Here is a 72,089-nt window from a genome sequence, read left to right on the forward strand (position 1 = left end):
TCGTGGTTAAGCGAGAGATCCTGCAGAGTGACCTTCGAGGTATGTCAGCCTTACCACCACTTAATCATGTGTAGTCCTAAGCCAGCCAAGTGAGGCTCTACCAGCTGACCCCTGTGAGGTTCGTGACCTATTTTCTTGGTTAGCTTGTCAGGAGGAGCTGCTCGCGGCATAAGAGAACTGGAATGAATGACCAGAGAGAGCGACCAGTGACTAGAATACTTCTACGACCCCCTCAACCAAGATTTTACACCCTTCGACTCGCTACTATGGTCCACCGGCATTTAGGTTTGCCTTACTCCTGGAGACACTATGACTGGTCACATCGACTGGTTTTTAGTAGCCTCCAAGGAGGCCGACGATCTTGAGCGGAGGCTTCGTGAAACTATCGGCAATCGCCTTTTCATGGTTGGAGTCACCAACACCTGTCTTTCCGTTGTCTCCATCCATGATCGTATCCCTGACCTAGACCTTACTTCGGTAGTTGCAGGCAGCTTTGGCAGTTTTCAAAGGACCACTGAAGACCTCGATGCTCTCGCAGACTCATTTCTGTACGTAGCTCGCTCCCTCCTTTGGACTGTTCGGTTTGACCCGCTAAGGGGCATCTTCGGATCCTAGGGATACTAAATGAAAATGTTAGAAATAGCCCCCAGGCAATATTTGAACGGTTATTTTGTAACGTAAGCACCTGTTTTTTTGTAAATTTTCCATTTATTCAAATGGCGAGTAGGTTTTGAGTGCCCGTTACAATCAGGGGGGACCAAAGCTTCTGTACCGCTTGCTAGTTAGGTTCGCGGTGCCTAGGACAACCATTGGCACAACAAGTCCATAAGTGGCGACCAGCGCTCGACCGGAGTTTGGACTTGTAGCTTTGAGGTTGTTATCCCAGATCGCCCATATCCTAGAAACTGTGTGAGTGGCAACTTGAATCCCCTCTCAATGGTTTGGTACCATAAAAATGAATAGGCAAAGTAACTAGCAGAACTAGAAAGCAGGGAAAATGCACTATATCTAAACTGCTCTAGCCCTTGACCGCTTGGTCGGTAGAAAAGCTGTCGATCAGGCAATTGAGCTCTTGAATAGGAAACACTTACAATCTGTCGGGAGACCGTTCTCATCTAGGAAATCCTATAAAACAAAGTATCTAGTTATTGAATTGGAAAACTTACAAGCCTTTATTCCATGCTCGTCCCGAAAGATCCTGCAAAAATAAAAACGTGTACTCGCACTCAAGCATCCTCATACATAGAACTTGCACAACTGGTCGATGATCCAAGAATTGTGTATTTCACGACCGTCCTCTATGTTTAGCTTGACTGCACCAGGTCGGGTAAACTTGACCACTTTGTAGGGCCCCTACCCCCTTGGGGGAGTGCTTATTTCGACCCTCCTTATTCTAAACTTTTCTAGAACAAGGTCACCTACGACTAGGGTCTACTCCCAAACCTAGTGGTCGTGGTAGCTCCTGAGACTCTGTTGGTATCGAGTTGCTCGAATTAGAGCACAATCGTGGAACTCTTTGATTAGATTTATGTCATCCTCCTGTCAAGCCACTTGGTCGCCATCCGAGTAGTTGGCCACTGAAGGAGACTGGAGCACGATCTTGGAGGAGAGCATTACTTCAACACCATATACCAGAAAGAACAGAGTCTCCATAATGGCTCTGCTAGGGGTCGTTAGTAGCAACCAGAGTACTGTGGGGAGTTCATCCCCCGAACGCCTTGAGTAGCTTTGAAGCCAATCAAAGACTCAGGTTTTGACCCCTTATGGTATCATCCCATTCGCTCTTTTGACCTATCCATTGCTCTAGGGGTGTGCCACCGACAATAGACCTACCCCTTGTAGTCAAGCATACTTTGGTCCCAATCTCCTTGTAGTAGTCTTGAAAAGCGCTACTAGCGAGATGAGTCCTGTTGTCTGTAACTATGCAGTTCGGACTACCGAACCGCACTACCAACCCACGTATGAACTTGATCACTGCTGCGACGGTGACCTTCCTGACGGGCTTAGCTTCAATCCACTTAGTGAATTTGTTGACTTCCATGAACAGGAATTCAAAACCGCTAGTGCCTTTAGGGACTGGTCCCACGATATTAAGCCCCTAGACAGCGAAAGGCCAAGAGTGGTATCATTTGCAGTGCTTGAGCTGGTAAGTTGGTATGTCAACCATGGTACTGACATGACTCACACTGTTTCACCAGCTCACAAGCATCCTGCAGGGTCTTGGGCCAATAAAATCCTCACCGAAACGCTTTTTTGACCATAGTGTGGTATGAAACAAGGCTACCACATATGCCTCCGTGGATATCAGAGAGCACTGTGCTCCCCTCTTCTTGAGTGGTGCATTTCATTAAAAGGCCGTTGATCCCTCTATGGTAAAGGTGTCCCTCTACCAGAGAGTATCTATAGGCTCACCGCTTGACCTTTTCTGCTGATACATCATCATTAGGTACTGCTCAATCCTAAAGGTAGTCCAAGATCTGATCCATCCAAGTCGTACCCGAATCAAGCAAAGCAACCACATGGTGACCACTTGAGGTCGACGGTACTAAAGGAGGCATTGCCTCAAATGGTGTTGCCCCTGGTGCTCCGTTTCTATGGAGCATCCCCTTCACCTTAGCCTAAGACTGTGGTGGATGGTCGCGATTCTTTCTTCAAAGACTCCGACCAGGATACTTTTGTGAGAGGAAGCTAGATAAACTAGCTCATCAGCTAGGAAGTTATCCTTGCGACGGACATGTCTGACCTTAGATCCGATAAAGCATCGCTCCAGCTTTCTCACTTTGGAGAGGTATGCCATCATTGTTGGATCAGAGCACTGAAAGTCCTTTTGCACTTGGTTCATGACCAATAGTGAGTTCCCTATCGCTAACAGGTATTTTATCCCAAGCGCAGAAGCAACACACATTCTGGACAAGAGGCCCTCGTATTCTGCAATATTGTTAGTGGCTGGAAAACATAATTGAACCACATACCTGAGGATGTCACCGGTCGGTGAGGTCAGGACCACTTCAACCCCCGCTCCCTTCAACGTAAACAATCCATCAAAGTGTATGGTCCAGTGCTCATCTACCTCTGGTCGTTATTCCTGCTTGGGCTCAAAGGATGACCACTCAGCCACAAAATCGACCAGCGCTTAGGACTTGATAGCCATTCGGGGGATAAACTTAATACCGAACTCCCCAAGCTCTACTACCCACTTTACTGTTCTTCCTGCTGCATCCCTATTGCAGAGAATTTCTCTAATCGGGAGTGAGGAGATTACCTTGATTTTGTGGGCCTAAAATTAGTATATGAGCATGCGAGAGGCCATCAGCACAGCATATAGTAGCATTTGAGCCTATGGATATCGAGCCTTTGTGTCGTGTAGGACCTCACTAATGAAGTACACTGGTTGCTGAAGACCTTCTCATTTGAGACCAGGGTTTCCCTCGTGATTTGTGGGGTAGCTACAGCATAGAGAAAAACTCCTCGTTTGGTCGAGGAGTGGTTAGCACAGGAGGGGATGAGAGGTACCTTTTGAGATCCTACAAAGTTGTTTCTACTTCTGACATCCACAAGAAGTGGTCGCTTTTCTTTAGGAGCTTGAAGAGTGGCATCCCCTTCTCCCCTAGCCTCGAGATGAATCTGCTCAAAGCCACCATACACCCTGTTAGTTTCTGGATTTTCATTAACCTAGTCAGGCATCTCATCTGGTTGATGGCTCTGATCTTGTTGGGGTTTGCCTCTATTCCTCGACTAGATACAAGGAACCTAAGCAATTTGCCTGATGGGATTCCAAACATGCACTTCTCTGGAATTAGTTTCATGCGATACTTCCGAAGGTTGTCAAATGTATCTTGGAGGTCTGTGACAAGGTCGTCCGTGGTCCTACTCTTAACAACCACATCATCAATATATGCCTCGACATTTCTACTAAGCAATGGTTGGAGAATGAGCTGAATGCAACGCTAGTAAGTTACAACTACGCTTTTTAAACCAAAAGAAATTTTTACATAGCAAAAGACCCCCGAAGGGTGTTACAAAAGCATTCTTCTCCTCATCTTCTCTATACATTATAATCTGGTGGTACCCCGAACGGGCATCTAAGAAGCTTAGAAGATCACTGCCAGCAGTTGAGTCAATAGGCTAGTTGATCTGGGGTAGAGAGAAGAGATCCTTCGGGCATGCCTTGTTGAGGTCCTTGAAGTCGACACACATCCTCCACTTACCATTATGTTTCCGGACCATGACTGGGTTAGCTAGCCACTCTAGGTGCTGCACCTCTCGGATGAAGCCTGCTTCTAGGAGCATGTTGATCTCCTCTCGAAGTGCATCTTTTCGGTCGGGTGCAAACTGATGCTCCTTTTTCTTTACTAGTCGTGTGAGTTCATACCAACAACTTATGCTCGATCACATCCCAAGGGACTTCGGGCATATCAAACGGATTCCATGAAAAGATATTCGTGTTTTCCCGAAGGAAACTGATGAGCGTGAATACTTATTTAGGGTCTAGGCCTACCCCAATCTGGACTGTCCTGTATGGGTCAGAGTCATCGAGGCGAACAGCCTTGAGCCGATCGTCTGGACTGGCGACAACTAGACCTTCATCGGGCAATCACTAGGCCCGGTGTTCTTGGGCTGCGACCCGGGAGTCAGCTCGACCAATCGAGACTCCTCTTGTCGTAGTGCAGGGATGTCTTTACGTTGCCTATGACAGTGATGGCTCCTGTCAGTCCAAGAATCTTGATGACCTGGTATGCATAGTGGGCAATGACCATTAACTGGGGCATCGCTGGTCATCCTAGGATAGCATTGTAAGCGGTCCCAAAGTCCACCACATCAAACAAGACCTTTTCGGTCCAAAAGTTACTCAGTGAGCCAATGGTGACGGGCAACTCGATTTTCCCCAATGGTTTTGCTGAGGAGCCAGGGGTGATTCCGAAGAAGGGAGGAGAGGGATTCAACGTGCTCCATGGAATCTACAGGGTGTCTAGCACGTCGGTAAAAGTGCATCTAGAACCCTTTGTGCGTTTTGGCTAATTGGTGACACACGATTAAGGGACTAATAAGTTTATCGAGTTTATGAATAGGTTTTAGTCCCATTGAAAAGGTTAAAAGAAGTTGACGTCCCTCAAAAAGAAAAGAGAAGCGGCATGAAGAAACTCAATAGGGTTTAATTGATTTTACTTTTGATCTTGAGTTTAGCAATGTCATACTATTAAGAGGGATGCATTTTGATAGTCTTGCTGGTGTCTCAGTGCTCAAAGTTGAGAGACACAATCACTGATGGACACCGGGAAAAAGGGCAGAGTTGTCTGAGCCTGGAGTCTCCGGGTTAGCCTGGGTACTCCAGATTTTGTAAGTGTTCCAGAGTCTCTGAGTAAGACTCTGAGAGAAGATCTCTATCTGGCTTAAAAGCCTGAGCTCGGAGTTTCCGGGTTAGCCCGGATACTCCGGATGCTGTCAGTTCCCCGGAGTCTCCAAGTGAGACTCCGAGAAAGAGTCTGTGTCTGTCGAAGGTGCTAAAGCCGGAGTCTCCGAGTTGGTCCGGAGTCTCCGGGTCCTGATGCTTCCAGTCCCTTCGGGCATCCTCTAGACTGAGTTCTTGGCCGTTTCACGAGTGTTACCGGGAGTCTCCGGGTGAACCCGGATACTCAGGGTCAATGTAACGGCTAGTTTCTGACGGGGTTGGTGTGTGTTTCTATGCTACCCGGAGTCTTCAGGTGAACCCGGATACTCCAGGTCTGTCATTCAAGCACTGTAACGGTTAGTTTTGGGGGAAGGATATAAATACCTCTTCACCCCCCTCCATTCAATGCTGTTGAGCTACCTACGAACAAACCTTCTTAAGAGCATTCAGTAGCCCTCCCAAACCCCTATAGTGCTTTGATCTTTGCAAGATTTGAGAGTTAGGGTTTGGGAGTGAAATCTAGAGCAAGAGAGCAAAAAGCAAATCTTTGAGCATTTGAGTTCTTGCCAAGCTATGATTTGCATTCTTTGCTCTTAAAGCTTCGTGCTTCTAGACGGCAAGAAGTCACCTGTAGAGCACCCAATCTTTATGGAGTGCCACGGGAAGTTTGTATTACCTGTGATTTGAGTAAGAACCCTGCTCGATCTTTGTGGTCACTTGGGTGAGGATAGGGTTGAAGAAGACATGGCTCTTTGTGAGCTCCTCAACGGAGACATAGGCATTTCTTTGTGAGGTGGCCAAACTACGGGAACAAATATTGTCTCCATTTACTTTCTTGCACTTTACTCATTCAAATTGATATTTGGGCATTTGCCCCAATATTGTTGCTTGTGAGTGTTTCAGTGCAGGTTGTTGTTGAAAAGGAGCATATACATCTTATAGAGCTTGTGGTAACTCGTAGACTAAATTAGATTTGCTTAGATTTACTTTGATTTCGAGTTCCTGTATAGTCCAGATAATCTGGGTGAACTCGGATACTCTAGAACCCGGAGTATCCGGATTGAGCAGGAGTTTCTGGACACTGTCTGATCCGTTGCAAATTTTTAATTTTCAGAAACGACTATTCACCCACCCGCTAGTAGACATCAAGTGCTTTCAATTGGTATCAGAGCCTAACCTCGTACAAGGCTTAACCGCTTCGATGATTTAGAGATGTCGGCATCCGGAGAGAAAAGCCCAAGAAGTCCTAAACGTGAAACTTCGGGTGGTGGCTCGAGAAGGCAAATGGATGCGAAGGATGCTTCAACAACCGGTGGCTCCAAAGATAGAAAGGGAGTTGAAATTAAGTTTGATTATAGTAAATTAAATTCTCCATCTAACAACTTCATCTCCGTCCCTTCCGGGGGTGCACCATTTTTTGATGGTACTCATTACGCCGCTTGGAGGCACAAGATGAAGATGCATTTAATATTGCTCCATCCGAGCATTTGGAAGATCATGTGTGTAGGTCTTGACTTTCTGACTGAAGACATTGAGCTCACACCCAAACAAGAGCAAGCAATCCATAGAAATGCTCAAGCAACAAGCATTCTACTTAGTGCCTTAAGCCCCGAGGAGTTCAATAAGGTGGACGGGCTTGAGGAGGCAAAAACAATTTGGGATACACTCCAAGTCTCCCATGAAGGTACTACTAGTATGAGAGAATCTAAGATAGAATTGCTTGAAGGAAAATTGGGGAGATTCGTGATGGAGGATGATGAGACCCCCCAAGCCATGTATGACCGGATGATGGTGTTGGTTAATGAGATTAGAGGGCTTGGAAGTGAAGAACTTGATGATCACAAGGTGGTTAGGAGGTTACCTAGAGCCTTCGCACCAAGAAACCCAACCTTGGTCACTCTCATTTGGGAAAGAAGATACTACAAGAGGCTTACCCCAAGTGATGTCCTTGGGAGAATATTTGCTCATGAGCTCATGGAGGAGGAAGCAAATGAAGTGAAGAATCTAGCCAAGCAAAGCTCCACCTCCAAGAACTAGGAAGTTGCCTTCAAGGCAAGCAAGAGCAAACAAATTGATGAATCTAGCTCAAGTGAAGATGAAAGCTCCGATGATGAAGAGATAGCCTTCTTTGTGAGGAAATTCAAGAAGTTCATGAGGAAAGGAGGCTATAGCAAGTATAAAAGAGACATGCCCAAAAGAAGAACATCCAAGAGGGCATGCTATGAGTGTGGCGAAGTTGGCCATTTCATAGACGATTATCCTGACAAAAGGAAGGGCAAAGACAAAGTTGAAAAGAAGAACAATCCATTCAAAAAAGACAAGAACAAGACATACAAGAAGTATTCGGGTCAAGCTCATATTGGTGAGGAGTGGGATTCAAACTCTAACTCCGACTCCAATGATGAAGGAGTCGCCACCATCGCCATTCGCACCTCTACACTAACAAAATCACTCTTTGGTGACATGAGCGATGATGACACCCCCAAATGACTTATGGCAAAAGGGCGGAAGGTAAAAACACATCCTAAGCTTCTAGTTAGTGATAGTGATAGTGATAGTTGTAGTGAAAACATGTTTAAAGGTCTTAGCAAGAATATCATGTCTAAATTAAAAGAACTTATGGAAACAATAGAGGGTCAAAAGGAGATCCTCGAGAAGCAAGAAGACTTGCTCATCCTTGAAAAGGAGAGAAATCTTGAACTCGAGGAGCTCCTTGATAAATAGAAGGAGAAAGTTGAGAAATTGACCAAAGATCTAAATTTGGCCAATAGCTCAATTGCTAGTCTTGAGAATAGCAATTCTATGCTTCAAGAGAAACTGTCAATTTTGGATGAAAGTCATAGAACTCTTGAAGTGCAAACTAATATCCTCAAGAATGGCTCATCCCATTCTAATGATGCAAATTTGCTCTATAGTGTTTCCACAAGCAATGGTTGTTCTCGTTGCTATAACATTGATGTAAATGCTTGTGCTACTAATGTTGAATCTTTGCAAGCATATCAAAAAGAAAATGAGAGGCTAAATGCTTTGGTCAAGTATGGATGCATCAAAACTTATAAATCAAAGGATGCACTATACAAGACCATTGAGGCCAAAGACAACAAGCAAAAGAGAAGCCTCAGATTTGACACGTATACCAGCAAGATAAATGAGCGTGTTGTGATCAGTGGCAAGGAGTGCCTCAAATTCATCGAAGGAGGCAAGCAAGTCGATCACACCTCTCAAGCAAAGCAACCAAAGACTCATGCGCCACAATCTACTTTCTATGCTTCTTATATGCTCAACAGGAACCGCCATGGTAAAATGGTTGCTCTATATGTTGGTGCCCGCACAAGGGATAGAGTTGTGAAAAGGAGTGTGTGGGTACCAAAAATGCTTGTGACTAACATGAAAGGACCCAAACAAATTTGGGTACCTAAAACAAAGGCTTAAACTTATTTTGTAGGCATACTCAACCCCAATCTCAAGTGCCACACCCAAGAGTTCATCAAAGTATCCAAAGAGGTCACCCGGTGGACAATATACTTGATGATATACAAAAGGGGGTAACCACTCATTCTAGAATTGTAAATTTTTGTGAATGTTACTCTTTTATTTCCTCTTTCGAACCATTGAAGGTAGAAGATGCATTTGGAGATTTGGATTGGGTGATGGCCATGAAAAAAGAGTTAAACAACTTTAAGAGGAATGAAGTTTGGACCTTGGTGGAAAGACCAAATCAAAATGTAATCAGCACCAAATGGGTCTTCCGCAACAAACAAGATGAGAACGGGATCATAATAAGAAACAAGGCAAGGTTGGTTGCTCAAGGCTTCATGCAAATAGAAGGTTTGGATTTTGATGAGACTTATGCTCCCATAGCTAGGTTTGAGTCAATTCGTATATTACTTACTTGCCTATGCTACTCACTATGATTTCAAGCAACATCAAATGGACGTGAAGAGTACTTTTCTCAATGGACCAATCTCCGAATTGGTGTACGTGGAGCAACCTCCCGGATTTGAAGATCCTAAGTGTCCTCATCATGTGTACAAACTCCATAAGGCGTTCTATGGGCTAAAGCAAGCACCTAGAGCATGGTATGAATGCCTTAGGGATTTTCTTATCAAGAAAGACTTTGAAATAGGCAAAGCCAATTCTACTCTTTTCACTAAAAATGTCAATAATGATTTATTTGTTTGCCAAATATATGTTGATGACATTATATTTGGTTCTACTAATAAAATATTTTGTGAAGAGTTTAGTAGGATCATGACCAAGAGGTTCGAGATGTCAATGATGGGTGAACTAAAGTTCTTCCTAGGATTTCAAATCAAACAACTCAAGGAAGGAACTTTCATTTGTCAAACCAAATATATCAAGGACATGCTTAAGAGTTTGACATGGAAAATGTCAAGCCCATCAGGACCCCTATGCAATCAAATGGGCATCTCGATCTAAATGAAGAAGGCAATGCCGTAGATCAAAAGGTATATCGCTCCATGATTGGCTCTTTACTATACCTTTATGCATCGAGGCCCGATATAATGCTTAGTGTGTGCATGTGTGCAAGATTTCAAGCCGCTCCAAAAGAGTGTCATTTAATAGCCGTTAAGAGAATTCTTAGATATTTAGTTCATACTCCATACCTTGGTTTATGGTATCCTAAAGGTTCATCCTTTGAACTTATCGACTATTCGAATTCTAATTATGCCAATTGTAAAGTGGATAAGAAGAGTACATCCAGGACTTGCTAATTCTTGGGTAGGTCCGTTGTGTCTTGGTCTTCAAAGAAATCAAATTCCGTAGCCCTATACACCGCCGAAGCTGAGTATGTTGCTGCGGGCGCTTGTTGTGCTCAACTACTTTGGATGAGGCAAACCTTGAGAGATTACGGCTACAATATCACCAAAGTCCCAGTTTTGTGAGATAATAAGAGTGCTGTCAAAATAGCAAACAATCCTGTGCAACACTTAAGAACCAAACACATAGACATCCATCACCATTTCTTGAGAGACCACTCAACCAAAGGGGATATCAATATTCGCCATGTGAGAACCGAGAAACAACTAGCCGATATCCTCACAAAGCCATTAGATGAGCGAAGGTTTTGAGAGTTGAGATGTGAGCTTAATATCCTAGATTCTCGCAACATGGCTTGATATATTGCATACAATTGATTGTTGTAGATTTATAGCTTTTGTAGATAGAAATTTGCAAAAAAACTCTTGTGTGCTATTGAAAATTTTGATTCTTTGATCTTTGGATCATATTTTTATACTTGTGATCATTGTTATGTAATGTTGCTTGTTGGCTGATCACAAGTGGTAAATATTTCTCCTATCTATCCAACAATCCATCTCTCGTTGAATCTCAGCTCTTAATCTATTCTACAATTTCTCCAGAACCCGGAATGTCCAGGCTAGGCTAGAGTATCCGAGAACTGGAGCTGTTTTGCGAGCTTCTGGTTCTATTAAGTTGACAGAACCCGTAGTCTCCGTGTCCACCCGGAGTATCAGGATTCTATCACTCAACCCGGAGGGTCCGGGTCACCCTCCGGGAAAGGCTCTCTGTTCGGCTTCAAACTCCACCCGGAGTCTCCGGGTCCGGCCGGAGTATCCGGGTTGTCCAGTATATACAGATACCCCGAACAATTTTCTTCACCTCCTTCCATCTATTCCACTCTTTCTTCCATCCTTTCACCGTGAGAAGACACCTCTAGCGATCTCAAGCTTTGACCAAGGGTTTTTGGAGATCTTCTTTGAATCTTCATCAACTCTAGGCCGGAATCTCTAGCCCTCCCTCTGGATCATTCGGTGCTCTTTTTTCCCTAAAAGGTACCTCTCACCCGATCTCTTAATAGTTTGATCTAGAGCCAAATCCCTTTGGTGAAGTTGTTTCTTATCCTTCCTAGAATCATCTCCTTTAAGGGTTTCGCAATGTGGTGGAAGAATCTCTCAAACCCTAGAATTTTGCCCTGGGGTCGGGCTACCCGGAGTATCCGGGTTGGCCCGGATACTCTAGGTCTGTCAGCCTCTGGCAGTCAGCTTTCAATCCTTAATTCCTTCTCTAGCAATCTTTGTCCTTTCTCTTATATGCCTTCATGTGTACCTCAAGATCTTTTGAAATGGATCACAACAAAGGTCATAGTTATGAAAGGAGGAAGAAGCACAAGAGTGACCCACAAACTCAAGGACAAAGTAATGTTCCTCCTCCGCGATTTGAGTGAAGTGGCATCCGCATTGATGAGCAGGCACAAATTGCAAATGTGCCTTGTGGGTTAACAAAACTACAATCTATGAGAGCAAGAGGTACATCAGGTATAGCAGTAGGTAGAGGAAGGGAAACAGCCCCTGTGACAGTAGGAAGAGGCAAAGGGAAGGCTGTGGACACCGATTCTAGTGCCCACTGACAAGAAGAGATTGAAGAAGAGGATCTTGTGTTGGCCCCTCTGAAACTGCATAGACCCTACAAGACTCATTCATCAAACCAAGTGCCAATGAAAATGGTTGATTATATGAAAAGGTCAGCTAAGTGCAAAAAGGACAGAAGTGATGATCCGTATGAGTTTGAGAAGAGTGTGGCAGATCCATGGTTTTGGAATGACTTTCACGCTGATTTCTATGAAAGCGTGATTCTCAAAAAGAAGAATCCAGTCACACATATGCAATGGATAGATTGGGACTACATGGAGAAAAAGAATGACCCAACATTCAAAGTAGTAATTGCATCTTGTGAAGAGAAGAAGATCAAGAATTTCATGAGCTTGATGTGTGATTGAAGTGTGGAAGTCACAGCCCAATTTTATGTAACTCTATCCTATGATCACGAGAAAAACCAAACTATGTTTTGGATGCTTGAGGGAGAGAACTACAAAGTTACATATCAAACTTTTGTTCACATTTTTGGATGATGTTCATGATTTGCATAACACAAAGATCCATAATGAGAATCAACTTTCCCCTGATGATATGGACTTCATGTATCTAGATAATGGAAGGGTGATTTATGGCACAACAACTGGGATGAAGCCCTATTACAAATGCTTGAACAACTTATGTCGACTCACATTAAATCCCAAGAGTGTTGATGCTACAAATGTTCAAGGCATATCAAAAAACTTACTAGCTTGGATGTCAAATGTGGGCGAGCCTTTAGTGTAATTGATTTTGTTTGGGAGGAAATTCACATTCATCTTACACTCCCAAAAAAAAGTTATGCCTATGCTCCGTACATCATGCATATGATAGAGAGGGTCACCAAGAAGAACTTCTTCAAGAAAGTTAAGCATGAACCATATCGGATGAGGATTGTAAGCACAAGGTCATCCCCTCCTCCTTCACCTCCACCCGCAGCTCCTAGTGCTCAAAGAACGGCACCAAAGGATGCGCCTCCCTCATGTGGATCTCAATCATTCATAAAGAGTGCACTCAAGGCCATCTTCTGAGTTTGCACTCATAATGCCACTCAAATCAGAGAGACAAAAGTGAGGATGAGGAAGATAGAGGCAAGGAAAAAGGAAATTCATACTCATTTGGGAATTCATCCCCCTTGCTCTTCCATCATTTCCAAAGAAGAAGCTAGCGAGCCGGAATTTGAAAATCCATAGGTTTGGTATGATGAGGCCCAGACAGCTGCTAAGGGTACTTCTCATGCCCAAGATGTTGAAGATGAGGAGACCGAAGAGGAAGAGGAGTTGAGAGAAGCAAAAGCGAGCTCTTCGGACAACAACAATGGTGATAGAAACGGATCCGATGATGATGGAGACGATGACTTTGAAGTGGACAACGACTAGATCTTTATCTTGCTTCTCTTTCCTTTTTGGTGCTTGATGCCAAAGGGAGAGAGAATCCTTGTGTCCTATCTTACTTCTTTATTAAACTCTTCATCGCTTCCATTGGACATTTAAGACACTTGTAATAATTATGTTGAATTATGTGTGGTGTGCTTGTAGTTGACTTTTAAAATTTGTAAGACTATATTTGTGCTAGTGTGATGCCATGAGTTGCTTGATGTAATGTTTGTTTATCTCTTAGGTTTTGTGATATTTCTTATCATATGCATCACGGATATTCATGTTCACTCACTTTTGCGCCCCACGGATTCTAAGACAAAGGGGGAGCTCTCGCAAAATCTCTTTAAATATGTGCATTTGATCTCAAATTCATATTTCAAGTCAATGCACACATTTAGGGGGAGCTCACCGTATATCTTAAAATTCAAAAAATTTAAATTCAATTATCTTTTGTAAGCTTTAATCGTGTTGTCATCAATCATCAAAAAGGGAAGATTGAAAGTGCATCTAGGCCCCTTTGTGGATTTTGGCTAATTGATGACAAACGATTCAGGGACTAATGAGTTTATCGAGTTTACGAACAGGTTTTAGTCCTATTAAAAAGGTTAAAAGAAGTTGACATCCCTCAAAAAGAAAAGAGAAGCGGCATGAAGAAACTCAATAGGGTTTAATTAATTTTACTTTTGTTCTTGAGTTTAGGAATGTCGTACTATTAAGAGGGATGCATTTTGATAGTCTTGCTGGTGTCTGAGTGCTCAAAGTATCTTTTTAAAACCAAAATTTGAGACACAATCACTCACGAACACCGGGAAAAAGTGTAGAGTTGTCTGAGCCCGGAGTCTCTGGGTTAGCCTGGATACTCCGGATTTTGTTAGTGTTTTGGAGTCTCCGAGTAAGACTCCGAGAGAAGATCTTTGTCTAGCTCAAAGTCTGAGCCCAGAGTCTTCGGGTTAGACCGGATACTCTGGACTTCACTAGTGCCCCGGAGTCTCCGAGTGAGACTCCGAGAGAGAGTCTCTGTCTTGCTTAAAAGCCTGAGCCTGGAGTTTCCGGATTAGCCTGAATACTCTGGATAGCCCGGATACTCCAGATGCTATCAGTTCCCCGGAGTCTCCAAGTGAGACTCCGAGAAAGAGTCTCTGTCTCTCAAAGGTGCTAAAGTCGGAGTCTCTGAATTGGTCCGGAGTCTCCAGGTCCTGATGCTTCCGGTCCCTCCGGGCATCCTCCGGACTGAGTTCTTGGCCATTTCACAAGTGTTACCAGGAGTCTCCAGGTGGATACTCTGGGTCAGTGTAACGGCTAGTTTCTCACCGGGTTGGTTCATGTGTTTCTATGCTACCCTGAGTCTTCGGGTGAACCTAGATACTCTGGGTCTATTTGGAAAGCACTGTAAGGGCTAGTTTTTGGGGGAAGGGTATAAATACCTCTTCACCCCCCTCTATTCAGTGCTGCTGAGCTACCTATGAACAAACCCTCTTAAGAGCATTCAATAGACCCCCCTAAACCCCTCTAGTGCTTTGATATTTGCAAGATTTGAGAGTTAGGGTTTGGGGAGTGAAATCTAGAGCAAGAGAGCAAAAAGCAAATCTTTGAGCATTTGAGTTTTTGCCAAGCTGTGATTTGTATTCTTTACTCTTGAAGCTTCGTGCTTCTAGATGGCAAGAAGTCACCCGTAGAGCACCGAATCTTTGTTAAGTGCCACGGGAAGTTTGTATTACCCGTGATTTGAGTAAGAACCCTAGCTCGATATTTGTGGTCGCTTGAGTGAGGATAGGGTTGAAAAAGACCCGACTCTTTGTGAGCTCCTCAACGGAGACATAGGCACTTCTTTGTGAGGTTGTCGAACTTTAGGAACAAATATTGTCTCCATTTACTTTCTTGCACTTTACTTGTTCAAACTGATATTTGTGGATTTGCCCCAATATTGTAGCTTATGAGTATTTGAGTGCAGGTTGTTGTTGAAAAGGAGCATATACATCTTATAGAGCCTGTGGTAACTCGTAGACCAAATTAGACTTACTTAGATTTACTTTGATTTTGAGTTCCTGTATAGTCTGGATAATCCGGGTGAACTCGGATACTCCGGAACCCAGAATATCCGGATTGAGCTGGAGTTTCCGGACACTGTTTGATCCGCTGCAAAGTTTTATTTTTAGAAATGACTATTCACCCCCCCCCCCTCTAGTTGACCTCAAGTGCTTTTAGTCGGCGAAGAGGAGGTTGTTGGAGCTCCCTCCATCAACCAATACGCGACCCACATGGATGTTCTACATCATTGGTTTGACCATGATGGGGTAGCGACCAGGGCATTTGACCTACATGGGGTGGTCAGCCTGGCTGAAAAGTGAGGGGTACCTCTAACCACTTTAAGGGCGGGCTTGGGCAAGGAGTGGTCACCTACACCTCACGGACCACCGACTTGTACTCCTTGTTCGAGGAATACGCTGCGGTGCCCCTAAAGATATGGTGGACCATGTGATTGGTCTACTGGAAACCTAGTGCTGACTGGTCGGGGTCGGACCTGTCCTCAATATCGTCATCGCATCTGGACCTACGCTCCCGAAGCTCCTTGTCGATGCTGCCCTGCACGACCTTGCATTCGGTCAGGTCATGAGTGTCGATACGTGTATCGAGCCGTAGCCTCGGCCCTTCCTTCTGTCCTTTTCTCGAAGCACTAACACGGTTGGTTAGTCTGCTCAACCGTCATGACGTTAGGTGGTCCTGCCTTGTATTTGTTCTTCTTTTTCTCCTTCCAGCTAACCCCTTTGGAAGATGCAGACTGGTCGGATGGTGGTTGTGATTTTGTGTCGATCTGACACTCTCGGGCCTCGACGTCCTGCACACACTTATCGACGAGCTCGAAGAGCTCGGTAGTGCTTCAGACTTCCTTTGTGGCCAGCTTCTCGACCATCTACTAGTCCCTGACCCCCCCCCCCCTCCGGAAGGCTATGACCATGGACTCACCCATGATCCTTGGAATGGTATTCCGACGTTCGGTGAAATGCTGAATGAAGTCTCAAAGTGACTCGCCCTGTTGCTATCTGAACTAATAAAGGTAATCCTCGACGCCTGGCCGAGCGTAGGTCCCCTGAATGTTGGCGATAAACTAGTCGCACAAGTCCTCCCAGGAGTGAACCGACACGCAAGGGAGGTTCATAAGCTAGGACTGGGCTGAACCAGTCAAGGCGGTTAGGAAATAATTGGCCATAACTTTCCCGTGGCCTCCCGCAGCTTGCACCAAGGTGGTATAGACCTGCAAGAACTCCTCGAGATTGGTCGAGCCGTCATATTTTTCAGCTAGGACTGACTGGAGCCTGTCCGGCCAGCGCACCTCTTGGACTTGGGAGCATTGGGCGTTGCACCCTGTCCCATAATGGAGGGTCACTCACTGATGGGCGGTGGCATGTGCTCGTAGAGAGAGATGATGGTCTCGCGGCCCAGGCGATGGGTTGGAGGAATTCGACGCCTCCCTACAAGGGGAAGGTGAGTGAAAGGGCTGCTTGCCCTTTTTCAACTCACGCCAAGCGCGATCTCCCTGCTCTTAATCAGCCATGTGACCCTGGATCATGCCGCGGAGGGAGTTGGTGAAGAGAGTCATGCAGGTCGGTGGGTTGGCTATCCCAACGTGACGGGGGTCTCTGAGCATTTCTTTCCATTGAGAGAGCACTAGATCTTTCTTGCTGTGGAGCCTGCTGTGAGACTTGGTGATCGCGACCTCCACCAACCCTTGTGAGGGATGTGGCATTTGCCACCCTGGTTTGGCACCGGGTGGTCTCTACCAGGAGGGTGAGGTCGTGCAACTAGGGGGCTACTGGTGATCCCTCCGATCCTGCTACTAGCGGGTGGCTAAGAAGTATTCGCATGGTCTGCAAATTCTGTGCGGGTGTCATGGCCTCGCAGTTAAGCTGTTGAGCATGGAGCAGTGACATATCGCGAGGAGGGGATCCCCTAGCACCCACATGGTGTGACGGCCTAGGCGACAATGCTACCACAGACTACGTCCTATGCGGGAGTTCTTCTGGATGGCGATGTAGTTGCAGGGGCTATATCAGAGCGCCTCCCTATTTGGTGCCGGGCTGGTATCCCTCTGGGCACAAGACCAAGGGCTCATTGATAGTACCCGAAGCACGAGGGCTTCCACTTCCCCAGCTGCTTGGTCAGCTATGCAAACTTCACGTTGAATCTCGGAGCTTTCGAACTCTGATTCGGTGTCCCATGCTTGAAGCACACCAGGCTTATCTAGGTCGTACCCCATGACGAACACCTCACGGCGACTGGAATCTTCAGAGCGGGAATCAGCGGTTGTCGTGGATCCGGCCATGGGTAGACCAATCAAGTTATCAGCATTACCAAAATGTGAAAATGCGCCCCCTACTGGCGTGCCAACTGTCGAGAGCTAATCCCTAATAATACTTTTGGGGAATATCGGACGATGGGTGCGTGATCGACGTGTTCGGTGTATGTGTATGAACTCAAGAACACCAGGTTTATCCAGGTTCAGACCTCCCGTGAGATAATAGCCCTACGTCATGTGAATTCTTTTATGTATAGTATGAAACTGCTTACATATGTATTCCTCTCCTTCTTACAAGTCCGGTCCTCCTCTATTTATATAGCAGAAGTGGTGTATATACAAACAGACCGTGCTAATAGCGGTCGACCAACCTACCTATCTCATCGCTTGGGTAGCTAGGGTAGGTATGCAAACCCTATACCGGTTGACCAGCCTGCCTGTCTCATCGCCCCACGCCGTATGCCCACCTGCGATGCTGTCGCAATCCAACAAGATGGATAGTCCACGGTTATCAGGGCCGGTCCTGAGATTTTAGTGGTCCGGGTGAAATAAAAACGAGGCCCTATTGAACATAAATATTGAAATATTTATATCCAATTATAAAGATAATATTCTAGGTAGAGTCCATGAGTATTTACGATAAGCTTGGAAAACCTAAAATGTGTCCGTTACAGTAAGGTGGAACAAAATTATCGTAAATATTCGTGGGAATAAAATTATGAGGGATCAGAGTACATGTAAGTATACTTGCATTAATGCATGCTAGTTAGGTAGAGATGCTCACATACCTATGTACAACTTGTTATGTGCAGCTCTAGTTACTCATTGGTATATGTAGCAGGTAATTTGTAGCTATAAGTAACTTTGGAGCTATCTGCTCGTAAGTACCAGCACCACAGCACAAACACTGGACCCATTGATCACCAGAGCAAGTGGAGACTTTTGTATATTTCAAACGTATGATCTCAGCAAGGGTCGGATCTATTTGAGGTGGAGTCGAAGCTATAAGGAAAAAAACCAACTATAAAAACTCATATAGTAATGGCTGACGCATGTCCTCGATCGAAGCTGTAGGCATGCGGAACGCCTTGGAGTTATGGTCCCATGAAACATAGGAAACTGGATTGTCTTGATAGAAGAAAATACAAAACAGGCAAACAACCAAATAGGCTAGACCGGCCGAAGGAACAAGCCACTTGCGTCCTACCATGCAGACTGCTAGACCTAGCTACTACTTTAAACCTACTTTTATCTGTTATCGTACGAACTGTTAGATATACATATTATACACAGATACATGAGAAGACCCCTTAGTTTTTTAGCATGGAGTGGCTGCCCTGCTCGACCCTCCTCAGGGCCAGTCGTGGCGGTTATTTATGTATACTGTAAAATTTGCCATCTAAGATGTCCAAGGTTAGATAAACTCCTCCTATTAAGACCCTACGTGTACCATGTCCAAGGTTAGATAAACTCCTCCTATACCACCGATAATTTTTGGGTTGCTTCACAGTGGCCTCCAAGGTTTTAGACTAGTGGCGAGTTAGTGACGGAGGTACAAATCGACCAAAAGTGTGATTAGCCTAGTGATGCTTTCTGCGTCGGCTCATGGCTCCCTTTGGGACTGGACCGACGATTGTCCGCGCGGGCTACCGGCGGCCCGGCAGGGCAGATCGTAAGGACGTGGCGTCTTCAGCACGTGAGCGAGCGGACGCGTGACCACGCAGGGGGGGGGGGGGGAGAGGGGAGCAGACCGCGTTGGAAGGGCACGGCATACTTGGAAGTAGCCGTTGTCAGCCTTTAACACGTACGGTTGCCTGCTACCAGCTGAATCGGCTTCGCCAGCAGGTTCCTGGGCCCTCACCGCCAAATGGGGCCCGTTCCTTGTTCCTGGATCCAGTTGCAGTGTTGGAGGAGGCGGATGCCCCGCTGGCTTCAGCCCACCAGTCCTAAGTCAACTACTCAACTAGGTTGCTGCACTGCTTGCTGGTCGACCGACACGGTGGTGTTCACGAATCACAGCTCGCCAGGGGGGCGAGATCGAGCGGTAGCTCCATTGGCAAAGGTTGTGCGGTTGGACGCAGGTGCTCGTTTCCAACATATGTTCACCTCCGGAATTAGATCCTACACATTAAGAATCTAGAGTCCTTCAATCTGATGTATCCTCTGGAAACGAGCTCGTGGGAGGGGGTACGGCACTCGCACTCTAGCAGTGTCAGTCTGCCGACCGGCTAGGTGGGTGAGAGACCGAGAGTTGCTATGTAATAATGCTCACTGATTCTTACAATATTTATTTAATTGAATCCATGTAATAGTGACATTTGCAATTATTAATAGAAACTGAAAATAATAAACCATCGTTAACACCTCATATTTCGCAGCTGGATATCTCACGACATCCATATTCATACGTTTATCCACTATCCGATTATACATGCAATAATTTGTCATTCATTAAAAGCTTCACTACATATGAAACTAAGTGCCGCTTCATAACATATATCAGTAAAGCCACTAATTAGAATACGACCTGCAGTAGCTCAACAGAAGGAAAATACTATTCCATTATTCAATGCCAGGAAACTAAGAATTGCTTTAATAGCAAGCAAGCAAGTATATCAGAGCAATAGCTCGTCATCTCTACAACAGACAATAGAAGATACATATCAGATAGCATGAACCGCAAGGGGCAAAATGATTTAGCTCACAAACTCACTGCAATGGAAATCGCTAGGGATAATATCAGCTCATAGACGAAGTGCACACACAACAAAATAAAAATTGGCATACATGAAACTCATTGTTAGAGTTCATGTTAGAGTTAGGCATATATAACTAAACCTAGAGAAACAAATGCAAAAAGAAAATTAGGGAATGATCTGGGCAACTTGAAGGGCATACAACAATACTATAACAGATTAGAGAAGATCTTTGGCACCTGAATCGATTGGATTGATGGAACCATAGAAGCAGTAGCATCAAAAGTTTGCAATAATAAGATAGTCCAAATATGTACAATAAACTTTGATATAGCCATTTACTATGAGCTTAAGCATGGCCATAGGTACCTAGAATCTCTCATGCCAGATGATGTGGCCAGCAAGCCAACAAATGCAATCATTTGTGTGTGTGTGTGTGAGGGGGAGGGGGGAGAGAACGACAATGATGGGAGAGGAGAGGAACTCACCAAACTTTGGAGGAGGGTACTTTGAAGTTGTCAGAGCATGACTGGAGTCAACTAATTGCCCCACCGGATCAGGCTTGAAGGAGACACCGGCTGCCATCATCGAGGCGCACATGAGAGCTCGCCTAGGGTCACCATCCACACCATGCAAGGCCCACCGCCATTCACGCGATGCCTGCTACACCCATCCGTGACCTGCCACCACGCACCGCTCTTGGTGTTGCACGAAGCCGTGCTCCGCTGTGTTGAACTTCGTCCTCCGGCCATGCAGCTCGTCACGCGCATGAACGGGAATAAAATTGAAGGTCTCTACCTTACTCACCTTCGAACTAGACCTCCCCATCATCCCCTTCGTCGGTGGGGTGCGTGATGGCAGGAGGGGCGTCGACTTGCCAATCGTGGCCACCTCATCGCTTGTCAAGATCGGAGGTGCCATGCAGCAGCTCATAGCCTTTGTCGCAAGAGAACCATGCATTGATTGAAGTGGAAGGAGATGAATTACAAGATGGAAGGAAATGTCTAGTATGAAAGGCAAATAATGAGTGATTGATAGTATTTTTGAAAAAAGAACTTGATCCAATTTTGCACAGTGGCTATTTGATCAACTCGGATGGATAGTGGAGATCGTCCAAATATACCATATTTGGTGAATTATATAGGATTATAGATTATTTTGCTATATATACATGGAAAAAAAACCCTATCTTCTTCCTCCAATCAAGCCGCAAATGGTGTTTCTCTCTTTGCTTTGCTTTGCTTTACTATACTTTAGTAGGGATAAAAGGTGACCGCGCGCGAAAAAAGGTACTACCTCCGTTTAGATTTAGATGTCGTTTTAGACTTCACTACACGGAACAAGGCAGTAGTTAATACTGTATCATTTGACATGTCTGCCCTCCTTTGATGGACCCGTCGCTTCGTTTACTTCACCGGTCTTGCCCTTCCGTAACCCCAGCTAGTATCAACCAACAGGTGGGCACCACATTAATCTGAACCAAGTCCCAAGAACCAAGTGTCGTGGCCTTTGGATGGGAGCGGCCATGACTTGCCTCGACCAGAGTTACACGTAGAGGAAAGGCTGCTGGTGTGCTGCAGCCTGAAGCACGAGCAAGCTGATAGGTTGACTTGCTTGCTGGGTGGCGAAGCGAGTTAAACTGACTAACGATAGTGCGGCAGAGTGAGACAAGGTTGAGCATGTTCATGCGGTGGAGGTCACGGATAAGCAAAGCTAAAGAGGCGACTAAACATGATCTTGTCACTAGCATGTCACGGCGAGGAGACCATGAACCAGAAGTGTCTCTGAGCTTTAATGATGACAAGTGAACGATCTCTAGCAACAATTAACACACTTGTTTCCTCAACAGTCAAAAGCTTGTGCTAATACACATGCAGTGCACTAATCTCTCACCAAACCTTGGGACTCCTCAAAATTTAATAGGGATTATTTGGGAAGAGACACTACTATAAAAATAGTCTTTTTTTACAACCTTTTCACTACTGGATCAACTAAAACCGACAGTGATACGATTTTCACTGCTGGTTTGTAAGAAAAATAGTATCACTACCGGTTTTAGAAAACAAGCAGTAGTGATAGGTTATTATCACTGCCAATTCACAACAAAAACCGGTAATGATAGTATCACTACTAGTATTTGTTATGAACCAATAGTGCACTCGGGAGCCGGACCCGAATTTTACATTGAATCCAATTTAGTCTCGCATTCATGTTCGTCGCTCGTGCTAGTCGCTTATCCTTTCCGCTCACTCTCTCCCCCACCCCAAACTCTCTCTCCCTTATCCTTTTCTCTCCCCCACCCCCAACTCTCTCTCCCTTATCCTTTCTCTCTGCCACCTTCGCCGATTGCTCGCCTCTCCCTTCTCCCTCACATTGTCCCCCAACCTTGCCACTATTTTCTTCAGGTGTACGACGTGACACCGTTCATGGAGGAGCACCTCAGAGACAATGAAGTCCTACTGGCGTCTACCGGTGAGCCTTCCCTTTTTGGTTTTCGGCATGGGAAGGAGGCCATTCACATGTCACTATTTGCGTAGGCAAGGATGCGACCACCGACTTCAAGGATGTTGGCCACACTGACTCCACTAAGGAGCTGATGCTGCAGTACTGCATCGGCGAGGTTGATGCGGACATCAACCCGACCAAGCTCACCTACGAGCATGGGCGCTTGGGCCATGCTCCTATGGCTCACTGCACCCGCTGTGCTATTGGTGTTTGCCTTCACACTACAAAGCTTTGCCAAGGCCAAGATAGAGTAGAGAAACCGAGATACCGTCGTTGATTCCACTGCAGCCTCTTGGAAGTATCTGAATTTTGAACTTCTTTTGGAGTAATTGGTGTGATTATGACAAGTTGTTCAACTCAACCGTTGAAATTGTTGTTCCATTTCTTAGAGGCAGAGAGGGTTTATACGGCTAATTAAGTGTCTATGGTGCGACGCTCGGCTCTTGGCGGCAAGGCAGTGGTGGGGGACTTCGATGGCCCCCAGGCAGTGGTAGGCGACGCGCTCAGGTACAGTGGGAGCATAGGCCACCTCAGCGGCGCGTGAGCGAGGGCCACGACAGCGACGGGATCTTGAGTGAGCGATGAAGGGATCGATAACATCTTAAGAGAGGGGTGAATTAGGACACTTAGAATCTATTCAGCTCCAAAAACTACACAAGATAAACCTATTTCAATTTCTATCTAAATGTGCTCTAGGTTTATCTAGTGTGTCTACTCTACCGGTAAAAGTGCTTGCAACATATCTAAGAGGTAAATTACAAGAATGTAAATATGAAAACATAAATAAGGTAGAGAGAGCAAACTCGGGACAAGGATGTTTATCCCGTGGTATCGATGGCATGAATGACACCCTTAATCCACGTTAGAGCTCCACAAAGGATATGCTCTAGGTTGACACCCAGTCACAGCTCTTGAGCCACCAAGTCACAAAGACAAAGCCTCCACCCGGATGAGCCACCAAGCCACCAAGGCAAGGTCTCACCTCTCTTCCAGTTCCTTGTCGTCGTGATCACTTTGGAGGTTGAGCCACCAAAGTAAGGGTCTATGCGTCCCCGTACACACTTCTCGTCGCCGCTCTACACCAAGTCGGAGGGTCAACAAGTTTGTCGGTGAGTCACCAAGACTCCAAGGTACCAACGTACCAAGAGGTACAAGGTTGGATCACTCCTTGATCTACTCTCTAGACAGCAATCACCTAGCAACACTCTCTCTAGGCCTATAAGCAATAATCACTCACTAATCTTGTACTTAATCGCCTTGGATGATCACTTTAAGACTTTGGTGGCTTGGATGTCTTCTAAGGTGTACATAAACTTCTCGGGACTCTAGCAGCATGCTACGCCTTCAAATGACTGAGGGGAGGGGTATTTATAGCGCGCACTAGCCATTAATCCAACTGCTCAAAAAAATTGCTAACACTGGATGATCCGATAAGAACTATAGTACTAACACCGGATCATCCAATGAGTACACTCTCACAAACTAGCCGTTGGAATCTCACTCAAGCCTCTGTGAACATCATATACTCCGGTATATACTTCATTTCCATCACTGGACTATCCGGTGAATTATCTTGAGCCATCTGAGTCTTTCCTTCTTCTCTATATAAATTGCTCCAGTGAAAATATATGTTGCACATCACTTCATCACCAGACTATCCAGTGCCTTCAACTTTGTTCTTTAACACTTGGCACCCTCTTTGTGTAAATTAGTCCGGTGTTAAGCATCCGGTGAATACAACATATATATCGGGCCTTCCGGTGTGTTGAACTCCTTTTGTCCCTTTGCACTGTTCATTATCCGGTATGTGCAACACATTGATCACCGAACCATTCGGTGCTTTGATCTTCAACTTCAATAGCTGCAACCTTCTTTGGTAGAAATACTCTGGTGTGTACATTTGCTAATCACCAAACCTTCTGATGAGGTCTTCAGGCCTCTCTCTCCCTTTTATCAAATATGCTCTGATGAGTTCAACACCCAGAGCACTGGACCATTTGGTGAGGTAAATCTTCTTAGGACTTTTTCAATTCAGTCTAACTTTATCCCGGCTGCGATAGCTTCTTCATGTATTGCATCCATGAGACCTACTAACATATATTCTTGATAAACATGTTAGTCTTATTGACTATATTGTCATTAATCATCAAAATCACAATCATAGCATAATAGGATCATTTTTGCTACAAGCGGGCCACAACAGTGTCGGCGAGATCTGCAAGAGCACGGGTAGCAGTGGCGGCAGCGATGGGATCCTAAGCAAGCAGGATTTGCTTTTTCTTTTTCTTTTTTTTTTCTATAAAAAGGTTTCACAACTTGTTCTAAAACACCGACAGTGATGTGAACCAACAGTACTATAAAAAAGTATATTAGTGTCGGTTGAAAAATGGCTTTACTGTCGGTGTTTTTCAACTGGCACTCTTTACTCGGCACTGATGGTCAATGACTATCAGTGCCAGGTCTAGAACTGACACTAAAAGTTCTTTTTAGTGCCAGGTCTAGCCTCCAACCAATACTAAAAAAGTTTCCCGAGCCAAAAAAATAAACAAGCTGGCTCTTTCGAGCCAGCTCTCTTGCCGCTCCTGCCGCCACCACCGTGCTCCTACCGCCACTACCACCGCTGCATGCACAAATCAACTCATGCATCATACAAACACATCTCACAATGATCCAATCAATTGCTAAGTAGAACTACAAAATCAGTTGAGCACTCTATGATCTAACAAAACTCAGCTCCAATTTAACTCTACAAAACAAGAACACTATGATCTAAACCATTACAACAGGCTATACAAGTGACATTGCAGAAGGAATCATTTTAGAAAACGCCAGAGCAAGAGCCCACTATCACTAACTACTTTAGAAGAGGAAGAATCTGAACAAATCAAGCTCATCATACAAACTAAGTATGTCAACTATGTTTGGCCGCGATGTCTCTAGCTGGACCATGTCAACCATGTCTAGCCTCACTGACGACGATAGCGACCCCACCGGCGATGACCTCCGCCGCTCTCCACCAACGTCTAGCGACGTCATCGTGCTGCTATTGTAGTAGGTGGAGTAGATGTCATCCTTATCGCAGCTGCCATCCTTGATAATGCTGTGCAAGTACTGTGGGTACTTGACCAGCACATACCACTCCACGTACAGCCGCTCGCTAGGCGTTATCAGCCTCGACCATCAAAGGTCCAATCCATGTAGCGTCGAGATCGCCTACGCCACGATGCATGTGTGGCGGGATGAACTCCCGCGGGCACACCTTCTGCATATATGCATGGGACCGAGGGAGGGAGAGAGAGGGAGGAAGAGATAAGGTGGAGCCCGGCGGTGGGGAGGAGGCAAGGGAGGAGGTCGGCATCTGGTGATGGGGTGGAGGCTGGAGCCTGGTAGTGGGGAGGATTGGAAGAGATAAGGTTGGATCTGGCATATGGTGATGGGGAAAAGATAAGGTTGGTCTGTTGGATCTGGCATCCGGCGATGGGGAAGAGATAAGATTGTGAGCAAAGAGTTAGACTTGACGCTATGAGCCAAAATCATGTTGTAGTAAAAAATTGGGTCCGATATCTTCAGTGTCGGTTGGTTCCGGAACCGACACGAAAAACCGACTATCAGTGTCGGTTCGTGGCTAGAACTGACACTGATACTCGGTTTTTAGTGCCGATTCTTAGTGGTTTAATCATTATTCGCGCACGGGAGATTAAGAACCGGTACTGATGTATTTTTAGTTCCTATTGTGTAGCAACTGGCACTGATGAGCTGCTACTTATTGCCTGTTCTGTAATAGTGCAAGCTTTCACTCCCGAAAGCCACTGCCGATTCTAAAATTGGCAGTGTTAAGAGTTTTAGAATCAGCAGTGATATATGATTTTGTATTAGTGAGAATGCCTAAAAATCGAAACCTACATCTATTCAAAAATAAAACTCAAATCTTAAAAGGACATTAAAAAAAGATCGGAGTTAGTAGAAAGAAATGGCACCGGGGCGGCGTGCCGGTGTCCGAAGCCGCCGCGAGACGCGCGGGCCAATGTGGCTAGGGCAGCTAGCGATCAATATGGGCTGACGCAAGAGACGAAAAACGCTAACGGTAGCACGCTAATCGCATCCATGACCACACCCGTCTCGACCTTACCAGCTAAAAATGTCCGAAATTCCAACGTAACCATAAGTTTTTTTTAACACGGAGAAACCCCATTTTCATTAAGTAACGGAACTAACCAATCTGAAGGTATTGACACTGCTTTGGCTGGATAACATTTCCTTATAAGAAACGGTGACATGTATGTTCAACGTTCTTATGCAAGCTACACGACTAACTTGGAATAACCAACGCTATTTGGATGGGAGTCGAGTGGTAATTTGCCAAAAAGTATCACAAATACCATGTCTTCTCACGGAACATACAGCCAACATTGTCGGTATGAGTTTTAACGTGTTTCTGTGATTATGTAAATCGGCAATCATCATTGACTTCTACTTGTTTTTTTTTTTCTGCGCCTCGTTGAGAGTTTCAAGCAGCAACTGCACCCCGGCTGACAACCGCACGGACGACGCATCAACGCTGTCCGATCTAAATGTTCTCGAGTCAGACATTTGTTCAAATAAAAAGTTAGTAAGGGGGAAGGAATTCCGTAGCTAGGACATTTGGACATCTAATTAAGATTGTTTGTGAGAACTAAACCTTAAGTTAGTGAACGTGGTTATACTCAGATATCATTAGAGATCAAATCTCATAATTGATCCTTTGTTTTTAAGTGCTAGATGACGTACTTATTGACAGCGAGGTATTTATGATGATTTCATCCATCTCCAATCTCATATGGTGATTTCATTAATCTTCGAGCTTCGTATCTCTAGTTTTTAGTATATATTGTGTAAGTGCGTATATAATAGTCTGAGTGTGTAAGTGTGTCTATGTGTTGTAGTGGGGTTAAAAACTTAAGGTTGTCTTTTCCAAAAGTGTACCCTATTAGTTAGTTGCCATCAGAAGCGAATTAAAAGCCAAGCCATCCTGTTTGACAGTGAAGTTTTTTTAGTTGACAGGCTAGCTGAGCACCCTTGATAAAAAAAAAAAATCGGAATCACAATGTTCGGACTAGGTTATTTTAATGTTCAACTTCTTAGTTTTTTAATACAATCTTTATACTATAATTACGAATTGGAGGATTCTTAAGTTGAGACATGCTAAGAAAAAAAGTGATTTTTTTTAAAAAAGCACAAAAAATCAAAACATTCGGCCCTAAATTTTATGTCTCAATCATATCTATACTATGCACGGCTAGGATTAAGCACCAATAATGTAGCACCATGTAGCAGGACGAGTCAAACTTGTGCTAATAAAGAGTCCGGCTACACAGGACTCTGCGAGTGGGAAACCAAAAATGGGAACGCTCCTTTCTTGCCCTTCTGTCTCCGGACGGAGCTTCGCTGTTCCCTTTCCTGATCTCTGGAGGCAGCTTCATGATAGCTTTGTATTTCGTGGGCCTATCAGTTGACAGCTCGTCGTTGCATAAACGGAACAAACATTACATGAACGGAACTGCGTCGACACCAGTTTAGGCGCTAACGGAAAAAAAAAAAGACGCCAAACAGAGGTAATTAATGACGGGAACAGGTCGTGACACCAAAATAAATCAATCACAAATTTCTTTGCTCATCCTCACTCTTATCCCTAATCCTCCAACAACAATAGTCTATGCACCAGAGGCATCTGGAGTTATATGGATGAAGGTTGGGCCAACAGGCACATCCAAAGATCCTAAAAGAGGAATAATCAGACTTGATATGAAGAAGGTGTGAAAGAGGGGTAAAGTATTGAATGACTTTACTGGGCTATAAAGAAGGCTTCATCCTTGAATTTTAATGGCATGGAAGCATTGGCTAACAAAGATAACCTCACTTCAACATTATGCCGATGTTTTCGTTTAGCGGCACCATTCTATTGGTGAGCATAAGGGCAAAACACTAGATGGGTTATCCCAACTTTCTAAAAGAAAGAATTGAGCTTCTCGTATTCATCTCCATAATCAGTTTGTATGGTAATAATCTTATACTAAACATCTGTTCAACAAAATTTTGAAACTCATGAAACCTCTAAAACACTTTGGACTTATGTTTGAGCAAATAAATCCAGGTAAACTTGCTATAACCATCAATAAAACTAACATAATATTTCTTTCCTCTGAACGAGTCAAGATCATGACCCCATACATCAGAGAAAATAAGCTATAAAGGAGTACTCGACACACTAGACGACCTAGGATAGGGTAACTGATGACTCTTAACATGTTGACATGCATCACAAACAGACTCATCACTGATTTCACTACTAGTGCAGGGAAAATTATTCTCACTAATAACTCGTTGAACAATAGAGTATGAGGGGTGACCTAGATGACTGTGCTATCTTGCTGGAGTAGGTTTGACAACACTGAACACCTGCTTCCTTGACTTGACTCGCCTGGAAGAGAGAGGATAGAGATCCCCTTCACACTTGCCTTGAAGAAGAATTTTCTTCGTTGCCTAATCCTTAATGAAGAAACAATCAGGATGAATCTCGGGAAAGGCTTGATTATCAATAACAAGATGATGAACAGAAATAAAGCTCTTTGCAGCTTTAGGAACATGAAGGACATTATTTAGATGAATATTACAACTAGGGGTATGAATAGCGGCATGACCAATGTGATTAATATTCATACCTGCACCACTTGCCATTTTTATTTGATCCTTGACTATATATACTTGTCGTGGATAACCAGCTTGTCAAGCTCGCTTGCAATATGATCAGTAGCACCCGAGTCAGTATACCAATTTGTGTCCACACCATAGTTATTTGTTGTAGCAGTTGCACTCTCCTCTTCAGGAACAAATTAGGATCAAAGCGATTCCAACAGTTGATTGCAGTGTGCCCAAGTTTGTGACATAACTGACACTTGGAACAACCATCATTGCTATTGCTGTTGTTATTGGACTGGCCACTATTTCTGTCATGCCCTTACCACATCCTTGGCCACCACAACCTCGTCGGTTAAAACCACCATGACCACCACGAGTTGCAGTGTTGATTGATGTGTTGTGAGGATCTTAATACGCTGATAATTCTAGTGGCATGGGAGCTATGGAAACATCGTAATGATTGCTTCTTCAATGGTGTTGCTGTCACACCCGGTTTTAACGGACAAAATCAAGTGCGACTTATGTGTGCCCAGAAAGTTTAACACACATAAGGACGTCATAGGTGAAGTAGCAAAAGCAATACTTTATTTCAATAAACGTTCACTTCTTACAAATAAAAGACTTCACCTAAACAACCTCAAATCTTAACCTAAACGACAGCATCTAAAAGACAGCAGCGGGACGAAAACATTGATGACCAAACACTCCACAGGCACCGACTGGAAGACACACTCCTTAGAACACCAGGTCGTCGTCTTGGAAATCCTCAAAGTCTTCCACTGAGCAGCATATATTTTTGTAGGAGAAAGCAAGGGTGAGCACATAGAGTACTCAGCAAGTGTGGGGAAGTAATGACATGCAGGCTTATATCAAGAATAGGCTAACATATGGTATAATTGCGTAAATGCGAGTAATGAAAACACATTTGGACTCAAAAGCATTAAACAAATATTAAATGAATGTAACCCAAACAATCCAAGATCTAGCATACAAAGTTCCCCACCCTGCATACCACAACCGTCTAGTACTCCCTGTACTATAACCAAAATCACACCATCTAGTACTCCCTGTACCAGAACCATAACCATCCACCCTCTAATCATGTGAGGATCCAAGTCTCTCATATCCGTGAGCACGGCTGTTATAACAGTTTTACACTCTGCAGAGCTTGTCTAGCTTTCCCCACAAGTCAGTAAATTTTATGTTGCCGTGTTTGCAAGACACTTAACACACGTCAGTGGTGTACCGCCAAGAATCACTGTATGACACTTTCGACTAACCAGAGACTAATCCAGTATGTGTCTGCCCACTAGGTTTCACCGTCAGGCTTTACACAAGCTAAGCTCCTACCCAGAAGCCCCCTTTTGTGCTGACCCAACACACACTGGACAGACTCTAATCAGTATGTCATGCCTTACACATATCAGTCTCGTGGTTGGTACGTTACTTCTTGGGTTGTCGCTCCACGAATCGGTCCTTACTTAGGTTACTTGAGCAAACACTAAACCAACATCATAACCATGACAACCATTAAAACCACTTTGCTCAAGGCCTAAGGTTCCATGTTGCTAGACCATTAACACATTAACCACTATTGTTACATATGTTCATTAGTCAAGATTATGACACTTCCCTGTATCCCAAAAGCATGGCTAAGCAATCTACCCACAAAGACACCTAACTATAAACCATCTATGTTCCAAGGGATGATAAGGAAAAATCTAGGGGAAAATCCTAACATAGGTGACTATCCATCATATTGACACTGCATGCAATTTTATAAAACAAAACATTTAAAAACAAAGGTTCAAGATGATCAAGGACACTTGCCTTCTCCTTGCTGCTGCTCAGTGTATTCTTGCTCCTGGTCTTGATGTTCCTCAAATTGATCCGGGACGTTGTCGGCTAATCGCACAATAACCGGCAAACAAACAAATAAGATACACTAAGAATAAAGCACAAAACAAAAGAACAACGAGATAAAAAGCTGATTAGAAAGAAAGAGCACTGAAAAACGAATCTATCGGCACAAGAATCGCTTAAATCAGAGCTACGATGAAAAAGTTAGGGCTAAAACAAATCTAGGGTTAAATCTGAAAAAGAAAAGAGCTTATTTTGAATTAAACAGAAAGTTCAAGGACCTTTTTGTAAAAATAGGGGACCTAATTGTAATTATGAAAAAGTATAGGGACTTAACTGTAAAAAGTCAGGGCTCTTTTTGTTATTTCAGATAATTCTAGGGGCTAAATTGCAAAATTACCAGTTAAAGGAATTATTTGTAATTATTTTTCTATTGAAAAATATCTTTTTATTGCGTGGCAGCTGACTGGCTCTCACTAGGCATGACACATGGGCTGAGCAGCTGATGTGTCGCACACGTGGAAGGTGACGAGGCATGGGACGCTGACTGGTTTAAGGGTGACACGTGGCGAACTACCACTGGCCAACGAAGGGGTATAGATGCGATCTAATCTCGGCCGTGGGTTTCGGATCCGACGACTGAGGGGGGATCGGGCGGCCGGAGAGGAACGGGACAGCGGCGACCGAGGGGTAGCGGCAGCGCTTTCGCCGGAGACAGGTGCTGACCTCGTTGCCGGCCTTAGAGCACGACGACGAGCGGCGGACTATGACGGGAAGGAGACGACGAACTCGTTTTGAGGCTTACCGAAAGCGGCACGGCACAGGAGAGGCTTGGCGACAACGGCGGTGACTTCGGGCGGTCGGAGGAGCTGAGGAAAAGTTGTGTGGTGCTTCGGGGGAGGCATAGGGGCACATATATATAGGCGGGGAGGCTCGGGTTGGCTGGGCGAGTCCGAGTAGGGTTTGGCGACGATGGAGCCAAATTCGAGCTCGATTTCCTTGTTTAAACGTGGAGCTTTTAGGGATAAGGCCGGTTAGAGATAGAGGAGATCCAGGGATTTGATTTGGTAAAATTCTAGAAGCTCTAGGGTTCGGGATGGGCTCGGATTTGAACGGGAGGCGGCGGTCGGTGCATGTTCGTGTCCAAGTCGGAGTCCGACCGAAGGAAGAAGAAGGGCCCGACATGTGGAGCCCGCATGTTGGCGGCTCGGCACAGGGCGTCTTCGGCGTGCTCGGCTGGCGCGCGGGAATGGGCCGAGGCAGGGCACGACCCAGGTGGGAGAAAAACCGAAGTCGGCTGCTGGGCTGAGGCCGAAGAAAATCTGGGCCGGGGGAAAAGAAAACAACTCGAGAAGATTTTTCCTTTACTTTTTTTTTCTAAAATTCAAATCCAAATTTCAAATTCAAATTCAAAGAAAATCTTCTTCAAATAAAATCCATCAAAAACCAAATAAAAATTCTATTGGCCTAAATCAGCATGAATGCAAAATAATCAATTATATTATATGTCAAATATATTTTCTTTTATATAAAATAGGATTTTACTCTTTTAAATTATTTAAACTCATATTAAATTTAGCAAATTTTAAGAAATTTCTAAATGTGGAAAAATTAGGGTGTTACAGCTGCTCTGAGTGTGAACTTGGTGGTGCGGACAATAGAAGAGGAGAGAGCCCTATGGTGTGCAGCTAGGGCTCGTGACCTCTAGAACCTTCTCTAGTGCCTCCTATTCCAGTTCCTTGGTCGGTTTCTAGTCTTTGTATGGCGCGTATGTTCTTCTTGATATAGGAAGGTGTGGTGGGTGTGCTGTGGGTTTGTTTTGGGGTGTGTGTATGGTGTTGTACTATTTGGTACGCTCATTTCTTAATGAAATGACACGTATTTCTCCTGCGCGTTTGAGAAAAAAAATAATAGAGTTAAGAACTCCCTTGTAATAAGTCCATCCTTATTTCAAAGCTTAACAGCTGGGCATATAATTTACTGACCGATATTGGTTCCACTCATGCTATGATGACAAACACGATTGGATTGTACTTGATACCGAAACCTGTGAGGATGTACGAAATCATCTCTTCGTCATCCAAAGGCTTGCCAGCAGATGTCATCTCATCTCTTGGCGCCTTCATCTTGCCAACATATTCTACAATGGTTATATTGCCCTTCTGTGTTGTAGCTAATGTTATGCAGGTATTGACGGACTGTGCACACATTTGAGAAGAGAACATATCCTCAATAGGCTTCCACACTTGTGCCGCAGACTGCATAGCAACAACTTGCGACAGAACCTCTCTCTCGAGAGAGAGGAGATAACTGAGGACTTGCTAATCCAGAGCAATCCATCTAGCGTACTCCAGATTTGATCCTCGGATCATCTTGTCAACATCGATCCGTGACATCAACTTCTCTGGGTGGCGCTGCAGCAGATCCATCCAGGAAACCTTCCAACTGGGCGCCTCGCACCGCTGGAAGGACCTGCGCTTTCCATAAAGAGTAGTTATTCTTGGCCAGTTTCTCTGTAACTGGATGTCCGAGGCATGTGGTCATGACCAGACCACCATCAGGGGCCGACGTCGGCGTCACGATGGATGATGAAGAGGTCGTCGTAGACATAGTGTCTGGAGAACCGAGCACTGGTTTGCAGCAGATGACGAACCATGCGTCGACAACAGCAGCTGATAGATCTTCCCCACTAGAAGGCTGGAACAGCGTGGTGATGCGACTGCAATAGACGGGCTGGAGCAACTGGTCGGCCAACAGGCGATGATGCGCCTGCAACAGACAAGCCGGCACTATGGGAGCAGGGCGGTGCAAGCAGAACGGGTCTGCAACACCAGGCCAGCAACAACGAATAGCAAGCTATCAACGACACGGTATGATCCGCCGGCGCAGCAGAACACGACGGAGTCTAAATAGATGTGATTTAGAGGAGGGGCTCTGATGCCATGAAAGTCGACAAATGGCAGAAGCGTCGTACCTCTATCAAGGCCGCACATTTTTATTATATACACCGGCAAATACATGACGGGAACTATACACGACTTGGTGACTTGACTTCAGTTTTGTACACGTGAACAAGTCAATCTATTCAAACCGAGCCTCTATCTCTAACCTGATGTTTATCTCTAACACAGTTCACCACGGTGGTCTCTGACCACAGTGGTGCCGTCATAGCTGCCTGGCACGAAAGGACTCCGATGCGGAACTTTCGGTAATGAACCCAGGACGAGTTGTCCGTGCTTAGTCAGGTGATTGGTCACGTAAAAAAATCAGTGTAGAGTTCGGCTGTCTCATGCAAACAGAAAGAAAAATAGAAAGGAACTCTGCCTCAGCTGTATTTGAGTCCTTGGTATCCATGCATGTACGAGTAAAAATTATAGCTACTCTCTCCTTGATTCTCGCTTTAATTCTTGATGAAAAGAAAAACTATAAATCTCCATGTTGATAAAAGAGAAAGATCGACAAGAATACCCAAGCTAATCCAAAAAAAATAAAAACATCTACACATCGTGCATAGTTGGACCATTGTTCAGTTAATGGTTCAGGTGGATTTATAGACAAAATAAATTAGATGTTTCTTGCAAATTCTAGGAAAAAAAATCTAAATGCAACAAAATGTACACCCATAAGTCTTATCGGGATTCAACTTCCAGGATACAGTTCCAGATGGATGCCAACTTGGACATTGAAACCGGCAATCATATCCTAGTGACGAGAAGTAGCGAAAAATTAGAAGGAATGAAAATATGTCTTAAGAATCACACATACATGCTCAAACCAGATCGAGGAAAAGCATATGTTTGTATGTATACATGCTTCATATGTCAAATTGAGTAAGTCAGAAAGGAATGACCACATGTCTCAAGAATCAACAAGAATAGTACAATATGTTAGCTCAATTATTAGCACCATAAGTTAAAAAAAAAAAAAATCTCTAGCCTGTGCGAATGCACGGGTTCATGGACTAGTATGTATAGTTTAAATTTGAAATCTGCAACTACTGAATTAAGTACAAATGTTCAAAACCTAAACACTTGAATAAAGATTTAAAAACTTCAGAATCTGGATTTTTTTTTTGAAAATTTAACTTTAGATTTCAAATACTTGAATGGTCTTCAACATTACTCTTTTTCAAAACCCTTCGTTAGGCCAATTTTTGTTCTTAGGGTAGTTTTTGTTATTCTGATATTAATACTGTACTCCACAATGGAAAATGGCCTTAAGAAGGAAATGGATCACTAAGATGAGGGGCGTGTAGGGGGGAAGGCAAAATATAATATAGCCTAACAATCTTGCGATAAAATATATTTGACAACAGAATTTGAAATCTAGAACGAAATGTATTTGGAAAAGGGGAGCACGTAGTATCAAGCATAGTTCGAGCAAAATTGTTTTAGTTAATGCGCAACTTTAATCAGCCATTTGTAGAAAATCTTCCAATGACCTGTAAGAATGATTGAAAAAAAATGTGATATTTCACATGTTCCTAAGTTCTTTTTCTTTTGAATAAACATGCTCCTAAAACTCTTAACAACCTAGTTACGATGCAAATTGACATGTCGCAAAGCAAAAATGACCAAGAACAAACCAAACTATGTGGATTGGGACAATCTACTATCACTACCTGTGTCAATATTTACAGGATGTTACACATCTTTCATCCACTCAAATTTCACACTACAAAACCTCACAAATGAACACTCGGAACTCTAGACCATTCGCTTCCCTCGGTCTTGAATGCATTTGCTCTTAAAATTACAGCAAAGAATCAAGAACACAACCAACGAAGGGCCAGGACGAGAAGTATCCCAAGTTTTGAAAACGACCAGTCAGGTCATTTTTCTTCATGATCCTGCACTTCTATCTAGCTGCATTTTCATCGATCGATGATTCAGATGCAGAATCATCTGAAGTTGAGGTGGAGCTTGTCTCGCATGAACTCCCGTTTTCACTGTCCAATGAGTATGATGTTGGTCTTTTCAAATACCAGTACATGATGCTTGCTATCAGAGTTAGCATCATCTTCTGGTTCACCTGAGATAAACCGAACAGATACAGTATTGCAGGTATTACTAAGTTGATATCACAATAGAAATAGGGTTCATTATTGTGGGAAACTCTGAGGCTCTTTGGGATACACTGTTACACTAACTGGACTGAGTGTATACATGACTTTAAGGAGCAGTTGTGAATGCAAATGGATATATTTCAGAGTAAATGTTGCCATCAACCAAAGTGACCTAAGTGAGAACATTTTTCAGAAAACTCCCTCATCCCTCTCTCTCTCTCTCTCTCTCTCTCTCTCTCTCTCTCTCTCTCTCTCTCTTCCTTTTTTTGCAAGGCAGAAAACTGGCTCTTGTACTAGACCAAAAAAAAGGAACAAACTTACAGCTTGCCGCTAGTTGATGTTACTAAATACAGTTCATGAGAAAGAACATGGCAAATAAAATTTACCCATTTAAATTTCTTACCTCCAATATATCTTCTGGTAACAAAAAGATGGAGCAACCAAGCTTCCTAGCCACGGAAATGATGTATGAAGCATTCATTTGCTTCTCTTCATCTAATACAGAAACAATGTAAAATTTCCAGAAAACAGGCGTGACAAACATGCACTGCAAGAAAATAATATGTATGCAGCACACTCGTACTATCTTGTCATTTGACAAAAAAATGTGGCTACAAAAACTAGCAAAAAAGACTATGAAGGTTGTTTCATTATTTCATATGCTAGAAGAGCAGAATGCTAGGAGTACGATAATAGGATGTAATTCAGATAAAATATAAGACCTAAGCAATTTGGCTGTACTAACTTTGCATCCATCAACGAGGAGATGGAGATCCATAATTCCATATCATAATAAATAAGGGGAAAACTGAATGAAGGAGAATACAAGGAAAAAAAAAATGCAGAAGCATCAGAGGCATAAGAGACGAACCTTTTTCCCCTTTGGTTACAAGGCTCCAATTCACAACTCGAGGCTCCACAGCACTGAGTAAGTCAAGGAAAAAGGTGCCACTTGAAAGGCTTCTATCCTGTAATTAGTAAATGCATGAACCCCAAAGTAGCAAATTTGAGTAAAAACCAATAGAAAATTGTAGTTGAAAATTTCAATGTGAAACCACTACAGGTTTTTCATGTCTTCTTGGAATTGATAGTACTGATAGTAACAGTAGCTAAGCTATGTAAATAGTGGCCCTTCAAGGCCAGCAGTACACTTAAAAGTTGCATCATTATAATGTAGACATTCATTAAGAATAGAAGTTAACTTCAAATAACAAAGTAATTTAGTTAGAAAACTATTTTAAGATCAAGCAATACTTTAAGCTTTTCAATGTAGTTCCAGAAGTTTTTCCACCTTATGACCACTTAGATAAGCACATAACTTAACCAATTATCTTGATTAGAATATGTTTCGAATTATGATTGCATGTCACTTCTACAAGTTATAATATGATATGACATACTGAAAAAATATTGCGCAAATAATCTAAACAATAAACAACTAAGAAACTTAACTGCTAATGAATGTATGATGCAATACTATCAAATAGTGCACATTAGGAAATCTATTGAATAGTACAAACCTTGAAACTTTCCATACGAGAGTGGTGCTTTCCAGAATCTTTTACTTTTTTATTGGCCCATGCCAATATGTCATTATCAGTGATCTCTTTTCCATTTGAATGAAATCTAAGATTCCTCAGCATTTGAAGAATATTGTACCGCATCAATTGCCACAGAAAAGCTGGGGTAAATGCACCATGTGATCATATGATCCAGTCAAAAATTGCAAGAAAGACTCTATGTGCAGCGTGCAAACATACTTAACCAAATGCATTGTATATAAAAGATTGCTTGAACAAAAGATCGATTATATTCCACGATTCCTATGACCGGAAACGTAGAGTTTGAATTTTCAATTTCATCATTAAAGGGATCAGTAGTTTAGCATGCTCCAGAAAATTGACAGCTCAACAAATTATTTAATCAGAAATCATATCTTTATGTGACATCCTTGCGTAAAAAGTAGCGCTGTTCAGTAGAAACAATTACAACTATTATAATAATATCATAAGCATCTAACTGAGTGTATGTGTAAACTGACAGGTTCTTGCAGGAATGATAAACTTGTATAAGCAAGCATAAGTGCAAGTTATGTTCAAGTTTATGCACATTTGTTCACCTCCAAAGTTTTTACAAAATCAGAAGTACATATGATCCTTTCCAGAATACCATGTGACTGAAAATATACTATGTAATTGGTTCCTATACCACTTACCTAATATCAGTTTCTTGTTTCCTTGCACAATGTCATTTCCAGCAATATTCACCAAGGAAAACTTTAGTTCTTTTCCAATCTTCAAAACTTGATTGCAATTTTCTACTTTCCTGAAGGGTAGTTTTATTGGTGGGCGATTTGCCATCTTCCAATTAACTGAGCCTGAAGCAATCTTGTTAATCACCTCAAGGAGCACCCATCTACCATTTGAGGATGAAGTATCAGAGACAGAATCAGCTTGATCTTCACAGACTAAGATGGAGAGAAGTATTAGTATGACCTACCCATTTCTAAGATCTTCAAACACATTGTTGATATAAGTAGAAATTCCAAGGCTGTTAATCCACAACCGGAAGGACCGTTCTTCCCTGGAAACTTGAGCATCATCTGACAGTCCATCCACAAAGGAAACTTGTTTCATTTGTTTGGACAACCCATTTCTGCAATAAAAGGACCATGAAGCCAAAGCATTTAGAAAACAAAAATAGGTTACTACTGATGGCAGCTCCTCGTGCAGGCTTATGGCATGTATATACACTGAGTACTGTCAGCTCAAGTTGTTTGTAATTAGGCAGCCCCTTAAAACAGACATATAACGTCGATAAACATAGTAAATAAAAATACTATGACTTTCTTTTTCTTGGAAAAGCACACATAGTTCGATCAATGAGAAACACAGCAGGAAAAGAATTGCATTCTGATCTTTTCAACATATGCTCATACAGTTGAAATATTAACTCCATATCTAAAGACTCTTCAACAAGGCACTGTATCTAGTTGTTGCGAAATGAATGGTGTCTATTTGGCTTATAAGATATTATTTTCCAAATGATTATTATAATATGTTAGCTAGGAGAGCAGCAATTGGCAAGGACCACAAAAAAGCAAACAATAGTATGAATAATTATCACATGCTAACTACAGTTTTTAAGAATTATGGAAAAATATTCGATACCCCTATGTAATATAAACATCAATAGAAATATGACTTATTTGACAATTTATAACTTCAATGCATACCTTTTCTGGAAAATATGAGCCACAAACGCAAGATTTAGATTTGGTAAACCATCAACTATGTCTTTTGGGGTCAGATATCTTTTGCAGCCCATCCTATCTGCATGCTCAAGGACTAATCTTGCTCTATGAAGGAGGTCTTTTACTGACATTGTGGATGGTTTCACACTGCATTCAGGTGCCAGGACATTCAACAGACAAGCATACGCCTCACTGTCCTGCATTTTTCATGTTGTAAAGGTAAATAGAAGATTAATTCTTCACACTGAACTGTAGTTGAAACTACAAAAAAATGATATGCAGATTTGATGCTCATCTATCACTCAACGTTCTTACTAGAAAAGAACAGACTTTCAAGAACCGGAAATATTATCATGAAGGGGGAAATATGCTCATGAAGTTATGTTGATACGGAGAGACATAATAATCTTGGCGTGAGAGAATCAAGTGCATCAGTATATATAATTACTGAACCCAATGTTTTCGAACAAATTGAATAACAATAAAAAATGTCACCGAATTGTACAATTGCATTTTGGGGTTTTCTAGTTAAAGTACAGTCATGTTAACAGGGCCAATTGTATTTTTTCTGGTAACAACTAAAGAAGACAGGATTGGACTGGAAATCTAATGTGCCTACTTTTATATCCGATGAAAAGTTTGTTACTGTTCTCTGGAAACCTCCTTTCTTCAGTTGAAAGTTCATCCACCTTAGTAGAATTTTTTCTGGAGATAAGCTCATAAGCTCCTCCATCTCCTGAAATAATCAATCGAAGTGTTGGAAATGAGTTATTTCCCACATGACCCAGGCTAATGTAGTCTTCAGAGTGTAATAAAATGAAGAGAAATTACAAACTACCTTGCTGTCCTCAACCAATTCAACCAACTGAGGTGTGCTTTTCAGGTTAACATCCGCCAACAGTTGTATCTGGTCGTTGTCGTGACAAAATGTTAGCACATTCAGGCTTTTACATGAAACAAACACAACACTACGTACAGAAATAGACAACTGTGGCTCCTCTCTCAAGGAAATAGTAACAGAAGACAAGAACTTTCCTTGATTATTTGAGAAATTAAGCCCAGGACAAGATGAGGCTGCAAGAAAATAGGAAAAAAGGTTCAATAAGATCACCAAAAGATTAGTAAGCAATGCAATGCATGCTAGAACCAGAGTTCAAATCTGAGTGTAGCGGACGTAAAATGAAGTGAATCCAGGCACAACCAGATCATAACTTCAATAACAATTAAAGAGGCCAGAAGGTATAAGCCAAACGCTACTGAAACCTGCAGCAGAATCTAATGGTGATTTCAAGGACAGTAAAGGCCACCCCAATTATCAATGTGGCATCAATACGGCTTGATTGATTCTTTCATGGTACGTGGTGAGCAAATTTCAACTATCTTGAGGTCGTAATTATTGGCATAACAAAAAGCAAAGGAAAAAATCAAACCAACCATATGTTACCACTCCAACTTCAAACCAACCACCAGCAAGCATGAAGTACGGACATGGAACTAAAAAAACGTAAAGACAGGCGACAGGTCCTGCACATCACATGGACTTCACACTACTGTGTCCTCACAGCAACCTCTGAAAGAGCCAAGTACACACCTCAAAAGGAACAATGTCAACATTCATCAGAGCTCTACTCTGAATCTCATGCCGTAACTCATAAATATGCAAATCCAATTATCACAGGGAAAACAGGGAGATTCATACCCTCCCTTCGGCAAGGTCCTGTGTGCCGATGTTGACGACGGTGCAGCCGATCGCCTTTGCGGAGTTGAGGCAGAGCGTGTGGTTCTCGTTCTTCTCCCACAGATTGAGCACCTTCTTTGTGTTGATGGCGCGCTCGTCGATGGTAGCCGGCACGGCCAAGTTGATGAGCTTGCTGAATCGAACAATCGAAGATACAACCAGATCAGACTGTAGTAAAACCACCGGATCCAAACCACATCAACTCCTATATCAGGATTCAGGAACGCACCATAGGAGCACGCCGTCCTTGGTGATATGGAAGAGCTGATCAGTGGCCGGATCGATGGGGAGCGAGTCCTTGAGGAAGGGGTCCTCGGCGAGGTAGGCGTTGATGTGTCCGACGTAGGACGCCTTCTCGGACTCGCTGATGGTGTGAAGCAGCGTGGTGGTGGCCGCCGTGAGGAACGCGATGGCGGAGGAGGACGAGGAGCGCGCGATCCCTCCGCCGGCGCCCGGCTTCCTCCCGCCGCCACTCGCCTTGAGGCGCAGCTGCATCTCGGAGTAGACGCGGAGGAAGAGCTCGAAGCTGGCGTCCTGGTACGGCTTCTCGTCGGCGCGCGCGACGGCCTTGAGCACGGAGGCCCACTCCTCGTCCGTGAGCCCCGGGCTAGGCTCAGGCGCACTGTTCTCCTTCTCGGCGTCCCCTTTGACCGCGACGGTGGCGCCGCGGAGGGTGGAAATGGCGGCGGGGAGGTCCCGCAGCCGCATCCTCCCGGTGGGCGACGCGTCCCGCAGCGCCGCGTACTGCCAGACACCGGAAAACACAAAACCCCGATGAATCGATTGATCAGAGCGGTGCCGACACGGCGGCGCGCGCGGTCGGAGCTCTCACGAGGATAGGAGGAGGTACCTGAGCCTGGAGTGCGCGGAGGTCGGCCTGCGTGAAGCGGCGCTGCAGGTAGGGGTCGGACACCACGACTAGCCCGTCGAACCCCATTTCGCTCTGCGGCGGCGGCGCCCGATCGACCGGCGTTAGGTGGGCGGCAGATCGGGGTTGGCGCGGAGGCGGAGGCGGAGGCGGCCGCTTCCCTCTCCCTCTCTTGACACAGTATGGAGTGGGAGCGGGGTGGTGTGGGGCTTTGGGGGCAGCTCAGAGGGGAGAGAGAGAGAGAGAGAGGGACGGGTCGGGGAGCGTCCGTTTCGTTGGTTCAAAAAAATAAAGGAAGGAGGGGGATGATGATGAGGCAGGATGGGTCGTAACGGAAAGCTTGCCTTACGCGTACCCAGTTGCGGATTCAAATCTCCTGCTGCTTCTCTCTCACTCTCTGAGTCACTAGCCGGTGGGCCTAGTGACTAGTCAGTACGAATACGAGGGCCGGGCAGGGGAGTGACAGGCTGACAGATGGTCCCGACTGTTGCTGTTTCGGAAAGGAGGGAGGGGCGGCTGGGAAGGAAATTTTATATGATTCTTTATGGAAAGGTTTTTATGGGACTCTAATTTATATGTTCTTCTGATTTAATAATTTATGTGTGTAGAAGAGAGAAGAATGAAGACACGTGTTGTGTTAGGAGAGAAGGTCTTTTGAGAGATCTGGTTCTATAAATTTTCTTTCGAGACAAGTGTATGTACCTTAAGTTGTTGCAATTTCAATCCCCCTCCGTTACCAATGGCCCACTCTCCTATTCCGGCTGGTTCTTAATCAGTTGTTGATCAGCAAATTATCAATAAACTGTATTTAGTATCTACAATCTAGCCACATACTCTACCACTACTCGTATTCTCAACATGACTAAAAGCCCCCACTCAAAGGAAATTGCCAAAGTTTTTCAAACACATGGAATTTGTTGCCGTCGTTGTTGGGATCATACCTGAAAATAATTCTAGATATATTGAATGACGGACACATTGATCGACTTTTCATGACAATACCTGCTATTGGCTGACACTCTATACGAGACCTATCATGTTGGACACCCCCTTACCTATTACACCGACAGTAACCCTCAAGCTCCCTTATGGATATGGTGGACTGAGTAGTTCGTCGCGAAGGTCTCTGATCATTGCACAACAGTGGTCGTGGACGGGTCTAGTCACATCTCTTGTATGATTGTAAGTTTGCCCAATAATTGGTCGTTGTGACCATAAGTTTTCCCGGGGAGTGGTCATCGACGTAGCCCACATTAATGATCGACTCAAGAAATCGTATCCCGAGGGAGGTTAAACGTCCAGAGAGAGAAAAATATGGGAGAGAGAGAGAGAGAGAGAAAATACATGAGAGAGAGAGAAACATTAATTGCTGTCAGGCCTGAGGGAATTTCAGTTCCCCACGCGCGTCCTTTCTAATTTCTTGCAAATCTGACCCTGCAACGGTTGAGATACCACGACAGCCCATTAAATTGGAATACCCATAGCTCCCCCATGAATCCTTTCGCCATCTTCCATCGTCCCCAAGCCTCTTTGCGCTCAAAGCTCTTTGTCTCCTCCGTCATCTCCGCCAGTTGTGTCCTATGCAGAGGCAAGCGCACCTAGCGTTCATGTACTCCGGGCCGAATGACGAGACCCAGTCGAGCTTCACAGGTTACCCTACCATTGATTCCCTAGTACCGCTCTTTCTTCCAAAAAGTGTGCAACCTCTCCCACCTCTTCTGTTATTTTAGATCTTACTGGCGATGATGTTAACTCATGGGTTTGAATCCTAATGCTGAGCTCCACAAGGAAAGATGGTCCTCTAGTCGGTGCCCTTCCGCTGTGTGATATCACCCCGAAAGAGAGCACAACGCAGCAGGGTAAGTTCAGCATTTCCAAAATTCCCGCTCCCGAGCCTTCTTATGACCTAGATTATCGTAGTTGCTACCATTTGTAGGGTCTTTCTGAGGTCAATGTTTTGCGCCCGGTCATCGACGTGGCCTTGGAGGCCTCTGGCCAAGCCACCCCAGAGAGTGGAGTTCATTGTGATCTCCACCCGGGCGCCCAACAGGGTGCGGCCCTGCCTCCTCTTGATCGATCTGGTTGTGCCTTCGACACAATAGGTCGCGGAGGCAGCTAGATAGCCCTAGGTCAGATGTCAACCACAAGTGGAGATCTTGCATGCAATTTTGGTCAGCACAGGATCGACCGGCCTCTCCCTAAGCTAGCCAGGGACTAGACTGCTTGCAGTCAAAAGTCAACTACGAGCGAAGATACGACGAGTGGTGTCGGCCACCAGGGGAGCGATCGGTCACTCCTCGAGCTAGCTGGGTCCAACCAATCTATTCGTCAAGTCCATGTACAAGGGGAGAAAAGGTTGGTGGAGTATTTGGCTTTTGCGAAAGCGTCCAAATGCGCCCGTAGGACGCCACTGCCTGAGGCACAACGACGAATGTGGCCTCCCTCCCGGGTCAACTCATTGGTTTCATGAGGTCGAGAGTTATGCTCACCTCTCCAACCACACGGTAAGTCCCCCGGTTAGGCGTAGACATTTCAAGTTCTTTTCTTGACCTTGCAGCTTGTTGTCATTGTAGGTCCTCCACCGCATCAATGATTCCAGTAGAAACTCCTCCGGTGCCTCAACCGAACATTCTAGCCTCTGAGACAACTACGGTCTCGATGTTGCCTGAGGTGCTTGCCAATGACCCCTGTGCCTTTAGAGTCTAACGGGGGGCCCACTCCGACCTCTGACCTACTCTCCCTGGTTGTCAGCCTCCCTGCCTCCATCAGCCAGCTGATTCCTAAGAAGGAGGTGGCAGTATGTAGATGCGTTAAAATGGAGACGCTGGTGGCCGAGGAAAAGGAGAAGAACACATTTCAACAAGAGAACACCGCACTTAAGTTGGAGAAGTCCGCATATGCTTTAAGTTGGAGCAGGAGAATGCTGCACTTCAATAGGAGAAGAACACGTTTCAAGATGAGAGGGATGTGCTCGCCGCTCAACACTCCAAGCTGATAGAGGATGAGCGGATGACTCGCGCCTTTCTTCGGACTGCCTTTATGGCGATGCGGGGGTCACTGAGGAAAGTCAGGCTAGAAGCTAATGAGTAAAGGAAGAGTCCACTCAGGGCTAGGCCTGCTCCATCAACGTCCTGGTGGAGAAGCTCCTGAGCATCCTGGTGGAGTGGACGATGGAGGATGTGGCGAAAGCGGCTAAGACTGTGGCAGGGTATGTTCTCCGATGCTCCAGCTACCGTGACCCTAACTTCAACCTTGAGATCATTCGGGAGGGGGTCGTGACCGTCAACCTTGAAGCAGAGCTGAGGTTGGAGGCAGAGTGCCAAGGGCCACTGGAGTTTATAGGGTCTCTCTTCCAGGTGGAGACCGAGGAAGAGTAAACATCAGTTTGTATTTTAAGTTCATATGACACCTGATTGACCTTTTGCATTTCTTTGATGGGCTTGTGTCACTGTTGTGGTCGTAGAGTATTCAAAATAACTGAATCACTTGCTCCTCTGAGCCCCCGACCGCCACCATAGATGATATCAACGACCAGCGCAGTCGGGAGGCAGTAGTCGAGTGCGAGCTTGGGTTTGCGATTAAGCGAGAGATCCTTCAGAGAGATCTTCAAGGTGCGCCAGTCTTGCAATAGACTAAGTTGCGTGTAGTCTTAGGCTAGCCAAATAATACCTGACCAGCTAACCTATGTGTGCTCTGTGACCTGTTTCTGACCAGTTTGTCAAGAGGAACTGCTCGCGGTGCAAAGGGACTTGGTGCAGATGTCAAGGGAGAATGACTAGCGGCGGGCGTACTTCTTCAATTTCCTTAGTCGGGCGTTCACCCCCTTTGACTCATTGTTCTAGGCTTGTCGGCGTTCATGTCCACCCAACCCTAGAGGATACCATGATCAGTCTTATCGACTGGTTTTCGGCGGCCTCCGAGGAGGTAGATGACCTCAAGCAGAGGCTTCGCGAGACCGTCGATAACCACCTCTTTGAGGTCGGAGTCTCAAGTGCCTACCTTGGCCTTTCCTGTGTCAGTGATCACTTTCCCGACCTCAACCTTGCTCCTATAGTTTCTGCAGGTTTTGACGGTGTTCAACAAACCACAACGGAGATCAGACGGACTCCAAGAAAAGATCATCCACATTGGCCTGAAGGAAACTGATGAGCATGAGTTCCTATTTGGGGTCCAGGTCGGCCCCTATCTGGACCATCCTGGTTGGGTCGACATCGCTTAGGCATACTGCCATGAGCCGATTAGTAGAACTAGTGGTGTGGACCTTTTTAGTGCGACCGCTCGACCCTGCTTTCTTAGGTTGTGTCTCGAGAACCAGCTCGACCATATCGAGGCTCCTCTTATCATAGTGCAGGGCCGTCTTTTGATTGCCCACTATGGTAATGGTTCCCTTGGGATCAAGGATCTTGATCGCTTGGTATGCATAGTGGGTGACAACCATGAACTGGGCCATTGCTGGTCAATCTAAGATCGCATTATACGTGGCCTCGAAGTCCGCCACATAGAACAGAACCATCTCGGTCCTAAATTTGTTCAGCAAACCAAAGGTGGCAGGTAGTTGGATCCGCCCTAACGGCTTGGTCGAAGAGCTTGGGTGATCCTGAAGAAGGGAGGAGATGGCTTCAACACACTCCTCGGGATCTGCAGGGCATCTAGCGTGTCAGCGAAGAGGAGGTTGATGGAACTCCCTCCATTGACCAGTACACGACCCATTTGCACATTGTGCACTGTGGGCTCTACCATGATAGGGTATCGTCCGGGGTGTTTGACGCATGCAGGGTGGTCATCTGGCTGAAGGTGAGGGGGACCTCTGACCACTTCAGTCGTGGACATGGACCTAGCATGGTCACGCATACCTCACAGACCACTGACTTGTACTCCCTATTCGAGGAGTACGTCGCGGTTCCCCCAAAGATATGGTGTACCATGTGCTCGGCCTGCTGGAATCCTAGAACCAACTGGTCGGGTTTGGCCTCGTCCTCTCCATTTTCGTTGCACCTGGGCTTGTGCTCCCCGAGCTCATGGTTGATAATGCCTTGCACGACCTTGCACTTGATTAATTCATGGGCGTCAGTATGGTGGATCGGTTAGTAGCCTATTCCCTTCTTCCCATCCTTCTTCTCGAAGTGTCGATGCGGTTGGCTGGTTTGCTCGATAGCCATGACATCGGGATGTAGTCTCGCAACGGCTCGCCATGCTGCTGCCTAACCTGATATAGGTCATACTCGACCCCTGGTCGTGCGTAGGTCCCTTGGAAGTTGGCGACGAACTGGTCGCACATGTCTTCCTAGGACCGAACTGACACGCGGGGGAGATTCATCAGCCAGGACCCGCGAGAGGGAAATAATTTACCATGACCTTCCCGTTGCCTCCCGCGTCCTATACCATGGTGGTGTAGCCTGTAGGAACTCCTTCGGGTTGGTTGAGCTGTAGTACTTTTCATCTAGGACTGGCTGGAACTTGTCCGTCCAACGCACGTCTCGTAGCCAGGCTGAGAAAGCATTGCATCCTGTCTTGTAACGGGGAGCCGCTCATCACTAGGCAGTGCGCGATCGGAAATAGAGCCTATGGTCTCGCAACCCTGGTGAGGGGACGGAGGAGTTCGACACCACCCGGCAAGAGGAAGGTGAGTGGCAGGGCTGCTTGCCCTTTTTATCCTCTCGTCGAGCATGCTCTTCTAGTTTCTGGGTGGCCCTTTTGCCCCGGATTACATGGCAGAGGTCACGATGGTGGAGTGAGTTGCGCAGGTCAGCAAGTGGACTGCCCTGACGTGATGGGGGTCGCCTCGTACTCCCTGTTGCTGAGGGAGCGTGGGTTTCCTCCTGCCGTGGAGGCTACCGTGAACCCAACCAGCCACCATCCCGATCGTTCCTTACGGAGGATGGGCGGCCGCTACCATAGTCTGGTGTCAGGCGATCTCTACCAAGAGGGCAAGATCACGTAGCCATGATGCTATCGGCGAACCCTCTGGTACCTCACATGTTGCAATGCACAGGCAAAAAACTAGTTACCTTAAAGTTTTCTTAACAGAATTATTCTACGTTAACTAGCAGTACTCCAAAATGGAAATGATGTCATGCTTTGATTAATTGTTCGGATGACCGCGAGAAAATGCACCATACTATAGCAAGCCCATTCAAAAAGAATGGGAGGAGATCCCAACCGAATCGTTTTATCATCTCCACATTTATTTTACAAAAAACAAGAACCGATTGTTTCTCCACATGGGTTGGATGATCTGCTAGGCTTTGTGCCTGTCCTTCTCCAAGCACGAAAGTATTGCTCATTTTTAGCCCATATGCACGCGCGATTGGATCTCAAAGGTTCAAGCGACCGATTTTTTGTGCCAAGATTTACATATAAATTAGTAGATACCAAAATAGATATATAGTTTAAATGGAATTTAGGTATTGCAAAAGAATTTTTTATCTAAAAATTACCATGTCTTAATCACAGGTGAGGTGATGGTGATAGCGGTATCAGTGCTATTAATTAGAAGAGATCGTGATAATTAAATGCCACATTTTTTGTATTAGTGTTATTAATTATCAGAGGTCGGACATGACACTAAACCATCAATACTTTTGATCCATCCGCCCACCTTAATGTATACATATTAATATTAACCATATGATCAATTTGTGTATTTTTATATACGAGCATCTATTTTCATACTTTAACATTATATTGTCGCTACACCCTATCTAACACGGAGCTAAAACTGGAGCATCAACCTCGACATGTTCCTCCGCTCCCACTACCACGATAAGCTCAACCGCCCCTTCCCCTTCTCTTTATCCTTCCTGTATTCCCTCTCCCACCTCCATTCCTGTCCGTTCGCAGCCCTCAACATCGTTGGACCAGCCTCCACTAGCTCTGCGCTTCCCCTGCCATCCCCGCGCCTGTCGTCTCCACATTCTGCATGCTACCAGTGGAGGCGCTCCTCTTCGCGGAGACCATGCTCCGCCTAGCCACTGAGCTCAAGACCGCCGATAGTGCTCTCCAAGCTCGCATCTTCAAGACCCTCCTCGTTGCCAGGGGATGTGCTACGCTGGTGTTGACGACCGAAATTGGCATGTTGTGAAGAATTTCGGTTTTGGAAGTTTCTTGGTTGACCAGTGAACAGTATTCCAACAAGATAGACAGTAACCGCGACCAGATAAATAGTAACATCCGATCAGTGAACAGTGACCTCCGACTAGTGAACAATGATTTTTAGACTAGTGAATAGTGATTTCAGACCAGTGAACAAGATCAGTGATCATGACCAATGACCAGGTGACCAGTGATCATGGTTTGTTCCTGTAATTGGTCTCCGGACAGATGAAAGAGTTGATCGAATCTAAAGAAGGCTGAACTACATTAAAGCGTATTCGAGTAGATATATGAGAGTTTTACGTGTTTAAATAGGAAATATATGTTTGTTATAGAAAGTTTGGAGATTAGGTAGGTATAACCGAATTATATCTGTAAGTCTTGTTCGGTTTGAATTAGGAGTCATGATCTCTTACGACTAAGACCTGCTACCTTTTAAATATGAGAAGGTCATGGCCGATTGAGGACATCAACCAATCGATCAAATCAATCTACTTTACCTTTCATATTTTGCCTAGTTCCTGTAGTCCCATTCTATTTTCTAATCTATATTGCTACATGTTCTTGATTCCAATGACCAAGGATATGTCATCGGCCATCTACGCTCTGACAGGGTCCCTCCCAAGCGTGGGTGATGACCAAGGTTTGATAACGCAGTGCCACAACCGGGGTATCCTGGGTGCTGCTCGCCGGATATTGTACATTAGGTGCTTAGTGTGTTGGCGTGGCAACTTTTCACGTCAACAGCTGGCCTGGGCGCATGTGGCAGAGCCCAACCAGCTGCTTAGGAGGGTCAAGGTAGTCTACGACACGGGAAGCGCACGGGATAGGGCGCTCGTGCTGCGCATGTTTGGCTACCTTGTCGGCATCGCCAAGGACAACGTGCACGTTTGCTCTCTCATACTCTCCAACTTGGGTGCCACAAGTGCTCTCGAGGTTAGTGGATTTCTTTAACATTGCAGCTGTGCTGCACACTATGTCTTTGCAAATTATCAATTTAACCACATCACATAATTACTTTAGAGTGTTTTACATTTTTGGATATAAGTTTGTTGCTTAAATACCAAATGTATTCATTTACTTCAATCCGCCAACATCTGTGCTGTCTGGGCAAATTTATATGGGTGATGACATGCTTGTTCATAACCACATATGCTGAAAGCTAATATAGTTGTTTATGATATTTTATTCATCGGCTCACAATGGAAGAAAAATACAAATAACTAATGTGGGGAGGGGGGATGTCCCGAAATGGAGGAATTAGAAACTAACAGGTTAATGTTACATCCTGCTTTCCACTTTCTAAAGGAGCGATTCTGCATTTTCTTTTTATTTTTCTTTTTGCATGCAGTTGTTCTCACTAAACTTTAAGAAAGAGTATTTTGTTGTTAACATCACAGGCTGGAAAACAGATGGTTCTAGGCACACTGGAAGATTTGTTCAAAGCTGAAATGCTCTCTTCGTTCTCATTGCAGATGGAATTGCTGTTGTTGTTTCTGGGTCATGACTCCTCTCCTTCTATGAAGTCTATGGCATTAAATATTGTATGTTTTATATTTCGTAGAAATATCTGCCATTTTCCTGTTATTAGGACTGTTTTTAGTAGATTGTTACCGCTATTTGATGATATGGATTTTCCACTTCACTGTAAGAGCGATGTGTTAAGGATTCTACAGAAGGTGATGGTGAATGACTTTTGTGCTTGCTGATTTAGCCTTTTTTTTTCTTGTAATCTGATTGGGTTGAAACCATTTTCATATGTTTTGCGGTAAAGCTCCAAGCTTTAGTCATGAGAATGGTTCTGAGTTATCTAAGCTTGTTCTGGCTGCTAAAAATTCTTTGCATTCTTCTTCATGGGAGATGCAAGGTACAACTCTAGAAATTCTTGTGGAGATCTTATGCCTTCTCAAGCAAGCAGGTCTAGATCTGACCTCAACCACTCTGAATGGTTCATCATTTACATAGCTGAATGCTAAGGAATTACCAACAACATGTCAGTAACTTATGAAGAAAATGGTAAGGGCAGACCTCTGTATAAGATCATAACAACGATAGTGAATCATAGTATATCTCTGATCACAATCAAGTAATCAGTAAGGAAAACAAAAAGGTCACTAGCAGAAATATCTCTATATCAACTGAACTGCATAAAAAGTACAAAGCTCTTTTCAACCTTATGCTGAAGCTTGTTACATGCTACCCTTCTGCTGTTGCTGTTGTTCTTGATAAACTAAGATGCCTGGTAAAAGAACAGGTTCAGATTAATGGAAGTGATTACTCTGATGTTGTTGTTACCTGTGCTGAATCACTTCAGACAAATATTGCTCTTGCTGAATTGAGTGCTTCAAATGACAATGTTGAACTGTTGGCTACAACCATTGAAGCTTCTCTGGTTGAAACAGATATTTGTAAGGCAAAATTGGATTCCGCTGAATTTAATGGCAAGAGAACGAATCCATAGTGCATGATATAATTCTTTGCATGCTCAAATTTGCAAATGCTTGTCACGATATTCTTTGTAAATCATCTGGTGCAAGATGCAATCTTCATGATTGCATTAAGGGTCTAATCGAGTGTGTGCATTAGAATACCCCTCAGTATTAGAGCACATATGAAGACTTTCATATAATTAAGCAGGCTGGTTCATGGATGTCTTCTACATCATCGACACCGGACCACAAGGTGGCTGACGCCAATGAGCTGTTGCTGCTCGAGGAAGAACAAGGTGGCATGTGCTGGTCAACCAATATGACGAGGTCCGGTGGTTGTCATACCTGCCCAACATTGGAGCCTCCCTCAACAGGTAGTCACGAAATAATGTTTTTCGTTTATTTCTTGTAGTTTGCAACATCGTCTTTCGGTTTGAACTCGTAATTTTGATATTACCTTGTGCATTGTTTATGTTTAAATTACAACGCAAGAGCACTCACCTAGTCAAGCAAAAGCCAGTACCATCTTGCATGGCATCTGAAGGATAAGGGCGGCTTTCCGAAAGCACCGTTACCAACGATGAGCCCTGAAAGGAGCAGTAGTGCAGTACGGTGGTGTCCACCTCGCAACAAGAAGCAACATTTTAACCTCTTGAATGATGGAGGAAATATGGATGTTCGGTACGAAAAATATCCGCAATGTACCTTTCAAATGAAAGGACAAATGTTCTAAACCTGCAAAAAGGAAGGACGAAAATATCAAGAAAATATGCCTCGGCACTGAGGGAATATCATCATCTAGTTACAAGTTAGAAGCTAAATGCAATTATTGGATAAGTAACAAGATCAAGATGGATGAGGCAGCAACCGGCAAAGGCTTTTGAACTTTCTTGATGTGATATATGTAAATGAGTATATATGCAGTGCACATGTACCAAACAAGCTGGAGTGCATGCACAACTTCTATCAATAGAGGGACCATGAGGCAGGCATGGTGTAAAGGATGGGGCCGAAGATATTATCAGAGACGGTTAGGCTAATTTATAATCTACTTGATATAAAGAATGGTATACAACATCATGACAGTGCCCGAAACACCCTCGAAAATTCATCGTGGCCACAATTTTGATTTCATTTTTCCTCCGAGTAAAATGAAGGATCTCCTGTTAGATATATGGGCTTAGCCCAATAAATTTAAGGAAATTCAAAATAAATCTTAAATGCTCAACAAGTGGTGATGTGCATCTCTTAGTCCCACTTTGCTAGTAGAGATAGAGGAAGACCAACTTAAAAGGAACCTTCATGTGTGGATAAGACGATTAGAAGAATGTGCCCTCGCTTGCCTTACCATGATGGGGGCGGGGGTGGGGGGGCATGTGGCATTTACGTGAATGGTCCGTTGAAATCGGTTCAATTGCTTACACATGTGCGGCCTTCTTTTGTAGTTTTATTCTTTTTTTTTTGAGCAAACACATATGTGTGTGTATATATATATGAAAATCGTGTCAGTTAAGAATCCAATCGCGGTGTGTCTCAACTGCACGATTCTCTCTATATATATCTTACTGTCGCCGCCGCCAAGAATATACACAATTAGAGTTTTAACTATTTTCTTTCTGCTACGTCATCGCACATAGTCTACTTCATCCTGTTGTGTTGGTGTGCACTGACAAACAGGAGAGCAAATCTCCAGAACCCGTCGCTCTTAGGATCCTGCATCGAAAGATAGCGAATAAAGTTTTTAGGAAGCGCTCGACACAACTTCTCGTGATTTGCTTTATCATCGCCATCAATTGTTTGCGCAATTTGCTTGCTGATCGTCATCAAGTCGGCTTCTATATTATCATGGTCTGCTTCTTTTACATCCCTTTCATCGTCTGTTGTTGCATCGTTATTATAGGGGCCTCTACATCTCGCGCTATCAACGGGTACATCACTGTGATCCATCATATTTAGCATACCTGTTTTTCTGCTGCTTTTGTCCTAAAATATATTAAAGAGATATATGTCTAAGATATAATCTTGCAGTATGATGATGATACTCAATTTGTTCCGTTCATGTTATATTTAGGAATTATATTAAATCTGAAAATGCTATTTTTTTCAACATCTCCCATAGAGAAAATTACCTTCTGAGTTGAGCTGATGCAGGCTTCAACAGCGAAGTTCTGTACTGCAAAAAGGTGCCTTCTGGTGTGAAGAAACATCACATAGAAATCAGATATTGTGGGAACTGTATGGAGCAGGAGTGGGGGGGGGGGGACCTATAGAGAAGTCTCTGCAACAACAAAGTTTCGACAGCCCATCAGAGTCAGTAGGCAAAGCAGCAGCAACATGTGGGGGCAAAGGATAATGTGCCATTCATGTATGGCGATTTGCAACGGACCAAACAGAATTGTAGCGTAGGGCTTTCGTCTGTGCATACACGTGGAAACTCAAGTATCTCAATAATTGGAGGGTAATAACATGATAGAATCCATAGCTTTGGCAAAGGTGAGATTGATTACTCGAGCAATACGAATAGCCTACAAACAAAGGCGTCAAAGGAAGAACAAAACCGGGTAACTACACACTCGGATCGCATTGATTTGACTGATGATCTTCTGTCAATGTATCATGTTGGAACAGTCAGCTTTGAGCGTTTGCAGGTTGGTTTCATACGCTACATATCATCCAGACTAATCACCTCAGATGCAATTAGGTTTCTTTCCAGGTGGCACCACTTTAGCTCATCATACATTGGACCAACAAAAGGATATGAACTTTCATGTCATGGTTCAGTAGCGCAGCTTCACCGCTATAGAGTTTCCTTCAGCAGCGACGCCCTGTAGGAACATTTAGCAATAAATATAGATTTTTATAGCGCGAATAAAGATATTACAGCTGAATTACATCTAAACCATTGAGATAAGTAAAGTCATAGTGAAGATGACACTTCAAAAGCGGAGCAGCAAACCCACATGGAGATGGAGCCCCAATTAGGTGCAAAGAGTACGAAATGTCCAGAATCAGCTTGACATGATTGCTCAAGAAGAAAATCTCCATGCTGTGATATTAAGTAGCTTCGTCTATGAAAAGATCTGGGGCCACTATGGACCACACCTATTTAGTAGCCAACTAGGGTTCTGATCATTTGAAGGAAAAATTGATTATATGATCCAAAGTTGATCAACCTTTAATAATATATTTAAAGTTAATCATCCTTTGATCATATGCCCTACGGAGACTAGTTTGTAACAAAATTTTGAACTAGTCTCTCCGAAACATATGATCAAAGGATGATCAACTTTGGACATATTATCAAATATTGATCAACATAAAAGAAACTAAGCAATAGCAGTAACACTTTGTTTTTGGATTACTGGAGAACAATAGAGTCAACAAGATGTGATCTTGGTGGAAAGAAGTAGATCAATGATACCTTGTGTCATACCAAATCTTAAAGCACAAAAATAATCAATCAAAAATCAACCAACCGACCTACGGATTGTCGGTTGCTGCCTTCGGCCACTACCCGCCATTGCTTAAATAGGATCCAGGCTGGAGTCCGACAGAAACCTAGCCCTAGTCGTCTTACCTCAGCACCGTGCCGATGTCGCTTTTGCTTGCTCACGTCGATGGCCATCACCGCACCGGCCACTGACTTCTCTTGCCACCACCGCTCGGTCTCAACCGTCACCGTCCCCGCCACGTCGATGCCACCAACTCTATTGCGCCGCCAATTGCCATCACCAACCACCTAGTGCGAGGTGTCGCTCTCCGTTCGTCTGCTCAGCTATGTCGTTAGCCGCCGCTGGCCACCACTGGCCACCAGAGCTGCTAGACGCTGCTGCTACCGTGCAAAGAGGAAAAGAAACCAAGAACAGGAGCGGTAGAGAAGAAGGGGAAGAAATAGAATGGAAGGGAGGAGGAAAGAGAAAAAGGGAAGGAAAAGAGAAGAAAAGGAAAGGAAAAGAGAAGAAAAGGAAAGGAAAGAAAAGAGAAAGAAGAGGATTTTCAGGTATTTCATTAGTTTTGTCTTCAAATCGTGATCCTCGCGTCAAAGGTAACTTCTACGTTGTGACAGCTCAAATGGCTTAAGCATGACATTAAGCATCATAAGCATCATTGGCATCATGCTTAATTGTTTTGATGAATTATGAACATGCATTTTCAATTAAACATAATTTGTGAAAATCAATGTTAATTGCTGTAGTCGTTGTCTTCGAGATCGATCTTCGGTTCAATGAGTGTAGGTGAAGGTTTGACGTCTCCGCGTGCAATTTGGCGCGAGTTGTGCTCAGCTCTGCGGGTAACCAAAGCCGAAGGGCTAAAAGATTTCCAAAATGCTTTGGTCCTATTATTCATCGCATCGTATGCTCTACACTTCGTCTCCCAATACCGCTCGAACTCAATATCTGGATGGCGGCTGTGAAAGGAGTCCCAGCAAGACTAGGACACAAAAAAAATTGTCCCTCATCATAGTAACGGGAACAGTCTCTTCGGCTACCTGCGCAGTATCCGAAGGGAGGACCTGTGCAGGGAGCGTAAAAAGTCAAGAACATTTCACAACAAATAAAAATAGTATATATTACATCGTTAATATATGTTACATTGTCCCAGGTTATAACAAAATTTCAATAAACAACGTGGCACTTCACGCTAATTCGTCACACCTTCCCAGTCTCTTCGGCCGCCGCGGTCGTAGCCTTAGCCGAAGGATCGTCCCTCACCTTCGCCTGCAAGAGAAATATTTCTTCAAAGCGCACATGACTAGAAAAATTAAACAAAACTGGTAGTATGAAGAAACATACTCGTTGGTGGTTCATCTTCGCCTCCCAGAGGGCAAGATCCCGGCCATGTCTGCACCAATAATTGGTAGTGAATGATCGGGCAGTGGCCTTCGACGCCCTCGACACGGCCGAAGTAGACATGTCCGTTGAGTATCGGAAGGTGTGCTTCTGGAGCGCAGTGTGATGTTTGCAGCCTGTTATCTCAATTGACTAGGCAAGGCTTTGGGCTGAGACCATCGCGCAGAAGTCACCATATAACTGAGCTGCTGGGAGAAGGCTCCTGCTAGTTTCATTAATCCAACTTATAAGATTGCCCAGCCCGACAATATCGAGTGTTGGGGGCGTGGCCGAAGCACCGATTCCTTCAAAGGTGTTGCTGATGGCTTCGCATGCGGCGACAGCCTTCGGTTCCAGCTCCCCAAGCGCAGTTAAGGCATCTTCTGACAGAGCATTCGTCTCGTTCAGCTCTTCTTGTAACCACTGTGCCTTAGCGGTCTCTGCGGTGCAAAGCGCCTGCAGGTTAGAGACTTGCACTTCAGATGATTGCAAGTTTTGGCGCAAGCACTTGACCTCCTCTTCGGTGCCCTGTTTCTCCGAGCGTAGGGAGCTAAGTTCCTTCTCGAGTTGCTCCAAGCGCGACTTGGCTTCCCTCGCTTTGCGCGCAAGTTCACATTTGTGGCCTTCGGCTCTTTCAGCATGCTTTTGCAGCATATCTATTTGCGCTTCCACGTTTCGGGCGCGAGCTTCGTAATTTTCTACCTGTTTGCGTTGAGTCTGCGAGATGAGCACAGCTTGGGACGTTGCACAAATATGAGAGCGAGTAATAAAATGACAAGGAAATACAAACATAATAGAACACACTAATATACCTTCACAATCGCCTCATTAGAGGCGTCGAGAAGTTCAGCCGCAGGCTTCCAAGCGAGTGAAATCTCAAGCTCGGGCAGGACGAAGGTACTAAAAATCTTCTTCGCATCACTGAACTCCCTAGAGCTTGGTTCAAAGGAAGAAACCTTGAACGCCTCAGGCTCGATGACCTTCGCGTCAATCAGCTCACCATGGCTCATTAGCCCTTTCCCGCCACGGTGGGGCACACTGGGAGTCGATTCCTCAGTACCAGAGGATGAACTCGAGGACGATGAGGGCGAAGAGTAGGCTGCAGCTTCAGTATGTCGCCCCCTTTGACCTCGGCTTCCCTGGTAGTGATCTCGATGATATTCCACTCTCTGCCAGGTCCTCCTCCTCATCGCTTAGGATTAGCGTGGGAAGGTCCACGTGAGAGCAGAACCCCGATTTCGGAGAGGGACAGGATTCCTGGGTGCCCTCCGGCACCTCTTGCCTTAAGGGCACGGCGCGAGGTGCAACCGCACCCTTTGGAGATGCCTCTTCACGAGCGTCCTCGGTGGCAACCTCGTGCGGCCTTTTCCGAAGGGCCGATGCCTTCTTCTTCTGGCCTCCTCGCGGTGAGTGTTTGGGCTGTCTTCGCTTTTTCAAGGTGCTAGTGGGAACCTCTTCGCTGACGTCTTCCACTGGGGAGCCCTCTCCAGGACCTTGCAGGAGCACGCTAATCTTCGGTCTCTCTCGGTAGGAAAGGCCCCTGTATTCCAAGACTCGATTGAGCCTTCGGGCAAGACCTTGTTCAGTGCACAACTGGGCTTCGCCTGGCGTAAACTTCCCAACAAGCATTGTAGCTTTCGTTTTGACTTCAGACACCGACAAGTCTGGCGAAGATTAGGAAACGTAAGCAAATGACAGTGAAGTTAAATCCAGAAACACTAATAATATTAAATCAATGTGTACCCGTGAAGCCGTGCATGGAAGGATGGGGATGGCAGAGCCCCTCAGGCCCTTTCTCCCCAGACTCCGGGATGCTCCAGTCCCGGCTAAGGGGCCACACTCTGGCGGCTATAAACTCCTCTACGAGGTCCTGAGTGAATAAATACTTCGTACCCCTGGTGAAGGCCTCGAGAGCAATCCGCTAGGACACTTTCAATTGCATGTCCGGAGCGCGTTTCCCCTTCAACTCCTCGCATTTCAAAATGAGAAATTCCTGGGGATCTCTTTGTGGTAGAACCACCATTGCGTCTAGTCCTTCAACCATTTATTTTTGTATACGATGGAAGGTGTGGACAACTGACGCAGTAAGCGAAGTTTAGGCACCCATAATGCGCCTTGCTCTGGACGCTGCGGGCGAACGCTGGCTTCGGCTGATGATGAAGCTAGTGAGCACAGCAGCGAAGGCCCTGGCCAATGCTTTTACTCCCTTAGACCGAGCGGCCCAGGCAAATAGCCCCAACCTCACAATGGCGTTGGGCGTAAGCTGGTGCAGGTACACTTCGAATAATTTCAGCACCTTGGCAACCATGTCATCGCAGGGCAAGCGAAGGCCTGCTCGAAAATAGTCAACGAAAACAACAGGTTCGCCGTCAAAAGGCTCCGGTGTCTCCTGGTTCCCGGGGAGCCTAACTTTTGAGACATCACTGATCAATCCCTCTTTCACGAGACCAACCTGCACTTCGTCATCCACCTTCGACTGCCCAATCCAATATGTCTTTGGGCGAGTAGACCTAGCCTTCGACGCCATCAGACTGACGTGAAAAGTCTTGTACAGGGAAAGACTTGGAGGAGAGTGAGAAGCTTCGTACGAGAGCGGCAGCTCGAGCAGTGGCGCGTGGTAAAAAGAAACGACCGTGGACCAGTATTTATAGCAAAGAGGGTAGCGGTTAAAATGAGGCACATCAGAATTTGAATCGAAGTGGGAAATGATGTCTAGGTATACATCGGAGGCATTTAATGCATGTGAACGAAACAGTTACTCAAGGGCAGCATGGTCATGCCAAAAAAAATCATCCGGCAATTTCCCGAAGTGCATCTGCCCCTGCAAGCCTTCGACGGGTCGAAGGGGACGGCGTTGAGACAAATCTTGAAGTCTACAGGTTTGGCCCATCGAAGATGAACCTTACCTGTAGGGGGCTACTGTTGGGGATGATCTCTCGCCCTTCCCCTTCGTAGGATAACTCGAAGTCTACCGGAGGCTACGCATTTGGGTGATTACAGGGGCGTTTCAAGGAGTGCAGGCGAAGATTACAAAGTACCTTCGGTGGAAGACCGGAGGTGTGCCTTTGGTCCCAGCTACCCGCATCGATGAAGACGACAGCGGGCCTTTGGTCGAAAGTCGAAGACTACACCAGCAGCTTTGCTGATCGGAATGGGCAAAGGTAGCAGCGCATCTTCGGACTGGGACCGAAGATTGACTCATGGTGCCAAAGGGGGAAGTGAAGCCCGTGGTGAACCTCCGGCTGATAGTTGAGAAGCCTTCGGCGGAATCGGGGTCGATCGAAGATTGTGACTGGACGTCAGGGCCCACTTTAACTGCCCGGGGCAGAGTTGTAATTATGTAAATACGCTTAATTGTACCATAATGCCCCCGAATATTCCAAGAATGTAGCAGGTAAGGGGGCAAAAACTGTAAACCCCGCGTGGAGTGGTTGAGTACGAGCTATAAATAGGGCCATACTGTATCCGAGACGGGTGGAATCAATTGAGACAATGTACCGCAAACACGTGTCACACATAAAACCCTTCGACTTTCTCTATATGCGAAGGTTCACCTTGTTCGGGAAATCGGTTCCAACACTGGTCATAAGTGACGGGTCTCCCCGCACCAGTCATAAGTGATGGGTCATGGTATATAACTCATCACTTATGGCTTGGCATAGGTGACGGGTCTCCTTGGGCCAGTAATAAGTGACGAGTGATATTACCCGTCACTTATTACTTAGATTTGTTATAAAGCTGCAACCACTGTGCGGGCCGAACAGTAGTCAACAGTACCGTGCGCTTAGTTCTGGCAATTTTCTCTGATTGCACTAGAGACTCTCTAATATTTTGTTAATTTAAAGTTTGAATTGGTGCCAGGTCTTTGAAGGTTTGTATCTCCCCCTTTCCTTCTCCTCTAATCCCTATTTGGTAGATTTGTTGTGCTTTGAGTTGTAATCGGTCATTTTGCATCTTTATCCAAAATCTTAGTACAAGTGAGTTGTATTTATGTTAGATTTGGTATTAGGTTTGTTCGATCTACCACGAGATGCCACAGATTTAGTGTATTTGTTGGGAATTTTTAAGCACGTGCTTAACCATGAAATTAAGGTCATTATTAATGAAGAATGAATGTTTTTACATTAATTGTAGATGACGGACAGAAGTTGAATGTACCTCGAGACCCAGACTTGTACGGAGTACCTGAGCGGGGTGAAGCATTTCATGAGTGCTGCTTTGGAGGATATGAAATATCGTGGTATAACGGCAATGTATTGTCCATGTCGTGACTGCAGGAATGAAAAGAAGTTCCCGAAACCAGACAATATCCATGCACACTTGGTCATGCATGGATTTAAAGAGAATTATACATGTTGGAACAAACATGGTGAAGAAGGCCTTAACGAGGGAGAGATGGATTGGGCCCTCCATGCCGACAGTGTGGATCAAGGAATTACACCCGATGAAATGGATCATGATCTCAGGGATGAGGACATATTAGGCTTGAATGATAATGATCTCGAGGATTTTGTGGAGAATGTGGACCAGATGGTGCGGGATGTTGAGCGGCACGACGAGTATAACAATGGTGAGTTTTCTAAATTCCAGGAATTTGTGCGGGATTCCAAAACGTCCCTTTATCCCAACTGCAAGGAGAAGTACACGTGGATCTTTGGGAACCTAAAGCTTCTACAGCTGAAGGCAACCCATAGTTGGATTTACAAGAGTTTTGAAGCATTGCTAGATCTGCTAAGGGACATGCTACCGGAGGGGAACTTGGTGCCCGAGGGCGTCTACGACGCGAAGAAGATAATTTGTCATTTAGGACTGGAAATAAAAAAAATACATGCATGTAAGCAGGATTGTATCTTGTTTCGTGGAGAGTATGTAGAGTTGGATCAATGCTCCGTGTGTGGAACCCATTGATATAAGTGTAGAAATGACGGTGGTGATGGGGACGAAGGCAAGAAAAGTAAGGTGGTCCTAACAAGGTGGTGTGGTTTTTCTTATAATTCCCCTTCTGAAGCGTCTGTTTGCCAACAGAAAGGAGGCCCAATTGGTACGTTGGCATAAGGAGGGTCGTAAGAATGACACAATGATAGAGCACCCGGCAGATTCTGCTCAGTGGCGTATCGTTGATTCCACATTTGGTTGGTTCGCTGAAGATTTGAGAAATATTAGGTTTTCTATGAGCACGGATGGCATGAATCCATTCGGTAACATGAGTACCTCACATAGCACCTGGCCTGTTGTATTGTTGATCTACAACCTTCCACCCTGGCTTTGTAACAAGCGGAAATATATTATGTTGTCAATCTTGATATTAGGACCGAGACAACCTAGCAACGATATAGATGTGTATCTCAGGCCTTTAGTCGATGATTTCAAGAAACTATGGTCGGAAGGCGTCGAGGTTTGGGATCAGTACAAGAAAGAGTACTTTACCTTGCACGCCATGTTGTTCGTCACCATCTATGATCTGCCAGCACTTCGTAACTTGTCATGTCAGAGTAAAAGAAAAGGTGAAGCATGCCCCCATTGCTTAGATGACACATGCAATTTGACGTTGAACAACTCAAAGAAAACTACATGCGGCATCGACGTTTCCTTCCCAGGAAACACCCATACCGAAACATGGACAAGCAGTTCGATAGCACAAGGGAGAAGGCGTTACCTCCGAGGCATTTCAGCGGGGAAGATGTCCACAATCCGGTTGAGAATATCAATGTTGTCCTTGGCAAGCGAAATCAATCCTCTAAGGATAATGAACAGTTAGGAATGTGGAACAAGAAATCAATACTATTCGAGCTAGAGTATTGGGAAAAATTAGATGTTCATCACTCTATCGACAACATTGCTCCAAATGAAGAGAAAACGAAAGGATTATGAGAACGCACGAGCTGAACTTGAAGAAATGGGCTTAAGGCTGAAGCTCCATGCACAAGATACGGACAAAGGAAAACACCTACCCCCAGCAGCTATCACTCTCTCCAGGAAGGAGAAAAAAGAATTATGCGAGTTCTTGCACAGTGTGAAAGTTCCCTCCGATTACTCATCTAACATCGCAAGACTTGTCTTGGTGAAAGAGCTAAAAATGAATTTCACCATCATGAAGTCCCATGATTGCCATGTGATGATGACATCACTGCTTGCGGTAGCAATTAGGAATATCCTCCCAATAAAGCTTTGCGAGGCTATCCCGAGCCTGTGCTTTTTCTTCAATGCAATTGAACAAAAGGTGCTCGATCCAGACTCGCTAGAGGAGCTAGAAAGAAGACACTTTGAGACTCTATCTATTCTTGAGGTGTATTTCCCACCATCATTTTTTGATATCATGGTACATCTCACTGCTCACCTCGTGAAGGAGATACACTACCTTGGCCCCGTGTTCCTGCATCACATGTTTCCATACGAGAGATATATGGGCATTCTCAAGTCGTACGTAAGGAATCGAGCATTTCCTGAGTGATGCATCGTGCAGGGTTACGCGACAGAGGAGGCATTGGAGTGGTCTATTAATTACATTGACCCAAATAACCCAATTAGCGTGCCTAAGTCTTGCCATGAGGGGAGGCTCGCAGGTGTGGGAGTTCTAGGGAGGATGGCAGTAACTCCTGATCTGAAGGCTTACGACCAAGCTCATTTCCTCGTGCTGCAACAAATGAGCGAAGTGTGTCGATATGTCGATGAGCACAAGCAGATGCTGCTTGAAGAGAATCCAGGGCAGACTGAAGCTTGGGTTGCGAGGTAACATATGCGAAGGTTTACGACTTGGTTCCGAGATCGAATCAGACAATCAAGTACTCCTACAAGTGCTCTGATAAAAAAACTGGCATCGGGCGATATATACACAATTATGACATATCACGGGTACGATATAAATAGATACACATTTTACATGGTTGCCCAAGATGAGAAGAGCATATACCAGAACAGTGGTGTCCGTATAGAAGCTTATGACAATGACATGAAGAGGGGCACATACTACGGTCAAATAGAGGAGATCTGGGAGCTGAACTACTTGGGATTCAAGGTAGCCCTGTTTCGGTGCCATTGGGTATGTGGGGCAAAGGGCGTCACTAATGACAAGTATGGGTTCACTAGTGTTGATCTCAAACATGCAGGATATAAGTCTGAACCCTTCGTACTTGCTAAAGATGTTCGCCAAGTCTTTTATGTGACTGACACAACAAAGAAGAAACGCCATGTGGTTCTCGCTGGGAAAAGACGCGTTGTCAGAGTTGCAAATGTCGTTGATGAGGAGGAGTTCAGTTAATTCGATGAATTCCCCCTTTTGCTATTGCAGTCGTGCCACGCCTTTCGCCGATCAAGGAAACTCCATACATCCGCCCCGACCATAACGAAGGGATCCATATCAAGAAAGCATGAAAACAACGAATTTGAATTTCGGTGTAAAATTTGTAATATTAATGACAAATTTGTAATATTAATGGCAAATTTGACTTTTAAGTTATTTGAATTGTTAATATTAATGTCAAATTTGAATTCTAAGTTTCAAGTTATTTGAATTTGTAATATTAATGTGAAATTTGAATTTTTAATATTAATGTTAAATTTGAATTTTTAGTTACAATAGGTGACGGGTAATATTATAACCCGTCACCTTTTACTTACAATAAGTGATGGGTAACCATGGGGAGGAAGAGGACTGTCACCCCTAAGAAACCAAAAGCACTGAGGATGATAGCACTAGAGGCTGCCCTGGTACAAGATGGGGTGGATAGGAACCCAAGCCCGCACCCGACTTCCTCCTCCGGCAGCAGCGACAACCAGTATCACAGCCCGAGCCCTCCCATCACCAAATCGGGAGAGCCGACGTCGGGCAAGTGACGAAGAATACAATCCCGCCGAAGAGGTATTGATATGAGCGAGTCAATACATTTTATACTTGTTGAATGGAGGAATATTCTTTGTTTATGTCAACTCCCCTTTTTTCTCTCTAGATGGCGGTAGCTCAGTCTCTAAGCCAGATAGCCAAGGACACAAACACAGTGGCCGACAGACAATGTTACTGTCACACCCGGTTTTAACGGACAAAACCAAGTGCGGTTTATGTGTGCCCAGGAAGTTTAACACACATAAGGACGTCATAGGTGAAGTAGCAAAAGCAATACTTTATTTAAATAAACGTTCACTTCTTACAAATAAAAGACTTCACCTAAACAACCTCAAATCTTAACCTAAACGACAGCATCTAAAAGACGGCAGCGGGACGAAAACATTGGCGACCAAACACTCCACAGGCACCGACTGGAAGACACGCTCCTTAGAACACCAGGTCATCATCTTAGAAATCCTCAAAGTCTTCCACTGAGCAGCATATATTTTTGTAGAAGAAAGCAAGGGTGAGCACATAGAGTACTCAGCAAGTGTGCGGAAGTAATGACATGTAGGCTTATATCAAGAATAGGCTAACACATGATATAATTGTGTAAATGCGAGTAATGAAAACATATTTGGACTCAAAAGTATTAAACAATTATTAAGTGAATGTAACCCATATAGTGCAACACGCAGCATACAAGGCTCCCCACCTTGCATACCATAATCGCCTAGTACTCCCTGTACTATAACCAAAACCATCTAGTACTCCCTGTACCAGAACCATAACAACAACCATCTAGTACTCCCTGTACCAGAACCATAACCACAACCATCTAGTACTCCCTGTACCAGAACTATAACCACAGCCAGACCCATAACCACAACCCACTAATCATGTGAGGATCCAAGACTCTCATATCCGTGAGCATGGCTATTATAACAGTTTTACACTCTGCAGAGGTTGTCCAGCTTTCCCCACGAGTCAGTGAATTCTATGTTGCCGTATTCGCGAAACACTTAACACACGCCAGTGGTGTGCCGCCAAGAATCACTGCATGACATTTGCCACTAACCAGAGACTAATCCAGTATGTGTCTGCCCACTAGGTTTCAACGCCAGGCTTTACGCAAGCTAAGCTCCTATCCAGAAGCCCCCTTTTGTGCTGACCCAACACACACTGAATATACTCTAATCAGTATGTCACGCCTTACCCATATCAGCCTCGTGGTTGGTACGTACTTCTTAGGTTGTCGCTCCACGAACCGGTCCTTACTTAGGTTACTTGAGCAAACACTAAACCAACATCATAACCATAACAACCATTAAAACCACTTTGCTCAAGGTCTAAGATTCCATGTTGCTAGACCATTAACCAGTTAACCACTATTGTTGCATGTGTTCATTAGTCAAGTATATGACACTTCCCTGTATCCCAAAAGCATGGCTAAGCAATCTACCTATAAAAGACACCTAACCATAAACCATCTAGGTTACAAGGGATGATAAGGGAAAATCTAGGGAAAATCTAACATAGGTGACTACCCATCATACCGACAGACACTGCATGCAATTTTGTAAAACAAAATATTTAAAAACATGGGTTCAATATAATCAAGGACACTTTCCTTCTCCTTGCTGCTGCTCAGTGTATTCTTGCTCCTGGTCTTGATGTTCCTCAAATTGACCTGGGACGTTGTCGGCTAATCGCATAATAACCGGCAAACAAACAAACGAGATATACTAAGAACAGAGCACAAAACAAAAGAACAACGAGATAAAAGTTTATTAGAAAGAAAGAGCACTGAAAAACGAATCTATCGGCGCAAGAATCGCTTAAATCGGAGCTACGATGAAAAAGTTAGGGCTAAAACAAATCTAGGGTTAAATCTGGAAAAGAAAATGGTTTATTTTGAATTAAACAGAAAGTTCAGGGACCTTTTTGTAAAAATAGGGGACCTAATTGTAATTATGGAAAAGTATAGGGACTTAATTGTAAAAAATTAGGGCTCTTTTTGTTATTTTAGAAAAGTCTAGGGGCTAAACTACAAAATTACCAATTAAAGGAATTATCTGTAATTATTTTTCTATTGGAAAACATCTTTTATTGCGTGGCAGCTGACTGGCTCTAACTAGGCATGACACATGGGCTGAGCAGCTGATGTGTCGCACACGTGGAAGGGTGATGAGGCATGGGACGCTGACTGGTTTAAGGGTGACACGTGGCGAACTACTACTGGCCATCGAAGGGGTATAGATGCGATCTAATCTCGGCCATGGGCTTCAGATTCGACGACTGAGGGTGGATCGGGCGGCCAGAGAGGAGCGGGACGGCGGCAACCGAGGGGTAGCGGTGGCGCTTTCACCGGAGACAGGTGCTGACCTCGTCGCCGGCCTCGGAGCACGACGACGAGCGGTGGACTACGACGGGAAGGAGACGGCGAACTCGTTTTGAGGCTTACCGAAAGCAGCACGGCACAGGAGAGGCTTGGCGACAACGGCGGCGACTTCGGGCGGTCGGAGCTTCGTGGGGAGGGTGCTACGGCCTCAGGAACTCGTCGAGGAGCTGGGGAAAAGTTGTGTGGTGCTTCGGGGGAGGCATAGGGGCGCATATATATAGGCGGGGAGGCTCGGGTTGGCCGAGGGAGTCCAAATAGCGTTCGGCAACGGTGGAGCCAAATCCGAGCTCGATTTCCTTGTTTGAACGCGGAGCTTTTAGGGATAAGGCCGGTTAGAGATAGAGGAGATCCGGGGATTTGATTTGGCAAAATTCTAGAAGCTCTAGGGTTCGGGATGGGCTCGGATTTGAACGGGAGGCGACGGTCGGCGCGTGTTCGTGTCCAAGTTTGAGTTCGACCGATGGAAGAAGAAGGACCCGACATGTGGAGTCCGCATGCCGGCGGCTCAGGTGAAGGCGGCTCGGCACGGGGCGTCTTCGGCGTGCTTGGCTAGCGCGTGGGAATGGGCCGTGGCAGGGCACGGCCCAGGCGGGAGAAAAACCAAAGTTGACTGCTGGGCTGAGGCCAAAGAAAATCTGGGCCGGGGGAAAAGAAAACAGCCTGAGAAGATTTTTCCTCTTCTTTTTTCTTTCTAAAATTCAAATCCAGATTTTAAATTCAAATTCAAAGAAAATCTTCTTCAAATAAAATCCATCAAAAACCAAATAAAAATTCTATTTGCCTAAATCAGCATGAATGCAAAATAATCAATTATATCCTATGTCAAATATATTTTCTTTTATATAAAATAGGATTTTACTCTTTTAAATTATTTAAACTCATATTAAATTTAGCAAATTTTAGGAAATTTCTAAAGGTGGAAAAATTAGGGTGTTATAGTTACCGTCACATGAATTGATGCTAACGGGCTGCCTATGGATGAAAAGGCCCTGAAAAGAATTCGGAGGGTCGCAGGGCTCATTGCTCAGGAGAGGGTGCCGATAACGACTAAGTTCAATGACCTCAGTGATGAAGAGAAGAGGGACTTGTTCAATAATGTCGTCATGGAGTATCTGGAGTACCCTGGAAACATGAGCGAGCGTTAAAAGAATGCCACGGTCAATGCAACAATGAAAGCGATCACGAAAAACTTCACCAAAGTTTTAAGAGCAAGCTTGTGAATCGGTACTTAGGAAAAGGGGTGGCACCCTACAAGAGCTACAAACACTTGAAACCGGAAGATTGGAATGCTTTTATGCAGATGAAGAACTCAGAGCAGTTCAAGAAGGAGAGTGAGAAGAAGAAGCAGCTTCGGGCTAAGTACAAGCATGGCAACAGGATTGGTGCAACAGGTTACGCTGGGAAAAGGGCGAAATGGCAGGCAAAGGACGAGAAATTAGCCAGAGAAGGCCACGAGAATCCTTGGAATCAATTCTCGGGACGATCATGGTCATATTTACTTGCAAGGGGTGAGCTGTCCAATTGTGGGGAAATCACATTCAGAGATGGCGAAACCCAGGCAGTCGTAGAAAAAGTCAAATAAAAGTAGCCGAAGCCAGCCAAGGTTCTTTCACTGGGGTCAGGGAAAGTGAAGTTCTCACAGCAGCGCTGGGAAACCCAAAGCACCCAGTTCGAGTGCGAGGTGTATGAAGTTCCCAGGGCTGGAAATACAGATTTCCCGAAGACATCGGGATGTACAAGAAGAGGAAGAGGTCGGATGCAGTGGATGTGGATGCATTGACATGGGACATCACCTAGAAAGTTTAGTCAATCGTCATGGGGCAGCTTGCAGCAAAGGGAATAGAGATTTCCATGCCACAGGATTTTAGCCCTAGAGCTGCAGGGAAGAGTAGTTGCGCCTCTAGGGAGGTCGAGCAACAAGTAGCTGCTACCGAGACTGAGCCAGATACAATTGACCTGCTAGAAGGGCCCACGTCCTGCAGCCTTGTAATCAGGCCTGGCGGATATCACATCAAGGTTGCAAGGGGCCAGGTGCTTCCAGGTGTCCATATCTTACATACGGTCCCGATACGTGCAGGCTATGCCGTGGTTACGGTGGATATGGTACATAGCAATGCCACTGATCACGTGTTGGAGGTCTCCCCAATGAGGAAGTCATAACTCTCGGTGAAGCTCTTCATCAAAGGATCCAGTGGAAGAGAGGCGACGTCGTGGTCTCCAGTGCATCCCAGTTTGGACGAGCTCCAAGTGCACCACCACCGCGCTGATCACCTCCTGAAAAGGCAGCTTCACTGCCTTCTCCTCCTCCAGAGAAGTCAGCTTCACCGCATTCTCCTCCGCATCCGATAACCTCGCTTCCAGACCCAATACCGTCTCCCCCAGAGAGCCCAAAACAAAAGAAGGAAAAGGAAGTCGAGAAGAAAGACTCTAAGAAGCCCCTACCCGAGATGTCGAAGGCCATTGTATCGGCGAAGTCAAAGTCCATTGTACCGATGAAGAAGTCCATGGACATTGCACCAGTGTGGACTCAGGCCAACACGAAATTCAAATATGGGAAGCCCTTGATGACAGTAGATGAGCTAGCAAGGGTGGGAAAAGCATGTATGGACCTGCATAATTATTACGTACATGCTTGTAGAGACAGCAATGATCAATCCATAGTCGTACGGTACAAACGACGACACTTCTTAAGTGATCAAGATGGCTACTTCATTGTGGGTTTCAATGAGTTATACAACCTCTTCAACCTTGATGGCCTAGATGTATCGTTATTACGGGTCTTCACATTGTAAGTCCCTTGATACTAGATATTCATCAATTAATACCATTAAGACTTGAATCTAACTGTGTCCTTATCTGTAGACACTGATGAAAGAAACAAGGAAGAACAAGGATCCTGTCGCATTTCTTGACCCTGAGGCCATTACATTAGAGGTCATCCAACTTCACCCCGACTACGCTGCGAATCATGTGGCCAGGGCAATGCAACAATACTCAAAAGTGAAGTACCTTATGGGCGCCCACAACACCGGTGGCCATTGGATCTTACTTAACATTTGCCTCGAGTGGGACTTGGTATTCTACATCGACTCGTCAAGACCAACATCTGCAAAAGGCAAACTTAGATTGCGTGATTACAGCGTTGTAAAACAACTCCTTGACACGTAAGTTCTACCTGTCTTAGTTCACATGTTAAACTTTTCTAACATTCAAAGGCTCCATAATCGATCCCTGTTTATGTAGGGCTTTCAACAAGTAACTTCGAGCACAACCTGACTACGATGCAAAAGCCGATCATAGGCTGACACACAAGACCAGGTACGTGGTAAGTGCTACCAAACAAAATACCAAATATTCTCTGTTGCTGTTTTTTTCTCTTTTCATCTAACAATAAAATTTCTTTTCAGCAGTGCCACCAACAACCATCGGGCAACACCTGTGGATTCTATGCTACGTGGAACATGCTCCTCATGCTCTGAGCAAAGAATATCAAATCCCCCGATGTAAGTTCAATACAAGATTATTCATAACTAATTTTGGTAATTAGTTTAATTCCATGATAACATGGCATTGGTTATACATTAAATTATGCAGTAATACAAGTGTATGTTTCTCGACACCAGTGCACTCCCGGATATTCGACGACGAATTGCTGAGTTCATGGTGTTTGACGTTATCAGCCCATAGGGCAAGTTCCACTACAGAAGCCTTAAGTTGTGAAGTCTTAAGTAATTATGAGTTGATTGGAACTTTGTAACATTTGTGATTCTATAATGAATACATTTGAACATTGTAATATTTGCAATTCTGTGATGAAGTGAGTACTCCTACAAGAGTGTTTGTTGATATGTATTTGGATGTGTTGCTATTGTTTGCATGGAGAAGACGGCTGCCAAATCCTAGCTACGTTCCAGGATGCAGCCAGGAAACAACTCATTTCTACCGAGCAAGAGAAACATAAGTGATGGGTAAAATGTCTACCCGTCACTTATGTTTTTTATAAGTGATGGGTAACTAGGTTATCCGTCACTTATGTCCTTCTCCCAGTACATGGATGAAAGCTATAAGTGACGGGTAACATAGCTACCTGTCACTTATAAAGAACATAAGTGACGGGTGTAGAAGTCACTCGTCACCTATAAATAATCCATAGGTGTTTATTATAAATATAAGTGACGGGTGAAGAGCTCACCTGTCACCTATAATTTTCTCCCCAGCACATGGGAGACGGTCATAGGTGATGGGTAACAGTTATTACCCGTCACCTTTATTTATCATTGGTGACGGGTACGGAACCGTTATCAATGACTAATCATCAGTGACGCGTTCGGAGTGACGGGTACAGTACCCATCATCCATGAATGTTATCACCCGTCACCCATATCCTTTTTCACGTAGTGATTCAATTAATTTTTTATTAGTAAGAAATGAGCCTACCATAGCTTCACATTATCAACTTCTTGTTTTTTTAAAACAAAAACTATGCGCTTATTATGTTGTTGATCAAGAAAAGCAAGTAGGAAGCCTTAGTCTTATTTGACTAGAGACCAACAATAACATTATGACTCTATGATGCAGAAAGAGAAATTAAAAAAAAACTAACAAAATCAGAAACAACACTCGTTATCCCCTTAGTGGAACAACCTGATCACCAGCAGAACTGGAAAACCCGCTGACAGTGTATTTGATGATATGACATTTTAGTTGCTGCACAATTGATTATTGTTATTTAAAGATCTGTTATAAAAAAGAGGAGCATAAAAAAGAAGAAGAAACATGTTGACCTATCAAATTTCATCAGAAATGCGGTTCCAAGTACAGATAGTACCTGCTAAAGTTCATCTACAATGTTTTTGCTAGAAGTAATAAACAACTATTGTTAGAGTTTTTCGCCTCGTCCTGAATAGTAATTCCAAATAAGTCTCACAGGCCTAATCATGCATGTCATGGTGGGGGATTTTAGTCCCATACTAGTAAAGCGGCATGGCAAAAAGTAAATGAAGAAGGCTAATGAAATGAAGATAATCATTTCCAGCTAGAGGGAAAAGAACAAACTATCTGAATTTGCTTTGTAATGGAATACATGCCTAGTAGATAATATTAAACAATTCAAATTTTGGATTGTACACATGATTATGCAGTAAACAAAATTTACAAAAACTACAAAAATCGAAGAGAGGCCCTGATGTTGTATAGCTTACTGAGGATATCAGACATATATATCCCTTTGAATTCAGTTGATGTCAGATTGAGGATCCCAATTGTTGTTGTCTAGCCCGTAATCTGTCGTGTAGCCTTGATGAATATTATTCTTGCAATTCTTGATGATGAGCTTCAAGAAGCCAGCAATGAGACCTTACAGAAAAGTGGCGCGACTTTTAACCCTCATTGGTTGGTCG

At 44.5% G+C, this 72,089-nt stretch overlaps 1 protein-coding gene and 1 non-coding gene across 2 annotated transcripts; both read right to left on the reverse strand.

Annotated features, from left to right (window-relative positions):
* Window positions 1–33,141: 33,141 nt before the first annotated feature.
* On the reverse strand, window positions 33,142–33,280 carry LOC133910349 (small nucleolar RNA Z247). Its single transcript, XR_009908519.1, has one exon. It is a non-coding gene; the product is annotated as a small nucleolar RNA Z247 (small nucleolar RNA).
* Window positions 33,281–35,763: 2,483 nt separating this feature from the next.
* LOC133903122 (fimbrin-2-like) lies at window positions 35,764–42,446 on the reverse strand. Its single transcript, XM_062344481.1, has 13 exons — window positions 42,100–42,446; window positions 41,479–41,993; window positions 41,211–41,382; window positions 40,547–40,585; window positions 40,350–40,418; window positions 40,131–40,247; window positions 39,494–39,708; window positions 38,758–38,913; window positions 38,474–38,673; window positions 37,779–37,939; window positions 37,130–37,226; window positions 36,662–36,753; window positions 35,764–36,224 (listed from the first exon to the last, which is right to left on the reverse strand). The coding sequence occupies exons 1-13, from the start codon at window positions 42,184–42,186 to the stop codon at window positions 36,051–36,053; spliced, it is 2,094 nt and encodes a 697-aa protein (XP_062200465.1). The 5' UTR covers window positions 42,187–42,446; the 3' UTR covers window positions 35,764–36,050.
* Window positions 42,447–72,089: the final 29,643 nt, after the last annotated feature.

Source organism: Phragmites australis, chromosome 2 (assembly GCF_958298935.1).
Source record: "Phragmites australis chromosome 2, lpPhrAust1.1, whole genome shotgun sequence".
NCBI lineage: Eukaryota > Viridiplantae > Streptophyta > Magnoliopsida > Poales > Poaceae > Phragmites > Phragmites australis.

What these genes read in the sequence shown, in the direction of transcription:
- LOC133903122 (XM_062344481.1), bottom strand. Translation starts at nt 42,186, where the DNA reads ATGGGGTTCGACGGGCTAGTCGTGGTGTCCGACCCCTACCTGCAGCGC. An exon ending in AGGACCTTGCCGAAGGGAGG is followed by an intron (nt 40,586 to 41,210) that starts GTATGAATCTCC and finishes ATTTTCTTGCAG; the next exon opens with CCTCATCTTGTCCTGGGCTT. An exon ending in AAACAAGAAACTGATATTAG is followed by an intron (nt 37,940 to 38,473) that starts GTAAGTGGTATA and finishes CATTTACCCCAG; the next exon opens with CTTTTCTGTGGCAATTGATG.